General features: G+C 41.8%; 1 long non-coding RNA gene and 1 pseudogene across 1 annotated transcript in view, besides 1 other annotated feature; one reads left to right on the forward strand and one right to left on the reverse strand.

The window, feature by feature from the left end:
* The window catches only part of ASMER2 (adipocyte associated metabolic related lncRNA 2), a 13070-nt gene extending 6808 nt beyond the window's left edge, over window positions 1-6262 (forward strand). Inside the window, exon 3 of the long non-coding RNA XR_001755849.2 lies at window positions 6173-6262. This is a non-coding gene — a long non-coding RNA (adipocyte associated metabolic related lncRNA 2). The remainder of the gene's footprint in view (window positions 1-6172) is intronic.
* Window positions 38498-38607: a silencer, noted in NCBI's record as "silent region_20850". NCBI's record gives its function as "represses an Ori minimal core promoter by ATAC-STARR-seq in GM12878 lymphoblastoid cells {active_cell/tissue: GM12878}" and the evidence as "EXISTENCE:reporter gene assay evidence [ECO:0000049][PMID:35858748]".
* Window positions 44671-45418, reverse strand: LOC100420318 (melanoma antigen family A, 12 pseudogene; annotated as a pseudogene).

Consider the following 67885-nt stretch of genomic DNA (forward strand, 5'->3'; position numbering starts at 1 on the left):
CTTTCCTTGAGGAGCTTCGGACTACTTAGAAGGGAATCAGGCTTGGGGTCAGTTTTTGAGACTAAAAGTCCTGAAATCTGTCTCTCCTGGAAACGCTAAGGGACATTTTTTAGTAATTTTTCTTCCAGTAAAATCCCAAAGTCTAATTTGAGTCCAAATCTTTGGGGTTCATCCAGAAGCAAATGGCTGCTAGGAACATAGACTGTTTGACTCCAGAGTGAGTAAATGTTAGATAGATTAAATCTTTACTTTATCTGGCTTTAGATTTGGTCTTGTATGAAACTGACAATAAAATAAGAAACATGGTTTAAACCATACAAATATCTGTCAAGAAGCTAGTGTGTCTCAAATCACTTTCACAAGGGTTAAAGATAAACCTGTAGCCATCTGATTTCTTTGCCAGTAGGAATGGGGTACTTGGTCATAGAATGAATATTATTTATATTTGCTTTCAAAACCCTTGATGGTTTAAAACATATACACTTTGTTTTGTAGGATAGATTACTTCCCACAAATGCTCATATGGAAGACTCTAAAACTAAATAGCATTTAAAGTGAATTCCATGAACCCTATTGATTTCCATTATGAAATCATAGATGGATTTCCATGGGAAGAATTCTCCTAAGTGACTGTTGAAAACTTTTGCAAAGGAAGATGCTATCATGGTGGTCATCTCTATGACCTACTGACCAGTGTAAAGAACACTGCTGGAACTTTGGTGCTACCAACTGTCAGCTATTAGTTATCTGCCCTTACTTAGAATTCAGTTAGGACCAAGCCAATCCAATTCATGTCTCCTCAAGGATTCTTACACATGCAGATAGTAAAATAATTTACTGTTTAATTAGGAAGGCCCTAGTTAGTATTCCTGGGGTTAAGCATTAACACAAAGGCTGCAAGATAATTTTTATTAAAAGGATACTATATTAGGCTACTGAAATGGCAAAGCAATGATTCTCAACTTTCAGAGGGCAAATTGAAAATACAGATTCTTGGGCCACACACTCAGAGCCACAGAGACAGTCAGATAATCCTAAAGCAAAGGACATCCAAGATTCTGCAGGCTCCTTGGATACATAATCCAGTACCTATATTCTCTTTGGAATGTGATAATATGGGATTCTATATATAACTAACAGCCTATAAATACTATACGCTGGGTACTGTCTACACACATTACATATATTAACTTAATCCTCACAGCAAAACTTTCAAGGAGATACTATTATTTTCATCCCCATTTTATAGATGAGAAAACTAAGGCAGAGGTTAAGTAACTTTCCCAGGGTCACTCTGCTGATAAAGTAGCAGTACTTAGATTTTAACAAATCATCATTTATTGCAGAAACTATGCTTAATCTGCTATGGGCTATAACACTTTGCTTTTCCTACACCATTCTTTTTTCTAGCTGTATCAGATTTTTTTAAATTGGCAGTTTTAAGAGTGTGCTAACAAGGTCAATCTCTGTGAAAGTCAGAGGAATGCTCTCTGCACTAATTAAGAGATAATCACAACTAATTTCTCCTGGCCTCAATAATACAGACATGGTCTGTCTGAATATTTGCATTCTTCCAGCCAATGTCCATGAATATAGTTTGGGCATCTATTCTCAGTTTGACAGTCTTGTGAAGGCAATATAGTCTATGCACCCAAAGACTGGCACAGAGTGGGTCATGGTTCTCTGGGGCTTCCTTTCATTTTCTGTGGAGATAGAGAGGAATGTATCCTCTGAAGACAGCTATGGGATTTCAACAAGAAAACACCTGACCAGAGACATTGAGAAGTATAACCTAGATTCATATTTATTTAATACCTCTTGAGTGCCTGCTGTATGGAGGTGCTAGGGTTATGGTAGGGAAGAAAACAGGCAACCCCCTGCCCTTGGGGATATCCTTATTTAATATTCAACATGTCTTTAAGTATTATTCTTATTAGAATTATAATCTTCCTTGAAATATGACCCTCCAAATTGCCTCAGTTTCCCCACAAGTAAAACAAAGGTGGGATTAAACTCCCTAGGTAAGCGGCCTCTGAGCCAGAGCTTAGTGTGTAGGAAGTTTATTGGGAGTGCTATCAGAACTGACACCTGTTGAGGAAGTAAAGAAGCAAGACTGGCTGGAGGGAGAGGCTGAACTGTGATACAGCCTCAACAAAGGCTGCAGATCACCTCATAGGGCCCTCTGGAATTGAGATGGTCATGCTAAATTGGAGTCAGGGGATCAGGGATAAGGTTTTTACACCATCCCCCCATAAGGCAGGTCATTGGTTAGTGCTGTCCTGTGCAAGACAGCTGTCTTCAAAGAATGGAAATTCCCAAAGAGCTATTTTCAGGCAGCACTTCCAGCAGCTAGGGGAAGAAGTTATTTAGTCCTCAAGGGGGATTTGGACGATACATCACAGCATCCATTACGGAAAGACTGGACTCTTATCTATGACACCCTGTCCAGATATCACATCCTACAATCTTATGACTGTAGGGGACTGGTAATGTCACTGCTGTCCACTCCGTCAAGTAGATATCCTAAGTGTAGTGAGTGCCCCTGTGGCAGTGTTGCCCTGGGATGCTGTTTCTTACATGGCTACCTGCTGCTCTGAATACCCAATAGACCTTGATTGGCAGGCCCAATCTCTCATCCTGCTTGAAGCTTACACTTGCACCTCATGAGCTCTGTGGGATCTTCAGAGTAGATGTCAGCGCTTTGAGTTCCATCACAGGCCTCTACAGACATAATCTGGGTGCAGCGACACCCTGCATAATCTTGTAAAGCAGGATTTTGCTAATTTTCTAGAGAGCTGAACCTGGCTTCTGTATTATGTTAATTAAAAGCATCCTGATTTATGAGAGTTGTAGGCAAAGGCATGCAATGGCTCAGGGATACACAATTTCTAACTTTGTGCTGCCACCTAATGGCCATCCAGCTGATGAGCAAAACAGAAGGCTGGGATATAATTAATTGAATACCCAAGAAAAGGAATCTTTAATGTGGGCTTCCCCTTCATCCCCCACTTGGAGATGAAGAAACATTCAAAGTTTCAGCTTAGGTTGTCTTAAAACCTGTCTCCATGAATCATTCCTTCCCTGGAAAGCCTTCTACCAATCTTTCAAGCCCTAACTCAGATGTCCTCTCTTTAAGAAGCCTTCCCAACCAACCCAGCAGTCAGCCTTTCCTCCTCTGGGCTGCCCTGGAATGGGGTATGTCCCTTTAGCATAGCCTGAATTGCACTTAGGTGAATTGCTTTGTGGTATATCTGACCAGGCTGAGCTCCAGTGAGGCAAGTTGTTGTGTTTTTGTTTTGTTTTTCTTGCTTCGTACATAGTATTTTCCCAAAGAGTGTTGTAGGTCTACACTAACCATTCATTTCACTCTACTTCTTGCTCTTTAAACTGTTTCTGGGTTTGTCATACAAATGCATGCTGGAAGTGATGAAAAAGTTGTCAAAGTAGTTTGCACTTTGTGACATTCTGTCCCTATTTCTCTTTCTCACTTCTGTCTCACATTAAGTTTTTAGAGAACTGCCTCACAGAGGCAGGCTTTCACTGTCCATGGGAACTTTTGTTTCATGACCCAATTGGGACACCCCTCTTTTACTTCATTGTGACTGCTGCCATTTGAAGAACAGACTGGAGTTCCCTCCACACTCCTTGCTTCTTAATATATATGCAATCATCTTTAGGAATATCAAGACCCTATTTTATAAAAACCCACCAAAACCCTATTTTGTAAAGCACTCTCACCATTCTGGTACCCAGCAGCCCACTGCCTGGGAACATCCAAATCTCTGGAATGCATTGAGTAACATGTTCAGTGTAGCCAGTGCTTCTGGTCCACCTAGCCTGACCCGTGGAATTCACTTACTAACTCACAGACATGCTCTACTCAGAACTCCCTATTTTCCTTCAATTAAGGCTACTGAGCCTACAACTTCCCCTCCTACCCAGCAGCGATGCCACTCCAGCTGTTAATCAGTGTTTGAAGAAACCATGGGCCAACCAAGAGGCCCTTCAGCACATCTTGAAGTCCGAGGGAGAGCATTCAAATGGAATCTGTTAACTGGCTCTTTCCTCCAATGCACAAATACCTTCCACTGTCTTTTTCACTTATGGATTCTGACCATTTAACAGGCACTTATCAGGTGCTCAATAAATGTTTGCTGAATAAGTGAATGAATCCATTTAGGCAGAAGATTTGAGGGTAATACCTGGAATGTTCATCAGAGAGCACCGTGGTCTTCGGGCTTTACCTGTTCAGCTGCATACATGTTAACCCCATGTACCTGAGGTAATGGAGATACAAAGCACCCAGACTGGCTTGAGAGAGTAAAGGAAATCTTCCAGAGCAGGTGATGGTAGAGCCCACCTTGGCAGCAAAGTGAGAGTTTTGCCAGGTAGACAAGGAGGGGAAGGAAGGAATGACAGGAACAGGGAAGCGGATGGGCAGGTAAGTGTAAGGAACCATGATGGGCTTCTTCCACCTGGTACATTCAGGAGACTATGAGTAGTCCAGGTTTTCTGGAGTGAGGTATAAAGTGACAGGGCAGGGGGAATGCTGAGAGATTTGACCAAATAGAGTCATGGTATTTTAAAAGCAAAAAGCCAAAAACATCACCGCCTGCTGAAAAATACACAAATGTTTTCCTCCAAACTTAGGGAAGAAAATCCAAATCCAGCCCCTGCCTCCCTCTCTGCCCTCAGCTGCCTCTTCCTGCTTCCTCTCTCATTCTGCTCCAGTCACAAAGGCTTCCCTGCTTGCCAGCTGGATTTCTAAAACCAAGAGAACCTCCTCTGGTCTCTAGCAGGCTCCACCATGGACTCAGACTAGATCTTTCTATGACCTTCAGAGTCTTCTTCCCCAATACCCGCTATCCTTTCTTGAAGCTCTCCTATACCATGTTTGTCTCAGGCCATATGAGCTACTACTCTTTTTACTATTTTTCCAGATAAACCCAGATGACTGGCAGCACACTAGTAATTTCACCCTCATTGTAGGTGAAATTCACCAAGGACCTTTTTAAAGGAGGAGAATGATCCTAGAACAAAATGTTTTGTGAGGTAGTGAGCTTCCCATCACCAGCGATGTTCCAGCAGAAGTTAAATGCCCGTTCCCAGGGAAGTTGTAGGAAGGAATCACTCACTGGGTGGGATCACATAGAGGACCTCTTAAGATTTTATTCTAACTGTACACAAACACCTAGACAGACATTATAATTTTATTAAAAGAAGGTGATATAGGTATCCCGTAATTAAGCAAAATATATAAAATGTAAATTTTTCAAATAAACAAATTTGAAGGACTGTATTTCATAAAAGGGATCCATTTGGGTGACTTTAACTAGAATCCTAAAATATTACAGGTAAAAGGGACTTTATTCACTTTGTTTTCTAAAACAAGAATTCTTTCTAATAGAACATTTTAGCACAATTACATTTGTTTAGAATTTGACCTGGTACATAGTAGGAGATAAATACATATTTGTTTAATGAATGCATAACCAAAGAAAAAATGTGATGTATATAACTTTTCAAAAATACAGCTATCGTTCCAAGTAAGATTCAAGTGTACAGTTTTGGCTGAGAGGACCTAGTTTGAGAAGTTGCTGTTGAGTGCAATAACAATAGTGAAAGGTGCTTGTTTTGTTTAATTTTGGTCTTGTTGTTTGGTCATTGTTGGAGAACAAAAGGTCAACAGTATTTTCTGGTGACAATTATATTCCTTTTAAAAATGTGGATCACCAGTAAAACTTCCAAAAGAAAACATCTTCACGTGTCCTTAGGTTATGTAAATGTCTATTGAGGTGCTCGAGAGGAGGCATGTTGTCTCACAGTTCCCTTATTCAGAATGTACCTGCCCCCACCCCTTATACATATGACCCACCCCAAGCCTCAGCTGCACTTCACCACCTGGTGAGTGGAGAGGGTGCCAGGCATGGTAAGCACAATCCCCACATGGCAAGCCCAGACAGTAAAGGTCAGATCTGTTGGGAGTGGCTGGGGGTTGAGATTATGAGGCTCATACCTATTTCTCTAAACTCAACACCCCAGTGGCCAATCTTTTCAAGAAATAGGAGGGAGAGCTTTGAATGGACTCTGGATTCATGAGGCAACTTTTAGGGTCCCTTAGAGACCCTTCCCTGTGGCCTCATCTTTTGCTCCCCCTATCCCTTTATCACAGGAATTGCTGCCTCTAATACTGGGATGGGATCTACATTTTCAAGGGACGGTTCCTGTTGCACCTGCTTTTTAAATGAAGCTGACTCTAGCATAATATCAGCTGCTTGGAAAAGAACACCAGTCTTCCATCAAATAAGCTGTCTTCGTTGCCTGGCACATTGACTTGTCAAGTTCCAAATGTCATGACCTGTGAAAACTTGAGACAACTACAAAGCAAATTAATGCCGGAGAAGTGGGCCCTAGGACTTCAGCAATTTGAGATTCTGATTACAAAAGACTGGAAAAGGAAAGACCCTTGGTAGTGCTCAACATGAACCAAAACACAAATAGACTCAGCATTTTTAATGTTTTAATGACTAGAAATGGAATCTTCACATATTGTAAAAAGTGAACAGAAAAGAAACATTAAATAAGAATAATGCATAATCTGCGATTTTTTTTTTTGAGACAGAGTTTTGCTCTTGTTGCCCAGGCTGGAATGCAATGGCGCGATCTTGGCTCACCACAACCTCCACCTCCCAGGTTCAAGCAATTCTCCTGCCTCAGCCTTCCCAAGCAGCTGGAATTATAGGCATGCGCCACCAAGCCCGGCTAATTTTGTATTTTTAGTAGAGATGGGTTTTCTCCATGTGGGTCAGGCTGGTCTCAAACTCCCGACCTCAGGTGATCCACCCACCTCGGCCTCCCAAAGTGCTGGGATTACAGGCGTGAGCCACCGCACCTGGCCTAATCTGGAATTTTTATTGTTTTGTGTTAATCTGTATTTTCAATGTTTGTATAATGTCCATGTGTTTGTAGTAATAAAATAATAAGGCATTTAAAACTATTTACTTTCAACCTTCACATCATTTTGTACTTATGTTACTTTGTAAGCAACTATGTCATTAAATTCTGGATTCTGAATCCAGTAGGCCCTTTCAGGTGGACCAGAAACCACAGTGAGAGAAGGTGGGGAATCTGCAATGAGTGTCTAAATAAGTTACTTCAGATCCAGTACCTATCTGGTTGCTAGGTTTTTCTGGCTCCCACAGGTGGTTCCCTCATCCTGTCAGAGTGAGCTTCATGCTGATCCTTTGTGTATTGCTGGATATTCAGGACATCATGTTTGGAGGTCCACAGATCCTATTGATACAGAAGGATTGCCAGAGTGCAGGCCACCTTAGGGTGGCCACCATAGCTGCCATGGAATTTTGTTCTAGTGAGAGAGAGCAATGAACTATTTATGCCTGGAAAATTCTGTAGAAGTCACTTAAGTGAGACATCAGGCTTGATATAGGAAATGAGGCAGCCAGGCTGTGCTCCTGGGATCTGGATGCTATATCCTGACAGCCTGTCAGTCAAAGATTCATGTGCAGAGGTCAGCAGAATATGGGCACAGCCGACTGTTAGCTATCAGGACTGTGTGTGAACTATGCTGACCTGATATATGAACTTAAGGGCCCAGTCAGAGCCCAGGTTCTGGGGCAGCTGATGTGCCCAAGGTAGATTAGGAATCCAATACTGGAGCAAGTTCAAAACTCTCCTAATAGGCGATGGTGACATGTTTGCCATTTATCCTACAGGCAGCAAGTGAGAAGTCAGTGAGGGGTTTGCATGAGAGGAAAATAAATACTCTGCATTCTGGACAGGCCTGTCTGATGGTGCCTTGGAGAATGAAATGGAGGTGAGGAGGTGGGTAAGGGGAAGGAAGGCAGGGTGAGAAACAGCACCAAATAAAGAAATCAAGGTGAACTGATGTGGCCCTGGTCTCAAGCTGTAGTAGTGGAGTTGGATGGAGGAGTGGAAATAGAGTTCAGAGAGCATTACATTTAGGGATGGGCTGGGCTCCCACCTGTAATTTCAGCATTTTGGGAGGCTGAGGCAGAAGGATCACTTGAGGCCAGGAGTTCAAGACCAAACTGAGCAACACAGTGAGACTCCATCTCTAAAAAAAAAAAAGATAGGAATGACCAAAGTTGGTAAACAGATAGTAGGGAGAAGGTAAGATGTAAAATGAATTCCAGGTTCCAGCTCAGGAGACAGGTTGCATGATGGTATCATGAACTGAGATTTTAGGCACAAGAGGGGAAGGAGGAAATTTGGATAGGACGTAGAGCAGGAGTGGAGTTAGGGAAACAGTTCAGTGGTCTCCAGTGGGTGCTATCAGCCTTCCAAATGAGGATTTCTAGGGACAGTCAAATACCTAAACCTGGAGAGGGGCTGGGCAGGGATCAGGTAGAGGAGTGATCCACAGTCGTTGCCTGACATCATGGACATAGTTGAGCTGACACTGAACAAGTATGAGTCTAATGAAATGGGAAGATGAAGAAGAGATTAGTGAAGAATAGAAAAGGGAATGTAGCAGGAAAAAAAAAAAAGAGGCGTTGCCAAGAATGGCACCTTGGGTAGCATCATTATGGATATATCAGAGTCAGCCAGTTAAAACACATCCTTAAACAATGCCCATGTGCCAGATCCTGTAGTGGATTCTGACAATTGTGGTCCACAGAACAGCAACATAGAGTTTAGTGCTTCAGACAGACATTGAACACATTTTACAATGAAACAAATTGTTACAAAATGTTTACCTAGTAATTGTAAGTAGAAAAAGTATTGTCAAGGAAAATATAGGATGCTGTGGGAGTGTAGAACAGTATGGACTTAACCAAATCTCATTGGGGGGGATTCGAGGAGAGGTACAAATGCCTTCTCTGAGAAAGTAGCACCTAGGTTGAAAATTGAAGGAGAAGTAGCTGTTGACAAGCCAATGGGAAGAGAGAGAATCTCTTGCAGGAAGAAGAAAAGGAGCCAGTGAAGCCTCCTCAGAAGAAGCTACCAGAGAGATAGGAGGAGAGCACTGAAGGGACTATTAGGAATGCTAAATGAGGAGAGAGAATATGTCAGCTCCAAACCCAGAGGTCATCAGCCATGGTCACCCCCTTCTGCTGACAAGGTCGCCTATGACACCAAGTAAGCCACCTCCTTCCACTTGAATTTTGGTTTCAGCAGGACAACTTCTCGGCCACGGGCTTCTCTTGGGAGCAGCCAGTTTGCTAGGACCAGAGGATGAGGCAGGGTTTGTCTATAGAGGCATTTTTCCTACAGAGGAAGTTTTTGATGGTGAAGGAGCTGTTCTACTTTTTGACTGTGGTGGTGGGCCTACTGTGGTATGTATTTGTCAAGTCTCATAGAACTGTACACAAGAAGAGTGAACTTTAGTGATTTAAAATTATACTTCAATAATGTAAGCAAGAAAAATAATACACTCTCACATTAAAATGCACACTTACTTGAAAAGCTCATAAAATACATAAATCAATTTGAGTAGAAATAATAGAATATTAGTGAGAGTGAAAAAGAGGATAAATAAGTGGAGAGATCGTCCACGTAAATGGCCTGGAAAATTATAGTTTTTAGATGCGTAGTCTCCCAAAATTGATCTGTATATTCAATGCAATTAAAAAAAAACCTCTATATTTTAATGTGTGGAAATTGCCAAACTGATTCTAAAATTTATATAAAATCCAAATGTGCATGAAAAAGAAGATTCATTTGAAAAAGAACAAGGTGTGAATCAGCTTGGTGCTGATACAGACTCATTTGCATATGAAAAACTTAATTAATGGTAATTATGGCACTGCAGACCATGGGAAATTGACTATCTTTTCCATAATTAGTCTTGAGAAAACTGGGCCTCTCCCTCACATCAGAAACAAAAATTCATTTTGGATGGACTTAAATTTTAAAGGAAAAGCGTATATCTTTTGAAATATAAGACTGTATGTTCATATTTTATATGTATATTTATGTTTCATTCACATTTGTATATGCATAATATATCATAGGGATAAAGAAACATAATGAGAAAATATACACTGTCTTATGGCAATATTTTTGAAAATTTGAATGTATTAACAAATGTTTGAAAAATTTTACTTAAACTTGATTCAAGATGATACAGAAGTCATGAAGAGGTATGTAGATATTAAAATAAATGAATGAGTAATTAAAAATTGTCCCAAGAATTAAAAGCAAAAATGAAATACTCGAGGCTCATCAAACATTAAAGGAGAAAATGATCCCAATATTATACAAAGTGTTCTAAGGAACATATGATAAAAAGAACATTTTCCAATTTATATCATGTGGTAAAATTTTGATAGCGAATACGATGATGGACACAAAAATAAAGGGCAATAAGAGATCAATCACACCCATGAAAATAGATGGAAAATCCTCAAGAAAATATTAGCAAACTAAATTCAGCAATGTATGAACAAAATAACATATCAAGACCAAGATGAAATAACATATCAAGACCAAGATGGTCTATCATTTAGAAATAAATTATAAACTCAAGCTGCATTCATAATAAAACTTTTCTGATATCCATGAAGAGAAAGCAAGTTTCTTAACTGGATAAAGGATATCTTTAAAAAATAACTTTAATAAGTATCCTACTAAATTTTGAAATACTGAAAGCTTTCTTTTTGAGATTGAGGAATAGTTTCCCTTGATGATTCTATTGGAGATCTTAATTTACTTAGTAAGGCAAGAATAGTAAAAGTGTAAGGATTACAAATGAAGAAGCAAATCTGTCATTATTCATAGGTGATTTGATAATAGACTAGAAAACCAAAAATAACTCATACATAAATTGTTAGACAAAAGTATCACTACTAGATCGTATATGTATATGCATATACATACACACACACATAAGATTTACAAACCAATACATAGGCAAAAGAGTGATAGAGAATGAGTAAATTAAAATATACTAACAATAATATCATCAGAAATCAGCGTGGGTCTAATCAAAAGATAGAAACTACATAGGTTAAACATATTATTTTAATACAAATAATTATTCAACTGTGATCAAGATTAACTATGAGATTTATGGAACCTTGATATGACACCATACGGCTAGCGGAAAGTACGCAAGGAAAGAAACACTTGGAAGGATCCCTCATGGCATAAGTTGTAGTTTGGGCCAGTGGTTGTGGCATAGCTCCACCTGATGGCCTCACCCACACCACTCACCCTGCCTCTGCTGGAAATGGAAGGAATGCCTCTTCCCCCTTCAGTGTTCCTCCACCAGCCTCTACTGAGAAAGCTCACTTTTATTGTGTTCACTTGAAAAAAGAAATGCTTAATGGAATCACGTTGTTTATCAAACAGCATATATGTAAGGATGCAGTCCAAGCAGAGAGACAATAAAATGATAATGGATGAAAGTACATGGAATAAATCCAACACAGTAAAGACCTACATGGAAAAAAAAACTATAACCTTTTTTTAAGAGATACTCCTGTTACAGGTTGAATTGTGGCTCTCCCGACCACCATTCGTATGTTGAAGTTGTAACACCTAGTACCTCAGAATGTGGCCTTATTTGGAGATGGAGTCATTGCAGTTGTAATGAGCAAGATGAGGTCATTAAGACAGACCCTAATCCAGTATGACCAGAGTCCTCATTAAAAGGTGAAATTTGGACACAGAGACAGATAAACATAGAGGAAAGGCCCCATGAAGAGACATGCGAAGAAGACAGCCAACTACAAGCCAAGGAGAGAGGTCTCAAACAGATCCTTCCCTCATAGCCCTTAGAAGGAACCAAGTCTGCTGGCACCTTGATTTTGGACTTCTAGCCTCCAGAACTGTGAGACAATATATTTGTGTTGTTTAAGCCAACCAATTGTGGTACTTTGTTAAGGCAGCCATAGCAAATGAATGGATTCTGGTACTGAGAAGTAGTGTGCTGCTGTAACAAATACCTAGAAATATACACATGACGTTGGGTAATACTAGATCAGCATGGGCTCCTAAGTCCAAGGACTAGTGTTGTTATCCAAAGGGGACATTTGGACACAGGCAGGCATACACACAGGGAGAATGGCACGTGAAGAATGGAGTTAAGCTGCCACAAGGCAAGGAACCACCAGAAGCTAGGAGAGAGGCATGGGACAGATTCTCCCTCAGAGCCCTCAGAAGAAACCCACCCTGCCGACACCTTGATCTTGAACGTGTAGCTTCCAGAACTGCGAAAGGATACATTTCTGTGGTTTAAGCCACCCAGGGTGTAGTGCTTTGTTACAGCAGCCCATGCAAACTAATACAGATAGTAATAAATGATAACTTCAATTAATAGTGAGATGTACTATGTTCACTGACTGTGAAACTTCATGTTGTAATAGCATCAGTTCTCTCTGAATCATTTTAAAGATTCGATGTGACCACAAACAAAATCCCAAGCAGTCATTTTTGCGTGGCATTTGACAAGGTGATTCCAACTATGATACAGTGATGCAGTAGGCCAAGAATTCCAAAGATTAAGAAAAAGGTAGGAGGAGTTTTACTAGTACAGGCAGTCCTCGCTTTGCACCTACTGGAGGACCATGAAATGACCATGCAAATGACCATGCAAATTGCAACCATACCACGCGATATCAATAACCATAGGAAAAGTTATGCTCATTCTGTGACTTTTAAATATTTTTGTCAAAATGTTAAAACTCTCTTACTTTCGGTTATACATGTATAGGAAAATTTAAAAAGTAGTAAAGCTAAGTGTCATTCAAAACATTGGACACATTGAGAATTAAAGTTCCAAATATCTATGGAGATCATTTAATGTGAAGGTTTTTTTTTGCTATGTTCATAGCATCCCTTGATAATACTCTGAAGCTGGAAACAATACAAATATTCCTCTTTATTAGAAGTGGTTAGTAAATTCTGGAATGTTCATAGAATGAAATATATGCAGCAGTAAAAAATAAAGAAATTATGGCTACTAGCATCAAGATAAATGACCCTCATTAGAGTGAGCAAAAGTTGCAAATCGAAAGAAGTAAACAGTATAATTGCATGTTAAAAAGTTTAAGGCCAGGCCGGGCGCGGTGGCTCACGCCTGTAATCCCAGCACTTTGGGAGGCCGAGGCGGGTGGATCATGAGGTCAGGAGATCGAGACCATCCTGGCTAACAAGGTGAAACCCCGTCTCTACTAAAAATACAAAAAATTAGCCGGGCGCGGTGGCGGGCGCCTGTAGTCCCAGCTACTCGGGAGGCTGAGGCAGGAGAATGGCGTGAACCCGGGAAGCGGAGCTTGCAGTGAGCCGAGATTGCGCCACTGCAGTCCGCAGTCCGGCCTGGGCGACAGTGAGACTCCGTCTCAAAAAAAAAAAAAAAAAAAAAAAAAAAAAGTTTAAGGCCAGGCGTGGTGGCTCACGCCTGTAATCCCAGCACTTTGGGAGGCCGAGGCGGGCAGATCATGAGGTCAGGAGATCGAGACCATCCTGGCTAACATGGTGAAACCCTGTCTCTACTAAAAATACAAAAAAAAAAAAAAAAAAATTAGCCGGGCGCCATGGCGGGCACCTGTAGTCCCAGCTACTCTGGAGGCTGAGGCAGGAGAATGGCATGAACACGGGAGGTGGAGCTTGCAGTGAGCCGAGATCGCCCCACTGCACTCCAGCCTGGGCGACAGAGCGAGACTCCGTCTCAAAAAAAAAAAAAAAAAAAAACTTTAATAATAAGCAAAACTATAGTGTTTAGGGGTGCAAATGAAGATGGTAGAAAGTATCAATGAAAGCAAAGTAGAGACTTTTACGAAAGTCAGGCAAGGGGTACATTTAGATTTGATTGAATGGGATGTGTTCAGGAAGGGACATACTAGCGGTTTGTAAATTACAGGAAGTATTCTGTTCTTTAGGTAGTGGTGTGTGCCCTACAGTTACTGTTTTCAGTGTGAATATAATTTATATATTATGTTACTGTTACATATTTAATAATATGCTTAAAATAAAAATGAAGACAGACTTAGAAGGAGCAGCCAGTGTGAAGAGACCTCAGGAAGCACCTGGGAGGCTGTAATGTTCTATTTCTTGACACACACACACACACACACACTTGTGTATATATATTAACATATACGTGTGTAATACACTCCTTTATATGGCATGATAAAAATCTCCTGATATCCATATGCTTGTTTCTTGTATGTTTTCTTCTACAAATCATGAGAGAGGCTGTGAAATGTTTGAAAAACAATGTAGGCTTTAGCACAACAAAATGAATTGGAAGAATTTTCAATATCCTCTCTTCAGTTTGGGCTTTTGTTGTTGTTTCTGTTCTGCTCAGCAAACTAAAACATGCTGTTGAGTCTGAAACTTCCAGACAAGGCTGGGAGGACCAGCAAAAGGAAAAACTGGAGCTAGAAAGATGGGGAGAAAGTCAGAGAAATGAACACAGACATGGTACATGCTAGCAATGCATCACCTTTTGATCAAGGTCCCTTATGCAGACTAAGGGTGGCAAAGGCACCTTATAGAAAAGCCTGGACTGTTCACTACATTGCAGCCTGCACGGCAAGAAGCTCAACTGGTGATTGCCAGGGATTCCTTTCTGGAACTACTAGCTCATCACATCTTCCTGGAAGCATGACCTACATGACCTGGTGATGTCGCTGCTGCTTCCCATATAGTAAACCTGATTGCCCAGACACTCCCAAAGAAGGATCAGTGGGAGGAGTCTGTGTTCTCTTGTTTGTGGGATGAAGCAATCTCACCTAATCACTCGGTTCTCGGTTGGTGTGGTGGGCTCCATGGAAAATTTACTGTTTCAGGGAGTTTTGTTGAATGAGCCTTTGCCCATCTACCATCCTTGTGTGTCTTGAGTGACTACTGTTCTAGAGATTATTGTCATGTTTCGCCACTTTCATGAGGTGAGAGTATTACCCCAAGCCTCAGCTTCACTGTCAACCCACCTCTTCTTCTTGCTAAGGTGGGAGCACATCCAAGGTTCCTGAAATGGTTAATATTAGTGTCACCTTGACTGGGTTGAGGGATGCCTCCGTGCCTGGTGATGCATTGTCTCTGGGTGTGCCTGTGAGGGTGTAGCCAGAGGCGATTGATGTGAATCAGTGGACTGGGAGGGGAAGAGCCCCCTTAATGTGGGTGGTTATCATCCAATCAGCTGCTGGTGCAGTTAGAACTAATCAAGCAGAAGAAGGGGACTTTCTCTATCTCTCTCTCTCTCTCTCTCTCTCTCCCCACATTTGGGAATGTGATACCATTTTCTCCTCCTTTCCTCGGACAGCCATCTCCAGGATCCATGGCCTTTGGACTCTGGGACTTGCACTAGCAGCCTCCCGGGAGATCTCAAGATTTTAGCCTCAGACTGGGAACTGCAGTATTAGCTTTCCTGGGTTTGAAGTGTTTGGACTTAGACTGAGCTATCCTGCTGGCTTTTCTTATTCCCCAAATTGCAGAGGGCATATTATGGGGCTTCATCTTTATAATCGTGTGAGCCATTTCTCCCTATTAAACTTCCTGCTATATAAATATATACACAAATATATCTTATTGGTCCTGTCTTCGTCCCTCTGGAGAACCCTGACTGCTGCAGTTCTCTAGAGGGCAGCTCACCCTCTGCTTTGGGATATGGCCCTCTTGAAACCTTCAAATTCTGAGATTGGGGCAGTGGTAAAACAGAAAAATGTAGAGAGTAATAAAGCTATCTCTGCCTAGCCAGTCGACTTCCCTCCAGCTTCCCTTTTAAATACTGGAAGTAAATACTTAAATAATTCTTTTGGCTCCACATATTTTATTGCTTCTTTCCAGAAGGACATGTGCTTGCTTGAGATGCGGTAGATGTGGCCTGGGTGATCTGGAGGTGTAGAGGTTGTGGGTGGATGAGCGTAAGAACATACTTGTCCCTGTTACTCTGTGATCCTGTGCCCTAGGGCTGTACTTTTTCCTTCTGCTTAGCTTTTTGGGCAGTGCTGATTAGAATGCAGGATGAATTTACATAGTGGGCTGCTCTGACTGGAATGGTTTAATACAGAAATGAGTGGGGAGTGTGGATGTGGGGGTGGAAAGAGACGTGAATCTAATTTTCCTTATGAATCTGCATCCTTTATGCAATAGAGCTCCGCTTGCATCTGAATAGTTGTCTCGACAACGCCACAGTGAGTGTAAATCGACTTAAGAAAAAGACTGCTATGACAGTGGGGTCAACTTAGGAGCACAGAAGGAACACACACAGTGTTTTAGCAGCTGGACAGTGCAGAAACTAAGGGACTGTGGCTCCAGGAAACACACACTCAATTGTAACCACGTGCTTTCCACCCAGAGCCTCAATATCATATGTGTTATTCCACTGACCTTCCACTCACTTTCAATCTCATATTTCACAATGAAGATGCCTTTCCCCTCCTTGTCTGGTTCCACTCATTTTTCATCATTCCCAGATCCTCTGGGGAAAAGAAGCCAGGGATTTTGAAGAAGACTTCTTTGTGAATTCAAAAGCCCAGTTGCCTCACATGCCTGTGGAATCCAGCTGAGGGTCAATGCCAGGTGGAGAGGAGCCTCATGACCGCTTCGTGGCCCTTTGCCCTTTCCCCTGGGGTGCAGCAAACAATATATTTAGAACAGCAGAGGCTGCTGAGCCTAAGACTGAGAGGACGGCCAAAGGCTGGGAGACTGCTAAGCCTGTGGTCATGGCCAGAGACCAGGGAAGAGACAAAACTGAAAGATAGGCTGCTAGGCCCTGACTTTCGTGCCATGGTCATTCTCTGCCATAATATAAGCACTTGCTGAAAAACATTCAGATGGCAAAATAGGTGTAAAATGATGAATATCTCCTGACCCTACACACCCCTGCAAGAGCTGTGACTGCTATGCACACCCCAGCCTATGCTCCCTGTAGAGATAGATGTTTAGATGAGGAAGCATAGACACACGAGAACATGTTTTCCTTTTCATTTTCCTTGTACAAATTTATGTTCTACCCTACACATAAGGACGGTCCTGTAGCAGGCTCCTTCCACATCAGGAACATTGACAGTGTCTCTGCAAAGTCTCACCCAAACAGAGGCCTCTGCTCTGTGTAGCCCCTGCTCAAAGGTGGCCAGGCATAGCCCTGGCTGCTCTGCTCATCCCTGCACAGTACTGAACCTCAAGGGACACTCTCCCCTGTCAACCCTAGGGAGCTCCTGATAGGACATAGACTACCCCTACCTTCACATAGAATATTCAAGTCAGTCACTTCACTGGTCACTGAAAAGGATGTGGAGGACTCCTGCCATCCCCCATACACCTGATTTACAATGATCCCTTATGGGAAAGCAGGAATCCTTTTGACCTGGAAGACTGAATTCCAGGAAATACTAACCTGTAGCCCAGAAAAGACCAGCAGCCCAGTGGGCTTGTTCTTCTCTCCCTCTAGTTGGGCCTGAGAGTGGCCAGGGGAGGAAGCTTACCAGCCTGTTAACCAGGCACATGATACCTGGGAGCTAGTCCTCCTGATGTCTCCCAAAGGACTGTGAAAAACGAGCTTTTGGGGGGCTGCTTGTTTCCCTAGTACTCTGCTGGAAGTGGTCTTCTCCTGGAAATGCCTTGAAAATCCCAAGTCCTCCAACCTGCTTCAAAGGCCTAATATACCATCTTGGGCCCCTGGTATGGAGCGACACACAGATCTCCACCTAGACTTCAATTCACAAAAATGAATATTATCATTTCCCAGATTGTGAAAGTAAGGGAAGCTCTTGGATAGTCTTAAGCAAGAAAGTGATGGGATCCTTTCCTCTAGATGCAAGGCCACAGGGGACCTACAGAACACGCCCTCTCCCTGCCTACCAAACTCTAATCTATATGAAGAGCCAAGCTCTTGCTCCCGTGCCCTTTGTTTTCCTTTGGGATAAATTGCTACTTTTCCTGATTATAATGAATACATATGAATTATTTTCAAAATTGAAACAACTCAGGGATGCTTGTGGTTAAAAGTAGAGAGCATTTGAAATTGCTCTGCCTGGAGGTGACTGCAATTAATTTTCTGCTGACTGTGGCAGGCAGAATTTTGGCCCCTAGATCCTCACTCCTGGGGCTCACTCCCACAAATACGTTTCATTACATGGCAAAAAGGACTTTACACATGCAATTAAGGTTACTGACCAGTTGAGCTTAAGATAGGGCAATTACGCTGGATTATGCAGGTGGACCTGATGTAGCCACTTGAGCCCTTAAAAGTAGTGAGTAGAAACAGAAAAGGAAGTCGCAGAGATTTGAAGCATGAGGCCTCGACGGGTCATTGCTGGTTTGAAGGTGGGGGTGCCGTGTGAAAAGGAATGCAGGCAGTCCGAAGTTCCTCAGAAAAAGGACCCAGCTGACGGTGGGTGAACAATGGAAACCTGAGTCCTACAACCACAAGAAATTTTAAATTCTGCCAACAACCTGAGTGAGCCTGGAAGTAGATTCTTCCCCAGAGCCTGCAGAAAGGAATGTATCCGTGCCTACATTTTTGTCTCAACCTTGTGAGACCCTAAGCAGAGAGCCCAGCTAAGCCACGATATTCCTGGCCTTCTGAGCCATGAAAACTGTGAATTAATAAATGAGTTTTGCTTTAAGACACTAAGTTGATGGTAATATGGTATGGCAATGATAACAAATACAGTGACCATCCTTTAATGCATCTCTTCTTCCATATATGCACACACGAACACAAATGCACCCAATATATATGTGTGATTAACATGTACATTGGGTTTTTGTGAACAGTTAAAACAATTTGCCTTGCTTCTTCTTAACCTTCTTCCTCCAGTGTCCCTTTTTATCCCCTTTAACCAATATTAGTAATTTCAGATTTATAATTTTCTACCTTTCTCTTTGATGACATATATCCTTATACCTTTGTGATATTGTGATATAACAAGGAATACATGTTTTGTCTCCTGTCTCCAGTTCCTGTAATAGAGCTCCTAAAACCCTTGTAATTTCCTGAGCAATAGGAGTGTACAGAACATCTCTTGTTCTAATATTTGATCTCTGATCCCCATTTCTGACACAGAGCCTGAATTTTCTGGGTAATAAAAGTGTCTTTTGTTCCAATGAGGCAACTTTTGGTGGCCTCCTGCATGGAGCTGGTCACCAGAAAAGCCAAGCCATGGTTAGAGGGCTTGGAACTTTCAGCTCCACTTCCTATCCTCGGGGAAAGGGACACAAGCTAGAAATTGAGTTAATAATAGACCATACCTGTGTGGTGAAGCCTCCATAAAAGTCCCTAAACTATGGGGTTCAGAATGCTTCCAGGTCGTTGAACACTCCTATGAGCCAGGAGGGTGGCACACCTCAACTCCATGGGGACAGAAGCTCCTTCACTCAGGACCCTTCCAGGCCTCACCCTATGTATCCCTTCAAGGGCTGTTCATCTATATCCTTCATTATATTCTTCATTATATAATAAACTGGTAAATGTAACAAGTGTTTTCGTGAGTTCCGTGAGTTCTAACAAATTATCAAAGCCAAGAGTCATAGGAACCCTGAATGATAGCCAGTCAGTTAGAAGTACAGGTGAAAACCTGGGGCTTAAGATTGGCATCTGGGGTGGGAGGCAGTCTTGTGGGACTGCACTCTTAAAGTGCGGGATCTATGCTAACTCCAGTTAGTGATAGAATTGAACTGAATTGTAGGACATCCAGCCGGTGTCTGCAGATAATAGAAAAATGTGTTAATGTGTGAAAAATCCCCTCATTTGGTGGCCAGAACTGTCCTGTATTGAGTGTGTGTAGTATAAGGGAGAAAATGCACAAACTCCAACACTTAGCACATCAATTCACACACAACAGGTATTCAATCAATGTCTGATGAATAAATGATGAAATTGGCATTATGTCATCTATCAGACATTTATTCTCTCTACATCCTTGCAAAGTTAAGGAAATCCATGTGTATATCACTCAATTTTGTAGAAAACCAGACTGAAAGAGAAGGCAAAAGCCAGGATATAATCATCTTTATACTTTGCTATTTTAGTTTTCTGGAAACCAACTATTTATTGGTGATTATTTTTGCTGATTACCATGTAATCAGCCTTAGCCCTAGCCTTAGTCCTAACTATAACCACAACCCTAACTCTAAACACAACCCCATAACAAGCCCTACACTAAACCTAGCCCTAAACCCTAACCCTAACCCTAACCCTAAACCCTAAACCAGATTCTGACCCTGACACTGACTCCCAATGTGACCTGTGACCAGCCTTGACTGATATCAACTGGTCTTGACTGACTTTGACAGGCTGTGACAGGGCATGACAGGTTCTGACCAGTCTAGACCAGTCTTGACTGTCTGGGACTGATTATACCAGCCATGACTGCAATTAACTGGTCTTGACTAGCCATGACCAGCTTTCACTGGCTGGGACCAGAATTGACCATATTTGACTGGCTTTGACTGACTGTGCCCAGCTTTGATCAGTCTTATCTGGTTTTGACCAGGCTTGACAAGTCTGAACTGGTCATGACCAGCAGTGACCAGCCTTCACTGGCTGTTTCTGGCATGAGCCTGATGCCTTCTGCCTGACTGAGTGCCAAGGACTCAGGGGCTGTGCAGCACTGAGGGGTAGGTGAAGGGGAGCAGAGTGGGAGGGAGGAAAGCCCTGTGGGAATACTCGAGGAGTGGGTGTGCCCAGGAGAGCTCACTGGTTGGTTTATACCATAAGGTCCTTGCGAATCATTTTCTTGCAGATAGGGAAATAGGTCCTGGGGATGTGTACCAAACTGTCAGGGCAGAGGACAGGGGCAGGGATGCCTGCCTGTCAATCAAAAAGTCAGTCTCAAGGCACCATTTTGTACTTTGTTGTCCAGCCATGAAAGTCACTAGTTCATAATAAAGAGTTCTATCTCTTATGACTTTGGGTTTGGACTTGGGCTTCAAGTGTTATTGTGGTAGCCAGGGCTCAGGAAGGCTGCAACTTTGCACCATGTCCTTTAAGGAACAAATCCTATGCACAGTGAAATAAATATAAGAGATGAGTATTTTTGAGGTAAATTTACTTGATATGAATTTCACCATTTCCCCATTTTAACCTTTTTTTTTTTCACTTTAAGTTCCGGGATATATGTGCAGAATGTGCAGGTTTGTTACATAGGTATACATGTATCATGGTGATATGCTGCACCTATCAACCCGTCATCTAGGTTTTAAGCCCTGCATGCATTAGATATTTGTGCTAACGCTCTCCCTCCCCTTGCCCCTCACCCCCCAGCAGGCCCTGGTGTGTGTTGTTCCCCTCCCTGTGTCCATGTGTTCTCATTGTTCAACTCCCACTTATGAGTGAGAACATGCACTGTTTGATTTTCTGTTCCTGTGTTGGTTTGCTGAGAATGATGGCTTCTATTTTTAAGTACACAATTTGGTGAAATTTAACACCTTGACAGTGTTGTACAGCCACCTGTCTAGTTCCGGTGCATTTTTATCATCTCCAAAGGGAACTCAGTACCCATTATGAAGTCCTTTCCCATTTCCCCCTCCTTCAGTCCCTGGAAGCTACTAATCTACTTTCTGACTCTATGGATTTGCCGTTCTGGACATTCCATATAAATTGGCTCATACACTATGTGCCTTTTGGGTCTGGTTTCTTTCACTTAAGGTGTTTTCAAGGTTCATCCATGTTATAACATACATCAGTACTTCATTCCTGTGTTCTTTCTGATTGAATACACTTAACATTTACCATTTAAACTATCTTAATTATACAGTCCTATGGAATTAACCACATTTACAGTGGTCATGTACCATCACTCCCATCCATCTCCAGAACTTTTTTCATCATCCCCAACAGGAATTGTGTGTTCATTAAACACTAACTTCCTATTCCTCTCTCCTCCAGCCACTGGAAACTACCTCTCTACTTTATATCCCAGTGAACTGATTACTCTAGGTAGCTCAGATAAGCAGAATAATACAATATTTGTCCTTCTGTGTCTTGGTTATTTCTCTTTGCATAATGACTCATGTTTCATCCATGCTGCAGTATGTGTCAGAATTCCCTTTGTTTTTAAGGCAGAATAATATTATATACCACATTTTGTTTATCTACTCATCCATTGGTGGGCACTTGTGTTGCCTCCAACACAAGTGGAGGCATTTAGTTCTTTGGAGCATATGCCCATGTAACTGACAGGTTTGCATAATACATCTCACTGAATCCTGGACCACCTGGGAAAGTTCTCCTTTAAATGCCTGTGTTAGAGAAAAAGAATGTAATGCTATGACCCAAGTCTATGACCCAAGTCTATGACCCAAGATCACAGGGTGACAGCAGGGGTTAGCTGGGATCTGAACTGAAATATTGCTGAGCTGTTGTGTTTGTCCATTTTGTGTTGTGTTGACGTGGGTAATTTATCAAGGAAGAAGCTTTATTTGGCTTATGGTTTTGCAGATTATACAAAAAGCATGACGCCAGCATCTCTGTCTGGTGAGGCCTGTGGAAGCTTTTACTCATTGTGGAAGGCAAGGGGAACCAGCGTGTCTCATGAGGAGAGAGATAGCAAGAGAGTGGGGGAAGATCTGAGACTCTTTTTAACAACTAGATCTCTTGTGAACTCATTGCCATGCAGAGGGCACCAAGCCATTCAGGAGGGATCCACCCCCATGACCCAAACCCTCCTGCCAGGGGCCACCTCCAACATTGGGGATCACGTTTCAACATGAGATTTGGTGGGGGCAAATAGCCAAACCATATTAGTTCTCATCATTTTCATGGTGTATTATTAGTCCTTCTTGATTTAAAGTTCCATTGTGCGGCCAGCATTTCAATTAACATTTACATATATTTGCATATGAATGAGCATATTTAATACATAAGGTTTTATTTACCAAGTGTTCCATATTTTATCTTTTATGATATTCACAACGTTTCATGTTGTGCAGGTGTTCCTGTTTTTTTGTTGTTCCACTCCTACCTGAGGAACAGCTAGGTTAACTGCTACTTTGGAGTAGGTATTTTTTTTCTTTTTTTTATATGTATACTATAAGTTCTGGGATGCATGTGCAGAACTTGCAGGTTTGTGACATAGGTATACGTGTGCCATGGTGGTTTGCTGCACCCATCAACCAGTCATATACATTACATGTTTCTCCTAAGGCTATCCCTTCCCTTGCTCCCCACCCCTCGACAGGCCCTGGTGTGTGATGTTCCCCTTCCTGTGCCCATATGTTCTCATTGTTCAACTCCCACTTATGAATGACAACATGCAGTGTTTGGTTTTCTGTTCCTGTGTTAGTTTGCTGAGAATGATAGCTTCCAGCTTCATCCATGTCCCTGCAAAGGACATGAACTCATTCTTTTATGGCGGCATAGTATTCCATGGTGTATATGTGCCACATTTTCTTTATCCAGTCTAACATTAGTGGGCATTTGGGTTGGTTCCAAGTCTTTGCTATTGTGAATAGTGCTGCAATAAACATACATGTGCATGTGTCTTCATAGTAGAATGATTTATAATCCTTTGGGTATATACCCAGTAATGGGATTGCTGGGTCAAATGGTATTTCTAGTTCTAGATCCATGAGGAATTGCCACGCTGTCTTCCATAATGGTTGAACTAATTTACACTCAAACCAACAGTGTAAAAGCATTCCTATTTCTCCACATCCTCTCCAGCATCTGTTGTTTCCTGACTTTTTAATGATCGCCATTCTTACTGGTGTGAGATGGTATCTCATTGCAATTTTGATTTGCATTTCTCTAATGACGAGTGATGAGCTTTTTTCATATGTTTGTTGGCCGCATAAATGTCTTCTTTTGAGAAGTGTCTGTTCATATCCTTCACCCACTTTTTGATGGGGTTGCTTTTTTCTTGTAACTTTGTTTAAGTTCCTTGTAGATTCTGGATATTAGCCCCTTGTCAGATGGATAGATTGCAAAAATTTTCTCCCATTCTGTAGGTTGCCTGTTCACTCTGATGATAGTTTCTTTTGCTGTGCAGAAGCTCTTTAGTTTAATTAGATCCCGTTTGTCAATTTTGGCTTTTCTTGCAATTGCTTAAGTCTTACATTTAAATCTTTAGTCCATCTTGAGTTAATTTTTGTATAAGGTGTAAGGAAGGGGTCCAGTTTCAGTTTTCTGCATATATGGCTAGCCAGTTTTCCCAACAACATTTATTAAATAGGGAATCCTTTCCCCATTTCTTGTTTGTGTCAGTTTGTCTAAGATCAGATGGTTGTAGATGTGCGGTATTATTTCTGAGGCCTCTCTTCTGTTCCATTGGTCTATATATCTGTTTTGGTACCAGTACCATACTGTTTTGGTTACTGTAGTATAGTTGTAGTATAGTATACAAGTAGTGTAGTATGCCTTGTAGTATAGTTTGAAGTCAGGTAGCGTGATGCCTCCAGCTTTGCTCTTTTGGCTTAGGATTGTCTTGGCTATATGGGCTCTTTTTTGGTTCCATATGAACTTTAAAGTAGTTTTTTATAATTCTGTGAAGAAAGTCAGTGGTAGCTTGATGGGAATAGCACTGAATCTATAAATTACTTTGGGCAATATGGCCATTTTCACGATGTTGATTCTTCCTATTCATGAGCATGGACTGTTTTTCCATTTATTTGTGTCCTCTGTTATATCCTTGAGCAGTGGTTCGTAGTTCTTCTTGAAGAGGTCCTTCACATCCCTTGTAAGTTGTATTCCTAGGTATTTTATTCTATTTGTAGCAATTGTGAATGGGCATTTACTCATGATTTTGCTCTCTGTTTGTCTATTATTGGTATATAGGAATGCTCGTGATTTTTGCACATGGATTTTGTATCTTGAGATGTTGCTGAAGTTGTTTATCAGCTTAAGGAGTTTTTGGGCTGAGACAATGGGGTTTTCTAAATATACAATCATGTCATCTGCAAACAGAGATAATTTGACTTCCTCTCTTCCTATTTGAATACGCTTTATTTCTTTCTCTTGCCCGATTGTCCTGGCCAGAACTTCCAAAACTATGTTGAATAGGGGTGGCAAGAGAGGGCATCCTTGTCTTGTGCTGGTTTTCAAAAGGAATGCTTCCAGATTTTGCCCATTTAGTATGATACTGGCTGTGGGTTCGTCATAAATAGCTCTTATTATTTTGAGATATGTTTCACCAATACCTAGTTTACTGAGTGCTTTTAGCATGAAGGGTGTTGAATTTTATTGAAGGCCTTTTCTGCATCTATTGAGATAATCATGTGGTTTTTGTCATTGGTTCTGTTTATGTGATGGATTACGTTTATTGATTTGCATGTGTTGAACCAGCCTTGCATCCCAGGGATGAAGCTGACTTGATTGAGGTGGATAAGCTTTCTAATATGCTGCTGGAATCAGTTTGCCAGTATTTTATTGAGGATTTTTGCATCGATGTTCAACAGGGATATTGGCCTGAAATTTTCCTTTTTTGTTGTGTCTCTGCCAGGTTTTGTTATCAGGATGATGCTGGCCTCATAAAATGAGTTAGGGAGGACTCCCTTTTTTTCTGTTGTTTGGAATAGTTTCGGAAGGAATAGTACCAGCTCCTCTTCGTAATTCTGCTAGAATTTGGCTATGAATCATCTGGTCCTGGGCTTTTTTTGGTTGGTAGGCTATTAATTAGTGCCTCAATTTCAGAGCTTGTTATTGGTCTATTCAGGGATTTTACTTTTTCTTGGTTTAGTCTTGGGAGGTGTGTGTGTCCAGGAATTTATTCATTTCTTCTAGATTTTCTAGTTTATTAGTTTCTAGTTTATTAGTTATTAGATTTTCTAGTTTATTAGAAGTATTTATACTATTTTCTGATGGTAGTTTGTATTTCTGTGGAATCAATGGTGATCTCCCCTTTAACATTTTTTATTGTGTCTTCTTGATTCTTCTCTCTTTTCTTCTTTATTAGTCTGGCTAGCAGTCTATCTATTTTGTTAATCTTTTCAAAAAACTAGCTCCTGGATTCATTGATGTTTTGAAGGGTTTTTTGAGTCTCTGTCTCCTTCAGTTCTGCTCTGATCTTAGTTATTCTTGTCTTCTGCTAGCTTTTGAATTTGTTTGCTCTTGCTTCTCTAGTTCTTTTAATTGTGATGTTAGGGTGTCAATGTTAGATCTTTCCTACTTTCTCCTGTGGGCATTTAGAGCTATAAATTTCCCTCTAAACACTGCTTTAGCTGTGTCCCAGAGATTCTGGTACTTTGTGTCTTTGTTCTCATTGGTTTCAAAGAACTTATTTATTTCAGCATTAATTTCGTTATTTACCCAGTAGTCATTCAGGAGCAGGTTGTTCAGTTTCCATGAAGTTGTGTGGTTTTGAGTGAATTTCTTAATCCTGAATTCTAATTTGATTGCACTGTGGTCTGAAAGACTGTTTATTATGATTTCCGTTCTTTTGCATTTGCTGAGGAGTGTTTTACTTCCAATTATGTGGTCAATTTTAGAATAAGTGCGATGTGGTGCTGAAAAGAATGTATATTCTGGTGATTTGGGATGGAGAGTTCTGTAGATGTCTATTAGTTCTGCTTAGTCCAGGGATGAGTTCAAGTACTGAATATCCCTGTTAATTTTCTGTCTTGTTGATCTCTCCAATATTGACAGTGGGGTGTTAAAGTCTCCCACTATTATTGTCTGGGAGTCTAAGTCTCTTTGTAGGTCTCTAAGAACTTGCTTTATGAATCTGGGTGCTCCTGTATTGGGTGCATATATATTTAGGATAGTTAGCTCTTCTTGTTGAATTGATCCCTTTACCATTATGGAATGCCCTTCTTTTTTTTAATTTTTATTTTATTTATTTATTTATTTTTTATTATACTTTAAGTTTTAGGGTACATGTGCACAACATGCAGGTTTGTTACATATGTATACATGTGCCATGTTGGTGTGCTGCACCCATTAACTCGTCATTTAACATTAGGTATATCTCCTAATGCTATCCCTCCCCTCTCCCCCTACCCCACAACAGGCCCCGGTGTGTGATGTTCCCCTTCCTGTGTCCATGTGTTCTCATTGTTCAATTCCCGCCTACGAGTGAGAACATGCAGTGTTTGGTTTTTTGTCCTTGTGATAGTTTGCTGAGAATGATGGTTTCCAGCTTCATCTATGTCCCTACAAAGGACATGAACTCATCAGTTTTTATGGCTGCGTAGTATTCCATGGTGTATATGTGCCACATTTTCTTAATCCAGTCTATCATTGTCAGACATTTGGCTTGGTTCCAAGTCTTTGATATTGTGAATAGTGCTGCAATAAACATATGTGTGCATGTGTCTTTATAGCAGCATGATTTATAATCCTTTGGGTATATACCCAGTAATGGGATGGCTGGGTCAAATGGTATTTCTAGTTCTAGATCCCTGAGGAATCGCCACACTGACTTCCACAATGGTTGAACTAGTTTACAGTCCCATCAACAGTGTAAAAGTGTTCCTATTTCTTCACATCCTCTGCAGCACCTGTTGTTTCCTGACATTTTAATGATTGCCATTCTAACTGGTGTGAGATGGTATCTCATTGTGGTTTTGATTTGCATTTCTCTGATGGCCAGTGATGATGAGCATTTTTTCATGTGTCTTTTGGCTGCATACATGTCTTCTTTTGAGAAGTGTCTGTTCATATCCTTCACCCACTTTTTGATGGGGTTGTTTTTTTCTTGTAAATTTGTTTGAGTTCATTGTAGATTCTGGATATTAGCCCTTTGTCAGATGAGTAGATTACAAAAATTTTTTCCCATTCTGTAGGTTGCCTGTTCACTCTGATGATAGTTTCTTTTGCTGTGCAGAAGCTCTTTAGTTGAATTAGATCCCATTTGTCAATTTTGGCTTTTGTTGCCATTGCTTTTGGTGTTTTAGACATGAAGTCCTTGCCCATGCCTATGTCCTGAATGGTATTGCCCAGGTTTTCTTCTAGGGTTTTTATGGTTTTAGGTCTAACATTTAAGTCTTTAATCCATCTTGAATTAATTTTTGTATAAGGTGTAAGAAAGGGATCCAGTTTCACCTTTCTACATACGGCTAGCCAGTTTTCCCAGCACCATTTATTAAATAGGGAATCCTTTCCCCATTTCTTGTTTTTGTCAGGTTTGTCAAAGATCAGATGGTTGTAGATATGCGACATTACTTCTGAGGGCTCTGTTCTGTTCCATTGGTCTATATCTCTGTTTTGGTACCAGTACCATGCTGTTTTGGTTACTATAGCCTTGTAGTATAGTTTGAAGTCAGGTAGCGTGATGCCTCCAGCTTTGTTCTTTTGGCTTAGGATTGACTTGGCAATGCATGCTCTTTTTTGGTTCCATATGAACTTTAAAGTAGTTTTTTCCAATTCTGTGAAGAAAGTCATTGGTAGCTTGATGGGGATGGCATTGAATCTATAAATTACCTTGGGCAATATGGCCATTTTCACGATATAGATTCTTCCCACCCATGAGCATGGAATGTTCTTACATTTCTTTGTATCCTCTTTTATTTCATTGAGCAGTGGTTTGTAGTTCTCCTTGAAGAGGTCCTTCACATCCCTTGTAAGTTGGATTCCTAGGTATTTTACTCTCTTTGAAGCAATTGTGAATGGGAGTTCACTCATGATTTGACTCTCTGTTTGTCTGTTATTGGTGTATAAGAATGCTTGTGATTTTTGCACATTAATTTTGTATCCTGAGACTTTGCTGAAGTTGCCTATCAGCTTAAGGAGATTTTGGGCTGAGACAATGGGGTTTTCTAGATATACAATCATGTTATCTGGAAACAGGGACAATTTGACTTCCTCGTTTCCTAATTGGATACCCTTTATTTCCTTCTCCTGCCTGATTGCCCTGGTCAGAACTTCCAATACTATGTTGAATAGAATGGTGAGAGACGGCATCCCTGTCTTGTGCCAGTTTTCAAAGGGAATGCTTCCAGTTTTTGCCCATTCAGTATGATATTGGCTGTGGGTTTGTCATAAATAGCTCTTATTATTTTGAGATACATCCCATCAATACCTAATTTATTGAGAGTTTTTAGCATGAAGCGTTGTTGAATTTTGTCAAAGGCTTTTTCTGCATCTATTGAGCTAATCATGTGGTTTTGTATTTGGTTCTGTTTATATGCTGGATTACGCTTATTGATTTGCATATGTTGAACGAGGCTTACATCCCAGGGATGAAGCCCACTTGATCATGGTGGATAAGCTTTTTGATGTGCTGCTGGATTCGGTTTGCCAGTATTTTATCGAGGATTTTTGCATCGATATTCATCAGGGATATTGGTCTAAAATTCTCTTTTTTTGTTGTGTCTCTGCCAGGCTTTGGTATCAGGATGATGCTGGCTTCATAAAATGAGTTAGGGAGGATTCCCTCTTTTTCTATTGATTGGAATAGTTTCAGAAGGAATGGTACCAGTTCCTCCTTGTACCTCTGGTAGAATTCGGCTGTGAATCCATCTGGTCCTGGACTTTTTTTGGTTGGTAAGCTATTAATTATTGCCTCAATTTCAGAGCCTGTTATTGGTCTATTCAGACGTTCAGTTTCTTCCTGGTTTAGTCTTGGGAGGGTGTATGCATCAAGGAATTTATCAATTTCTTCTAGATTTTCTAGTTTATTTGCGTAGAGGTGTTTATAGTATTCTCTGATAGTAGTTTGTATTTCTGTGGGATTGGTGGTGATATCGCCTTTATAATTTTTTATTGCATCTATTTGATTCTTCTCTCTTTTCTTCTTTATTAGTCTTGCTAGCAGTCTATCAATTTTGTTGATCTTTTCAAAAACCAGCTCCTGGATTCATTAATTTTTTGAAGGGTTTTTTGTGTCTCTATTTCCTTCCGTTCTGTTCTGATCTTAGTTATTTCTTGCCTTCTGCTAGCTTTTGAATGTGTTTGCTCTTGCTTCTCTAGTTCTTTTAATTGTGATGTTAGGGTGTCAATTTTATATCTTTCCTGCTTTCTCTTGTGGGCATTTAGTGCTATAAATTTCCCTCTACACACTGCTTTGAATGTGTCCTAGAGATTCTGGTATGTTGTGTCCTTGTTCTCGTTGGTTTCAAAGAACATCTTTATTTCTGCTTTCATTTCATTATGTACCTAGTAGTCATTCAGGAGCAGGTTGTTCAGTTTCCATGTACTTGAGGAGTTTTGAGTGAGTTCCTTAATCCTGAGTTGTAGTTTGATTGCACTGTGGTCTGAGAGACAGTTTGTTATAGTTTCTGTTCTTTTACATTTGCTGAGGAGTGCTTTACTTCCAACTATGTGGTCAATTTTGGAATAAGTGCGGTGTGGTGCTGAGAAGAATGTATATTCTGTTGATTTGGGGTGGAGAGTTCTGTAGATGTCTATTAGGTCCGCTTGGTGCAGAGCTGAGTTCAATTCCTGGATATCCTTGTTAACTTTCTGTCTCGTTGATCTGTCTAATGTTGACAGTGGGGTGTTAAAGTCTCCCATTATTATTGTGTGGGAGTGTAAATCTCTTTGTAGGTCACTAAGGACTTGCTTTATGAATTTGGGTGCTCATGTATTGGGTGCATATATATTTACGATAGTTAGTTGTTCTTGTTGAATTGATCCCTTTACCATTATGTAATGGTCTTCTTTGTCTCTTTTGATCTTTGTTGGTTTAAAGTCTGTTTTATCAGAGACTAGGATTGCAACTCCTGTCTTTTTTTGTTTTCTATTTGCTCGGTAGATCTTCCTCCATCCCTTTATTTTGAGCCTATGTGTGTCTCTGCACATGAGACGGGTTTCCTGAATACAGCACACTAATGGGTCTTGACTCTTTATCCAATTTGCCAGTCTGTGTCTTTTAATTGGAGCATTTAGCCCATTTACATTTAAGTTTAATATTGTTATGTGTGAATTTGATCCTGTCATTTTGATGTTAGCTGGTTATTTTGCTCGTTAGTTGATGCAGTTTCTTCCTAGCCTTGATGGTCTTTACAATTTGGCATGTTTTTGCAGTGGCTGGTACCAGTTGTTCCTTTCCATGTTTAGTGCTTCCTTCAGGAGCTCTTTTAGGGCAGGCCTGGTGGTGACAAAATCTCTCAGCATTTGCTTGTCTGTAAAGGATTTTATTTCTCCTTCACTTATGAAGCTTACTTTGGCTGGATATGAAATTATGGATTGAAAATTCTTTTCTTTAAGAATGTTGAATATTGGCCCCCACTCTCTTCTGGCTTGTAGAGTTTCTGCTGAGAGATCAGCTGTTAGTCTGATGGGCTTCCCTTTGTGGGTAACCCGACCTTTCTCTCTGGCTGCCCTTAACATTTTTTCCTTCATTTCAACTTTGGTGAATGTGACAATTATGTGTCTTGGAGTTGCTCTTCTCGAGGAGTATCTCTGTGGTGTTCTCTGTATTTCCTGAATTTGAATGTTGGCCTGCCTTGCTAGTTTGGGAAAGTTCTCCTGGATAATATCCTGCAGAGTGTTTTCCAACTTGGTTCCATTCTCCCGGTCACATTCAGGTACACCAATCAGACGTAGATTTGGTCTTTTCATATAGTCCCATATTTCTTGGAGGCTTTGTTCATTTCTTTTTATTCTTTTTTCTCTAAACTTCTCTTCTCACTTCATTACATTCATTTGCTCTTCCATCACTGATACCCTTCCTTCCAGTTGATTGAATTGGCTACTGAGGCTTGTGCATTCGTCACGTAATTCTCGTGCCTTGGTTTTCAGCTCCATGAGGTCCTTTAAGGAGTTCTCTGCATTGGTTATTCTAGTTAGCCATTCATCTAATTTTTTTTCAAGGTTTTCAACTTCTTTGCTATGGGTTCGAACTTCCTCCTTTAGCTAAGAGTAGTTTGATTTTCTCAAGCCTTCTTCTCTGAACTCATCAAAGTCAGTCTTCGTCCAGTTTTGTTCCGTTGCTGGTGAGGAGCTGTGTTCCTTTGAAGGAGGAGAGGTGCTCTGATTTTTAGAGTTTCCAGTTTTTCTGCTCTGTTTTTTCCCCATCTTTGTGGTTTTATCTACCTTTTGTCTTTGATGATGGTGACGTACAGATGGGGTTTTGGTGTGGATGTCCTTTCTGTTTGTTAATTTTCCTTCTAACAGTCAGGACCCTCAGCTGCAGGTCTGTTGGAGTTTGCTGGAGGTCCACTCCAGACCCTATTTGCCTGGGTATCAGCAGTGGAGGCTGCAGAACCGCGGATATTGGTGAGCAGCAAATGTTGCTGCCTGATTGTTCCTCTGGAAGTTTTGTCTCAGAGGAGTACCCGGCCGTGTGAGTTGTCAGACTGCCCCTACTGGGGGGTGCCTCCCAGTTAGGCTACTCGGGTGTCAGGGACCCACTTGTGGAGGCAGTCTGTCTGTTCTCAGATCTCTAGCTGCGTGCTGGGAGAACCACTACTCTCTTCAAAGCTGTCAGACAGGAACATTTAAGTCTGCAGAGGATTCTGCTGCCTTTTGTATGGCTATGCCCTGCCCCCAGAGGTGGAGTCTACAGAGGCAGGCAGGCCTCCTTGAGCTGTGGTGGGTTACACCCAGTTAAAGCTTCCCGGCTGCTTTGTTTACCTACTCAAGCCTCGGCAATGGCGGGCGCCCCTACCCCAGCCTTGCTGCCACCTTGCAGATTGATCTCAGACTGCTGTGCTAGCAATGAGCGAGGCTCCGTGGGCGTAGGACCCTCCAAGCCAGGTGAGGGATATAATCTCCTGGTGTGCCATTTGCTAAGACCATTGGAAAAGCGCAGTATTAGGGTGGGAGTGACCTGATTTTCCAGGTGCCGTCTGTCACCCCTTTCTTTGACTAAGAAAGGGAATTTCCTGACCGCTTGGGCTTCCTGGGTGAGGCAATGCCTCGCCCTGCTTCGGCTGATGCTTGGTGTGCTGTACCCACTGTCCTGCACCCACTTTCTGACACTCCCCAGTGAGATGAACCCAGTACCTCAGTTGGAAATTCAGAAATCACCTGTCTTCTGTGTCGCTCATGCTGGGAGCTATAGACTGAAGCTGTTCCTATTTGGCCATCTTGGCTCTCCTCTACGGAATGCCCTTCTGTGTCTCTTTTGATCTTTGTTGGTTTAAAGTCTGTTTTATCAGAGACTAGGATTGCAACCCCTGCTTTTTTTTCCTTTCCATTTGCTTGGAAAATCTTCCTCCATCCCTTTATTTTGAACCTATGTGTTTCTTTGCACATGAGATTGGTCTCCTGAATACAGCACACCAATGGCTTTTGATACCTATCCAATTTGCCAGTCTGTGCCTTTTAATTGGGGCATTTAGCCCGTTTAGATTTCAGGTTAATATTGTTATGTGTGAATTTGATCCTGTCATTATGATGCTAGCTGGTTATTTTGCCCATTAGTTGATGCAGTTTCTTCATAGTGTCAATGGTCTTTACATTTTGGGATGTTTTTGCAGTGGCTGGTACTGATTTTTCCTTTCCATATTTAGTGCTTCCTTCAGGAGCTCCTTCAGGAGCTCTTGTAAGGTTGGCCTGGTGGTGACAAAATCCTTCAGCATTTGGTTGTCTGTAAAGGATTTTATTTCTCCTTCACTTATGAAGCTTAGTTTGGCTGGATATGAATTTCTGGGTTGAAAATTCTTTTCTTTAAGAATGTTGAATATTGGCCCAAACTCTCTTCAGGCTTGTAGAGTTTCTGCAGGGAGATCTGCTGTTAGTCTGATGGGCTTCCCTTTGTGGGTAACCCGACCTTTCTCTCTGGCTGCCCTTAACATTTTTTCCTTCATTTCAATCTTGGTGAATGTGACAATTATGTGTCTTGGGGTTGCTCTTCTTGAGGGGTATCTTTGTGGTGTTCTCTGCATTTTCCGAATTTGAATGTTGGCCTGTCTTGCTAGGTTGGGGAGGTTCTCTTGGATAATATCCTAAGCATCTTTTCCAACTTGGTTCCATTCTCCCCATCACTTTCAGGTACACCAATCAAACATAAGTTTTGTCTGTTCACATAGTCCCATATTTCTTGGAGGCTTTGTTTGTTCCTCTTCATTCTTTTTTCTCTAATCTTGTCTTCACACTTTATTTCGTTAAGTTGATCTTCAATTTCTGATATCCTTTCTTCCACTTGATCAATTTGGTTATTGATACTTGTGTGACCTTCACGAAGTTCTCGTGCTGTGTTTTTCAGCTCCATCAGGTCATTTATGTTCTTCTCTAAACTGGTTATTCTAGTTAGCAATTCCTCTACCCTTTTATCAAGGTTCTTAGCTTCCTTGCATTGGGTTAGAACATGCTCCTTTAGCTTGGAAGAGTTTGTTATTACCCAACTTCTGAAGCCCACTTCTGTTAATTTGTCAAACTCATTCTCTGTCCAGTTTTTTTCCCTTGCTGGCAAGGAGTTATCCTCTGGAGGAGAAGAAGCTTTCTGGTTTTTGGCATTTTCAGCCTTTTTGCACTGGTTTTTCCTCATCTTCGTGGATTTACCTTTGGTCTTTGCTGTTGGTGACCTTTGGACCAAGGTTTTGCTTGGTTGTCCTTTTTTTTTTCATGTTGATGCTATTGCTTTCTGTTTGTTAGTTTTTCTTCTAAGAGTCAGGCCCCTCTTCTGCAGGCTGCAGGTCTGCTGGAGTTTGCTGGGGGTCCACTCCAGACGCTGTTTGCCTGAGTATCACCAGCGGAGGCTGCAGAACAGTAAAGATTGCTGCCTGCTCCTTCCTCTGGAAGCTTTGTCCCAGACGGGCACCCGCCATATGCCAGGAGGAGCTTTCCTGTATGAGGTGTCTTTTGACCCCTGCTCGGAGGTGTCTCCCAGTCAGGAGGCTCGAGGGTCAGGGATGTACTTGAGGAGGCAGTCTGACCCTTAGCAGAGCTCAGGTGCTGTGCTGGGAGATCTGCTGCTCTCTTCAGAGCTGGCAGGCAGGAACATTTAAGTCTCTAAAGCTGCGCCCATAGCCACCCCTTCCCCAGGTGCTCTGTCCCAGGGAGATGGGAATTTTATCTACAAGTCCCTGACTGGGGCTGCTGCCTTTCTTTCAGAGATTTCAGGAGGAATCTAGACAGGCAGTCGGACTACAGTGGCTTTGTGGTGCTGTGGCAGGCTCCACCCAGTCTGAACTTCCTGGTGGCTTTGTTTACACCATGAGGGGAAAACCACCTACTCAAGCCTCAGTAATGGCGGATGCCCCTTCCACCACCAAGCTGGAGCCTCCCAGGTCGACTTCAGACTGCTGTGCTGGCAGGGAGAATTTCAAGCCAGTGGATCTTAGCTTGCTGGGCTCCGTGGGCAGAGCGGAATCTGCTGAGTAAGGCCACTTGGATCCCTGGCTTCAGCCCCCTTTCCAGGGAAGTGAATGGTTCTTTCTCGCTGGCATTCCAGGCGCCACTGGGGTACGAAGAAAACTCCTGCAGCTAGCTTGGTGTCTGCCCAAATAGCTGCCCAGTTTTGTGCTTGAAACCCAGGGCCCTTGTGGTGTAGGCAACCAAGAGAATCTCATGGTCTGTGGGTTGTGAAGACCGTGGGAAAAGCATAGTATATGGGCAGGATAGCACTGTTGCTCACTGCACAGTCCCTCCCGGCTTGCCTTGGCTAGGGGAGGGAGTTCCCCGACCCCTTGCACTTCCCAGGTGAGGCAACACTTCACCGTGCTTCTGCTTGCCCTCTGTGGGCTGCACCCACTGTCTAACCAGTCCCAATGAGATGAACAGGGTAGCTCAGTTGGAAATGGAGAAATCACCTGCCTTCTGCATTGGTCTTGCTGGGAGCTGCAGACTGGAGCTAGTCCTATTTGGCCATCTTGCTCGAGAATCCCTGGAGCAGGTTTTCTTGGATGAGAAAAGAAAATGCTTGGCGTGATATTGCAGGGGTGAAGAGAAGAATCAGACTCTCAGTTAATCTTGCCTAGATCTGGCCAATGTTTGTGGTAATACATTTTTATTTCCTTCAATATGATATTATGGACTATGGGAGCTTTCTTGCTGGACTAGTCTCCAGTGAAAGTGGGACAGTTTGTTCCAAAGTCTCCATGGCATCTGGGCCCTAACCCATCATTTAATTTAGTTTAGCAAAACTCTAAGGGTGTGGTTACTAAAAAGCATTGAAAAAAACCTAAGTAAACATATCATAAACTTTTCTTGTGGAGAGTTCATTTATAAACTTTTATCTCATTTACATCTATTTTATTCATTTAACAATTATGTTTAGGCAGTTTTAGGAGACATTAGAAAAACCTAGTCATCATCACAAGTGAAATTTTCTATTAGCCGTTTCTATATTAGTGTATGTTAGGCAAGTATCATGAAAGCAAGAACCTTAAAGTTAAGTACATGTATATTTTCTTGTTAGCTCAGAAGACATAGTTATTTTTGTTGAACCAACAATAACAATATAGTTTTATTTACCAAAAGATTTATTCAAGTCACATAAAGTTGAAAAAACATTTGGTCTTATTCATTTAACTTATGAGTACTCATTCAAGTTATTGTGGTACCATGTGTAGATAATATGTAAAGATATGTATGACCATATACATATATGTAGACACAACATATAACATTCACATGTGCACATGTATGTACCTAATAGCCAAAGAGATCAAGGAGTTTAGTGCAAAAGAGAGTAGAGCTTCAGACTTGAATCTGTCCACTTACAATTCTTGGGGTTCCATGAGGATAAACAAAGTTTCCTCCCCAAAAGAGAAGCCCATGTTGCCTTTTCTGTTTCCCTTAAGAGATCCCAGGCAGTTAGAATTGTTTTTAGGTTCCCTCCTATGGCATTGAAAGTGGCAAGGGGAAGGAGGGACACACAGAATAGATGGAGAGGCAGACAGAGGGAGCAAATATGGTTAGCAGAGGTTTAAGAAGACAGGAATTCAGTTGATTGATAAGTTTTACAGAGAGAAAATAGAGGCCTTAAACAATATGTATGTATAAATACATAGCCTAAATATCAGTTTTAATTAAGTTAACTTTTGACTATGGAGCTCTTAAAAAATCTTTTAAAATCTCTTGTTAACAGATCTTAGCTGGAATTTCTGAGTTCTGATTTTTTTTTTTTTTTGCAACAGGTGTACCCTCCCAAATGAAAGCAATAAGCCTTGACCAAGGTTGTGACTTAACCAAGGATTCACAAGACATCTCCAAACATGTAAGTGGGTACCTCCGAAATTAAGTCACACAAATAAATGAATAGGGACTGGTTCCCTGAGCAGAAATCACACCCAGGCCATGGCTATGAAAGTGTGAAATTGGAACTACCGGACAACAGGTGGAGCAACATTCATTTTAATCCTGCGGGGAATCTAAAGCAGGCAATTTGAGCTGACAAAGATTTTAAATTAGGTTAGATTTTTGCTCTTAATTATGTCAAGAGGATTTCTAGGGCTGGCCATGACACTATTGCATGTCTTTCTTTGAATTTGATCTTCCCATTAATTGTTTAGAATGAGAGATCTCAAAGGTCTTTTTTAAAAAAATGTAGGAATCTAATTTAAAAGATTCACCTTCTGGCCATTGAATTTCCAATGGCATACTTATTTCAATAGTGACTTAATCCAAAAGCCTCTTCATGGAAAGCCCAGGTTTAAAAAAAGATGTTTCCTGGAGACGGCACAAGAGAAGCAAACCCAAAGACTCCCACCCTGAAAAACTCTCCCAGTAATAGGTTCAGATAGCAAAGGACTCTTGTTACTACAGATTGTTGAGAATGGTGTATGCCTTTGGCAACCCAGAATTTGTGAGGGAGGATGCCACTCACAGACCTTTTAATCTGTGAAACCTCATAGGCCTGCCTAGACTTGCACTTTCTCAGCACTAACCAGGCAACAAGCATTGAGATGGCAAAAGTGGTGTAGAAATGGAACTTCTTAAGACAAACTCTCCTGAGAGCTTGACATATTTGGAACAAAACGTCTCAATTTTGCAGCCTTTTTGAGACTGGCTACCCAACGTGACTTGAAAATCACACTGCCCAGATGGCAGATACCAAAAGAGAGTCCTTCCACTTGGTCACAAGTTAAGCTTTCAAGGACATCAAACAAGATGAGAGAGAACCTAAAATGATACCCCTCTTTATGACAGAAGGACACACAAAGACAAAGACAAAGGAAAATACTCTTTCTGGGAGAAAAGGGATCAAACATTATGAATATTCAAACCACAAAGTACCAAAAAGTATATCAAAGTCATTGGACCAAGACTAGTCAAACAAATCCTTTCCTCCCATTAATCAAGATTTTGGAAAAGAAAAAGAAATAAACAACAATATTGACTGTCTGCTTAACCAGATTCCACAGAGAGACAGAGGCCTGGAGCCTGACTGGTAAGAAATCCTTACCCTTTTGATAGCTCATCGGGACCTGGATTCACTTGGCTGTGGGTTTCAGGAGAGCAGAGCCTGCTCACAGCGTCAAGCTGTAGGAGCCAAGGGAAAGTGTCCCCTTTGCCCTCGGAAGGTTCGCTAAAAAATCAGCTCACAATGGCAGATTGATTGCAGCAAAGGCATAGAAACTTTATTGATGTGTACACGGGGGCATCACAGAGGTTACAGAAAAAACGTGGGTTTAGGGAATGGCCACAAACAGGTTATAGTGGTAAAACAGGTTATAGTGGCAAGACAGGTTATGGGAGAGAGAGAAAAGGAGGCCTGGATAGCAGGGGTGGTCTGGTTATGTAGAAGAACCCTCACAGTTAGCAGCCCTCAGAGAAAATAGATGGTAAGTGTTGCTTTCCAATCTTTAAGGTGTCAGAATCTTAGTTCCTCTTTCTTAGGACCCAAGGAGGGAAGGCTTGGCTTAGTTTATGCAAATTGCTTACACATGCAAATTTTCCCCACAAAAGTCAGGTTTGCAGGGCTACCTCTTCTTGCTGGCTCTGTTTATATAATCTCCAATTATGTCAAGGAAATATATTTTGGGCTTTTTTTTTCCTTCCTTATGATATTCTAAATTATGGGAACTTTCCTGCTGAACTAGAGTTTCTGGGGAAGGTCCATGGGGCCAAGAATTTGCCATCCCACAGGGGGTGACAGAGCCGGCCATTTGGTTCATTGAGATGAGGCGCAATTTTAGTGTTGGATGTGTACTTGCCCTAAGTCCTGTAACAAAGCTTTGACATAATAATCACACCTCCTCACTGCATTTCAATATCCATAAATATTAATAAGTCTTCTGAACGATTATCTGTTTCCTGTACTAATTGTTCACTGTATAAAAAAGCTGTTTTGAATATTTATATAGATTGTCAGGATGTGGACTGGGACTTTTTGTCAATTAACTATACTGACTGATTATGTAAACATCAGTGTGTGAACCTGAAATATCTTGCAACTTGTCTGTGTACATGCACATATACATATATATATACACACACATATATACATACATACAGATAAGAATATAGCAAGGCAATAAGCTATCCATTTAATTATTATGAAATTTTAATGATAAATTTTGTTTCAATTAGGCTTTCACTTAGCATTGAGATTTCATTTTTCTCCACTAATTATCCTAAATATGGACTCTGTATTTAGCTACTATTTTCTTGATTTAGAAATTGAGGGTTATTCTCACAGATGATTTGCCAAATAACATTTTTTTTGTCTTTTGAAGAATGATGTTATGAAATTTGCATAATATGAAATTACATGACCTTTAAGGATTTAGCTGTACAAAATCTTAGAAAATGTGATAAGTGTGGGCTTTGGGTGAATGGGTTGAGAGAATGTGTATGCAATCCCCCAGACACCCTAGAGTCTGCTGTGTCCCCAAGAGAGCAGACTAGATGGCAGGCAACTGGGGTGGACCGGAAGGGAGAGGGCAGCAGGCAGGAGCACTCATTGTCTGGAGGCCATGGTCAGCACTGTGGTCCTTGTTCTAAGGCCAGTGGGAAACCATTGGCAAAGTTAAGTCAGGAGAGTGACATGACAAAATTTGTGTTTGTAAAGGAGTATTTAACCACTATCAGGTTGAAATCACCAGAGGTGGGTGGGTGGGTCTGTGCTGCTCCTGGTGGGCTACACTGAGGAGAAGCACAGCATCAGCCCGGGGTGTTCCTGTGGTGAATGATGGGTCTGCATCTGCCCAGGAGAAGACAGTGGGAAGCTCCAGCTTGGAGTCACCTCTGCTCTTTAGATCTGCCAAAGTTGTGAAATGACTGGACAGTCCCAAGAACAGCTCGAGAAAAAGCTGGATCTGAATAAAAAGGGACATTTGTCTCTCGGTCCAGGCAGTGACTGAAGTGGATCTGAAGATTGGATTATGTAACTGAGATAGGCCCCAAGAAGATTTTCATCTTACTGGGGAAAGGGCCTACAAGACAGCGAGAAAAATCTCTGCTAAATTGATTAAATCCATTCCAATGCTCCTTCCAGAAAAAAATTGACTGGAAGGCTATACAGTGATGCATTCAGAAAGAAAGTGAGTCTGTGTTGTGACTACTTTGACTGATTTTTAAAAACTTTCCAACAAGACTATGGTATCAAAGATCTAACTGATGATACCATAAATCATTTTAATTCACTTATCCTTTCAGGTCTCAATGAAGCCCTTAGTGCTTTAGCTAAACAACATAATCCCTGCTAAGCTTCAAAGAGACCCATGAAAAGCTTCCCTGGCTGAATGCCTCTCAAAAACCATGCAAAAAGAAAAAGAGGCTAAAGCAGAAATGAGGAAAAAGACTGCTAAACTTGTGGCCTTATATATTCAACAACTCAAAGCCTCAAATCAGCAAGCCCCACAAAATAGACAGAAAGCAGTAGCCTTGTCTACTTTAAAGGGCATGATTTGCTTTGCCTGTAAGGGTCCTGGCTATATAAAATTATATTGGGAAAAGTACAAACAATGGCTTCAGAAGTACTCAAGTAAGGCAAGGAATCCCTCTTACTCGCGAGAACTTGTAAGAGAAGTTTTTGTTGGGTAAAACTGAGGACTTTCTGGGGGAAATTAGGGGGATTTTTTTCCTTTCCTTTCAGTTAATTAAGTAGGAGAAGCTGGTCTTAAAATCAACAGCAAATTAATCTGAGCTCTAGTGGACACTGGAGCTCTGCTCTTGGTGCTTACCCTCAACTCCTTTTCAGACCCCCCCTCCTTAGAGTAATCAAACAATTGAAATAGTGAGGGTTGCTAACCAAACTATGACCGTCTTTAAGTCTGAGCCAGTTTCTTATCAATTAGGGCCCCTTGCCGGCCAACACAGTTTGTTGTTGTCCTCTCTGCCCCAATCCACTTGATAGTGAAAGATAATCTGAAAAACACCAAGCCCACATTTCTTTCACCCACAAGGGAGATATCATCTTAGAAGTCTCCCCAACCAAGGTTTCAGCCTCTAGTGTCACTCGCATCTTCTCCCTGCTAGTTTCTAGCTATGTAGTTGTCACTGAACACCCAGTTCTATAGCAACTGCCTGAAACCCTTTGGGTGAAAGCGGATACAGATGTTGGCCTGACCCATTCAGCATCACTTATTTCTATACAGATAGACACTAACAGCCCTCTTCCAATTTTAAAACAATGTCCCCTCAATTCTGAAGCTTGAGCTGATATAGAATCTATAGTCGGTTGTTTCATTTCCCAGGGACTCATAGTCCTCTACACCAGTCCCTGTAATACATCCGTTCTGCCAGTCTGTAAGCCTAATGTGAATGAATGAAGATGCATCCAGGATCTTAGAGCTATCCACAACATTGTCTGTCCCTGACACCCTGTTGTACTTGATCCACAACCACTCTTACCCAAGATTCCTCCTGACACTCACTGTTTCTCCACTGTTGATCTCTGCAGCGCCTTCTTCAGTCCTCCTGTCAGCCCCAAAAGTCAGTTTCTTTTTGCCTTTGCTTGGAAAGGCTAACAATTTACATAGATGATGCTTTCCCAAGGATACACCAAAAGCCCTTCCCACCTTTCCAAGATTCTGCAGGCTGACCTAAAAGAAATAACCTTCCCAGATAATTTGACTCCATTACAATATATTGATGTCTTGCTTTTATGCTCCCTCTCTCAAAAGGCTTGCCACACTGACACTCGCCTCTTACTTCACCAGCTAGCCCTTAAGGCACACAAGGCTCTAAGACAAATTATATTTTTGCTGGGACTCCATCAAGTTCCTTGGGCATCAGGAGTAAACATTGACTTCACCTGCTTTCAAGGCATATATTCTTTTCCCTTGCCCAATGCTAAAAGATAACTGAGGGGTTTCTGGGGACTTGTGGTCTGCCATAGAGCTTGGATCCCTAATTTCTCTTTGATGACACAACCTTGATATACTTCGCCTGAGGCTTCTCCCCAGACTCCTTCACTTGTACTACCAATGGCCAAAAGCCTTTAAGAATCTCAAGCATCAGCTGTCCTTGCCTCTCATGTTGGGACACCTTAATTATGACCTTCCTGTTTCCCTTCTCATTCTTGAATGAGGGGGGCCTGTGACTAATACCTGGTCCAGCTGACAGGCAGAATAACATGCACTTACCCCAGCTTGCCTGTTAGCCAGAGATAAAACTGCAGACATTTGCACAGACAGCAGATACGCTGTTGGGGTTATCCATGACTTTGGAAACAGAAAATTTCTGACCTCTTCTAGACAGCCTACCAAAAATAAGGATCATGTTTTGGCACTTCTTGATGCCATTCTGGCTCTTAGAGCCCTGTCTACTATTGAAATCCAAGGTCACTCCTCTGAGAATATAGTAGAAAGATAGTAGGGGCAACCACCTGCTGATGCTACAGGCAAGACTGCAGCCCTAAATGGTACCACTTCTGTTATCCCTGTTTCCATTCAAACCCTACCCTTACCCATTGCTCCTTCCAAAAAACTTTTCTCCAGACTCTCTTGGTCTCAAAAGATGTCCGCAGATGGCAAAAAAGGAAAAATGGGCAAAACAGGGTTATACTTACAAATCATAATCCCAGTTATGGAAAGGACTTAACTTTCATCCTGTCCTTCCAGAAAATTTACAAAATTTACAAAAAGCCACCCTTGCCTTTAAACATAACCTCACCCATTGGAGCCCTTACAAAATAATCCAGTGGGGAAAACAGTACAATTGGGGTCCTTTCCTGATGGTTGCTTCTCAAGTCTATAAATGATGCAGAATCTGTTATTTGTATAATGCTGGGAAGCCCCCAAAGGCTGCCTCCAGAGAATTCCCATTACCAAATGGCCCTTTTGCAAACTAGTACCCCTCCTCACTTGGATGCAAGTATGTACTTGAGATGATAGATATGTACTCCCATTCGGTAGAGGCCTTTCCTTGCAGACAAGCTATGGCCATGATATTAGCCAAAATTCTTTTTGAGAGAATTATCCCCACTTGGGGAGTTCCCACTGAACTCCACAGTGATTGTGGACCCCAGTTTACTAGCCAAGTATTAGAAAGAGTTTATGATGTCTGACCTTTTCTGCAACACTTCCATTGTGTCCACCACCTACAGTCTTCTGGGCTTGTAGAATGAATCATTGGGATAATAAAGAGCCCATTGCCTGAGATTACAAACACTCTTAATCTGCCCTGGCCTAGGGCTCTCCCTCTAGCTCTGTTGATCCTGCTACCTACCCTCTCTGGAAAACACCACCTCTCCCTTTTGAGATTGTCAGCAGGCCAGTCCATGCATTTACCTGAGGGAATGTTTTACCCTACTGTTACAAGGAGACCTCCTGACTTACTGCCAAGGACTTGTTAAGGCTTCAACGACTAACCATAAACTGGTTGTGGAATCCTTCTACAGTAGCCCATCAAAAGATGAAATCTGATACCATGACCTCTAGCTAGGAGACTTCATTTACTAGAAAAGATGCCAGCTAAAAGATTTCTTCGAGCCTTGCAGAAAAGGCCCATTCCTGGTACTCCTGACTAAACCATGTGTTGGTAAGCTACGGGTCATTGACTGCTGGATCCACATATCCCACCTACAAAAGGCACTTGCAGATGTCTGCAATTCAGCCCCAATACCTGATACCAAATGTAAGGTGGCTGGAGCCCCAACACCAGGATGAGAAGAAGCCCATCATTGAGGGAAACTGCTTCCCCCAAGACTCTGGACCAGACCTGAATCCAGATGAAAGCTTACACTCCCTTCACAGTGGTTATCACACTCATTGCTTTAGGAGTTTTCAGAGTTGTTACTAGCTTATGTAAAACAAGACACATAGCTTTGCTTTGCTTATTTAAACCTAATATGCCCAGTCATTTTGCATACTTCATAATTCTGTTAATGATAGAAATGTAGGAATCTTATGTATAGCAGACATTTTATGTCATATGAAAGGAATTCCATGTATTCGTATATTTAGATACCTGTAAACCTTCCTTGCCCAACCCCATTCACGGTCCCTAAATCTCTTTCCTCTAGAACACATGATCCCCACTCCAGAAGGCATTGCCCCTCGGCCTCTTGTCAGCCGGACACTTTACTACCCTTTTAGAAGGGCAATAATCCTACCAAATTAAGGCTCCACCCTTACAACCTCATTTAACCTTAATTACCTTCTTCTGGGCCCTACCTCCAAGTCACTTTGGGGGTTAGGGCTTCAACTTATAAATGCTGGGGAGACACAATTCAGTCCATAGCAAACAGTGATGGAACACCATGTGTGTTCCCCTCACACATGCAGCTCTTCACTACTTCTCACTACAGCATATTTGAGTGCCTACTTTAAACACAGAGTGAATTACCTGCCTCAGCCTGACTTATGTTTGCTGCTGGCCATAGCACGGGCACCAGTTGTACCACTGGCAATGGCCCTGGCCCCTGCACACTCCATGGCATTAGTTCCCCTATTCCCTGAAATCCTGGCTTGGACTTTGTCCTGATCTTCTCTCAGGACCTCTTTGCACACTGACCTGTAGGACCAGAAGTCAACGTGAATAATCTTGTCTGCAAACCCCAAAATGTACACGGTTTTGGGTTCAGTGTGGTCATGAGGGCCCCACAGGAATTTGTAGCATATAGGATCCCTGTTGGGCATCTGCCTCAAATTCAGATATTGTTGCGCAAAACATCTTCAATGAAAAGCTTTCTGGGCCTTTCAAAAATGATGTGCTTCCTCTCAGCATCTTCACCTCTCTCAGCATATTCCAGATGTCCTCTTCAGGAGCAAAGTTGCCCTCCATGAAAACTAGGTCTAGAATAACAGTTTGGAGCAAGCCCCAGTCTTTACTCACTCAGTCTCTCAGCAGAGGAAAGTTCCACTTTGTTGATGAGGATGTCACATTGCTTCCTGGCATCCATGTTCACTTCCTCAACTCAAGGCCAAAGAGTACTCCAGGCTCTCAGAGGCTTTGCTGAGGGCCTCACGGAAATGATCCATGTGCTGTTGGATGATGTGCTTCAGCATTTCTGCCTTTTGGGTGGGCTCCTTCTTCTGGTTCTCGAGCAGGAGGAACACCTCCAACTCAGCCACATTACTGCTCAAGAGGTCCCTGGGCCTGAAGTCAGCAAGTGGTGGGGCCTATGGGGCATGTGGCCCTTGCTTTTCCTTGTGGCTGCTTGCTCCCTCACCTGAGCTGTTCCCTGAGGGAAGTAAGGTGGCAGTGGAGGTGAAACGGGGATTCCAAGGACATGGAGGAGCAATGAGTGTCCCACCAGCAGGTTTCCCCTTAGCGGCCTGTGATCTGATAACAGGAGAATGGGGAGAAGGCCTCCTCCTCAGCCTCAAGAGCCTGGTTCTCACCTTAGGCCTGGCAGTGTGAGGGGCCTCAGCAAGAAATCTCTCCCATGGATTGGAGGAAGGCTGTCTCTGCCATTTGTACTTTAGAATACTGACCCAGACTTTGATCCTTCTCATCACTCTATTCCCTGAGACCCTAGGAGATACAGTGAACTAGCTCCTCAGTAGCAAGCAGTCATTCTCTGGGCTTCCCAGCTTTGACAGAGGAGCATCAGATGGTGGCACATTCAGCCTGTATTCAGGGGTCATCGCCTTGGCGGTTGGAAGGGCATGTCCTGCTCAATCTGAGGCTGCCCCCGTCAAACCACCACAGTCTCCACCCTCAATAGAGAAAACTCAATTTTACCCTTCAACCGAAAACCCCCAAATACCGGCAGTAGAATTAGGAGAGAACTTGAAACCATCTCTCTCTACTTCCTGTGGAGGTGTGGGAATATCTAGGAGGACTGAGGTGGATTTATCCTTCTGGGGTGCACCTCAATCTCATGGATCGAGGCTACCTAAAGCTCTCATACTCCTGGACACTGAGACTGTACTTGGTAGGATCTGTGGAACACCTGAGCTCTATTCCTGGGCTCTGAAGGTGCTCACAGTGAGAAATGCCCTGCATACATTGTTGGCCTATACCCTGAGACCTGAGACCCCAGGAGGAGTTGGGGGGATGCCTCAGGTTCAACGAAGCCATTCCCAGGAGCTGATGGGGATCAGCAGGGATGGGACTCCATGGGGTCCACTGTGTGATGGGGTGAACAATCCCCTTGGTTCTCACTCAGGGTCTTCACTTTGACTCCAGGCAGGGCCTGCACTCCCTGCCATCTGCTGACCTGAGGACTGTCCCCTCAGACTAAGGCTCTCACTTCCTGTATATCTCTGAGGAGACAGTGAAGGTAGAGGACTCCCAGAGTGAACAGCAGGGGCCAGATCATGCTGGTTCTCTTCTACTCTGGGGTGGTGGTCCCCTCAATCCTCAATAAGGGTTCTTACCTCAACTCAAGGCAGGGCCTAAGCTCCATCCAATCTGCTGACCTAAGAACAACTCCTTCAAACCAAGCCTTCAACTCCATGAGAGTCCAGAAAAGGAAGCGACAGGGGTCTCAGCTAAACAGCTCTGATCAGGGCCTCCTAGGGCTGAGGCCAGGGCTGGAGTTGTGCAGAGAACCCTCTGGTCAGGCATGTGTGGCCCCCTTAGTTCTTCTATTGTACCTTGTGGTAAAAGATTACATTGTCCACGGAAATGCCTAGAGAAAAATCCTTGCCCAGAGAGAGGTCTGGCTGTGGTTCCTGGGACGCAGTCTCTAAGCCCTTGGGATGTCTTGCCTGATCATGGTGTCCATGTTTATCTGGAAACCTTAGGCCGTGCTGGATAGGCTGTGCTGAAAATGACTTATGATGGCAGCCTTGGGTCACATGGTAGTAGCTCGACCTCCAGAGGGGCTAACGACTGAGGTTAGTCAAATGGGTTTTCAACCATATCGACCTAACTGAGCCTCAATAAAAACAATGGGCACAAAGGCTCAGGTGAGCTTCTGGAGTTAGCAATACTCCATGTGTACTGTCATACCTAGAAGTTAGTGCTGTCTGGGACTCAACACAGAGAGGAACGCTGGAAGCTCTGTGCCTGGAACTCCCTGGGCTCTGCCCTGTGTGCCTCTTCTCCTGGCTGATTTTAATCTGTATCCTTTCACTGTAATAATCCATAACCATGAGTATGCCAGCTTTCTGTGAGTTCTGTGAGTCCTTCTAGCACATTATCAAACCTGAGGTGGGGCTTGGGGACACCCGAATTTGCAGTTGGTGTCAGATGTGAGGGTGGTCTTGGGGGCTGCTGAACTTTGCAGGTCTCCACCTTGACTCCTGGTAGGATCTGAGATTCCTTCCTCTGTTGACCTGATGCCTTTGCTGTCAGGCCCCACCGCAGAGAAAACACCGAGGAGGAAGTGATCATGCCTGTCTTCCAGTAACCTCTACCCTGGGCCTCTGAGAGCAGATAGCACAGGTGAGGGTCTCTGCACCTTCTGGTTTGCTTGGTCTCCTCCATCCTCCCTCAGACTCCTCAGCTAGACTTCTAGGAGGACCTGGGTCTCCTCTTTCTGCTCACTTGAGGCCAACCCCTTAGATCCAGTCTGAGCCACACAGAGAGCCTCTTTAGGAGAAAGCCAGTGGAGGCCTCAGTGAGATAGCCCTACTGGGGGCCTTGCATGGCTGACCACAGAAGTCAGATTTTGTGGGACCCCCTCTGTTCTGGGGTGGGTTGTGTCTTTCATCTTCATCCAGGGTCTGTGCCTTGATACCTGGCAGGGAATGGGTGGCCTCCCTTCTGCTGAACTGAGTCCTCCACCACCACTTACCCAAGGCCTCACCATCCTGAGACACCTGCAGGGAAGCAAGGAAACATTTCATCTTGTTAGCCCTGCCCGGGCTTTCCAGAGCCAACAGCAGGGGTGGGACTCTAGCATCCTCTCTGCTCCAGAGCGACTGATCCCCTGAATACTCACTCGGGGTCCTCACCGTGATTCCTGGAATGGAATAGACTTTCTCTTTTCTACTAATCTGAGTCCTGACCCCTCAGACCATGGCTCTCACCTCCAGGAGACCTCTGTTGGGGAAGTTGAGGAATCTCATCCTGCTTGGGGTCTCCAGGGGATGACAGCAGGGGCCAGCCAGACTCCAGGGCCCACTCTATCTGGCTTTAGTACAACATGGGTCCTCATGCTGTGGTCAACCCCTTGGCTGCAATCAGGGCCTGGGATCCATTGCTGATCTGAGGCTTCTGCTCCGAAAACCAACACCCTTACCTCCCAGTCTCCTGAGGAGGAGTGAGGATGCACTGCCAGAGTCAGTTGGCCTCCCCTTCCTGGGATCTTCCAGGGCTGACAGCAGGGCTGGTGGTGACGGAGCTCTATAGAGCCTCATTTGTTCTGAAGGTAAGAAAGTTTTCTGCAGGAATGAGTTCTGCTGCTTCTCCAGAATGCAGTCAGACTTGTTCTATCTCTTTTCCTTTCCCTTCCTCTATAGCATGTGTGTGTGTGTGACATTTTCATGTATACGGGGATTGATTTCTGGACCTGCTATACTTTTCCATTAATCAGTTTATCAGTTCCTAATCCAGAACCACACTGCTTAACTGTTAACTGTTGCATTAACTTTGCTATCACTTAAGCCAATTCCCTGTTCATTATCTGCTTTTCTTCAGTCCGGTCTTGGCTTTTTTTTTTTTTTTTGAGGCAGAGTCTCACTCTGTCGCCCAGGCTGGAGTTCAGTGGCATGATCTCGGCTCAGTGCAACCTCCACCTCCTGGGTTCAAGCGATTCTTCTGCCTCAGCCTCCCGAGTAGCTGGGCCTACAGGTGTGCACCACCACACCCAGCTAATTTTTGTATTTTTAGTAGAGATGGGGTTTTACCATGTTTGTCAGGCTGGTCTCGAACTCCCGACCTCAGGTGATCTGCCCGCCTTGGCCTCCCAAAGTGCTGGGATTACAGGCATGAGCCACTGCGCCTGGCCGGTCTTGGTTTTATAGCTGTACATAGCTGTGTATTTATTTGTCCAGGTCACTTTTAAGTTCAATTATAATCCTAAACATGTTCTCATATCTCATGCAGGTTTTATTAGAATATGACATATTTATAAGTTCAGAATTTTCTTGGCCTTCGTTAAAGTTTTTCATTTTCATTTGTTTAACAATGGAACCATTTTACCTATGTTTATTTGTAGATATATTATTATTTAAAATTACTGTTTGGAATGCACTCATTTTTTTACTCTATTCTAATTTGTGATAGGTGGCATATAGAAAACCATAAACTTTTGTATAGTTATTTGATATAATTCCCACTCAATAAACTCTTGATATTTTTCCATTGATTCTCCTACATTTTATTTCTCTTGGTGGATGATGAAATTTTCTGAAAATGGTGATAAAATTTTGCTCTCCTATTCATTATTCGTATCTATTCTTTTTGTTCCTTTCTTAGTGAATTGTGTAGGATCTGCAGTAAAGTCTTGACCAAAGTGGTGATATCAGGCATCTAGGTTGCTTGCCTTTGTTGGAATTATCCTGGTGTTTCACTATCTAATACATTGTTGCCTTTTAATTCTTATGCCTATCAAGTTAAACATGCTTTGTTTTGTTCCTAATTTACATAAGATAGTCGTTTAAAAAGTCATTTTAAAAATTCAACATTCGATCTTAATGACATTTCTCATTCTTATTAATGAGAAATGTCATTAAGATCGAATGTTGAATTTTTAAAATGACTTTTTTTTTGTCATTGATCCAAGTGGCATTCCCCCCCGCCCCATCTTCACCCAAAGGCATGGGTCTGGTGTTTCTGCACATCTTCTGAACAAATGGCATTTACAGCTTTGTTTGAGGATATTTGCAAAGCTGTTCCAGGTCAGGAATTGTATTTGCTTACATTCCAGTGTAATAATGCTTGAGTCTCCTCCCCAACCCAGAGACATTTCAAGGAGATAATGTCACTCTCTCAGTCAAAGGGCAGATTTGTTTCCAAACCAGAATAATAATGATAATGGCTTCCTCCAGGGCAACATTGGGTCAGGTTTGCTAGCAGTGCCCTTATAAGATTGGGCGATTTCTAAGTTCAGAATTCCTCAGCAGTGACACAGACCACCAGGTAGGACTTGGGGAACCACAGCAATTGATGTAAACATGAAGCTCATGTGGCCTGCCATGTAATGCATAAAAAAGTGTCCAAATCCATTTGAACTCATTGTCTCCTTACTCTCCGTACTTACGGAAATGTGCTAAGCCAGCCTAATGGCTCCTTGAGTACTTGACTCAAATATTTATAGATGTTAGAATTTTGGGGTGAAGAACAATTTTGTGGAATCTGTCAGCGATAAACCACTTAAGAAAGATGAAGAAAGAGAGTTATATGAAAATCAGAGCTCGGTACTTTTCACTTTTTGGAAAATGAAATGAAATATTGAGGCAGGATGAACATATTTAGCAATAAAATAATTTTTTGTTGTTTTTCTTCCAACTTTTATTTTATATTTGGGGGTACTCATGCAGGTTTGTTACACAGGTATACTGTGGGCTGCTGAGGTTTTAGATGTGATTAAACTTGTCACTCAGATAGTGAGCATAGTTCCCAATGGGTAGTTTTCCACCCTTTCCCCTCTCCCACCCTCCCCATTCTTCCAGTCTTTAGTGTCTATCGTTTCCATTTATGTTCATGTGCACCCAATGTTAAGCTCCAACTTGTAAATGAAAACAAGTGATAATTGGTTTCTTGTTCCTGCGTTAGTTTGCTAAGGGGAATGGCCTCCAGCTGCATCCATGTTGCTGCAAAGGACATGATTTCATTCTTTTTTATGGCTGTGTTGTATTCCATGGTGTTTATGTACTACATTTTCTTTATCCAGTCCACCATTGATGAGCATTTAGGTTGATTTCATGTCTTTGCTGTTGTGAATAGTGCTGCGACATTTTCTTTATCCAGTCCACCACTGATGAGCATTTAGGTTGATTTCATGTCTTTGCTGTTGTGAATAGCGCTGTGATGAACAACATATGGGTGCATGTGTCTTTTTGGTAGAATGATTCGTTTTCCTTTGGGTATATCCTCAGTAATGGAACTGTTGGGTCAAAAGATAGTTCTATTTGTAGTTCTTTGAGAATGAAAGCAATTTTAGAAACTGCTGCAGGCAACTGGAAGGAATAAAACCAGTTCAACAGCCACTTGATATGCTGTGCAAAAGTGGTGGACATGTTGGGGATGTGAGGCAAAGAATGGAGGACTGCCTTCAGTGCAAGGAGCAGTTCAGGTTATGATATGACTCCTGGTTCACATATTTTCCATGTTTCAGGGCAAGAAACTTCCAATGTATATCTCCACCTCTGAGGCCACACTGTAAATCCTGTTCATAGCCTGGGAAACATAGCAAAACCTCTTCTCTACAAAAAGTACAAAAATCAGCCAGACGTGGTGCTGCACACCTGTAGTCCCAGGTACTCGTGACTACTGTGACTACAGGCATGCAGCACCACACCTGGCTGATTTTTGTACCTTTTGCAGAGAAGAGGTTTTGCTTCTCTAAAAACCTCTGAGAGATGGGAGGATTGCTTGAGCCTGGGAGGTTGAGGCTGCAGTAAGCCATGATCACGCCACTGCACCCCAGCCTGGGGAACAGAGAGAGACCCTGTCTCAAAAAAAAAAAAAGATAGCCCTGTTCAGTTCCCAGGTGGAGGAAGATTTCCAAATACTGGAGGATAACAACCTTCCAGGGGACAGTTGTCCTCACTCTCTCCTCCCTGGAATTTGTTCATATTCACACCCTTCATCCATTTTCAGAGAACAGCTGACATCAGCAAGGAAAGTTTGTTTCTGCCTTCTCTCAGTTCATAGTCCTCATAGAGTGGGTCTTGACCCATGCCACACATTGCCCACTCCCAAAAGCAGGATTTGCAAAACAACTTGGGTAGCGGGATATGGGTAGAAGGGTAGGAAAAGGATGAGGAGGAGGGATAAAGTCAGCAAGTGCCTTGAGGACTGCACTCCTGTCATGTTGTTATCACCTGGCACTTTTACAAGCTCAGGATCAGCTAGTTTCCTGAACCCACTCAGGGATGCTGAGGTAGCTCTCCTACCACTCCCTCAGAAGGACAGCGCTTCCTCACTTCCACAGATGGCCTAAGACATCACAGACAGTGAATGGCATTAAGCAGTGTGTGTGTCATGAGGGATTAACATCTCAGGGTTCAGCTGCAAACCTGACCTAGTGGAGTGCCCCAGGGAACACAGGAGTGCCCCAGGCAGCTCAAGGTTAACCTCAAGGTAATCTCAGACTCCCAGAATCCTTACAGCAAGTCATTCTGAACACTCAGGGCCCAACCTGCTTGAGCCATTCGCTCATGTGAAGGACAACAGGACAGATGGAGGTTCCTATGTGGATGAAGAACAGGAGCAGTTCTCTAGGCAGGCTGGTGGGAGACGAGGATGTGTTCAGAAAGAGGAATGTCTAATTAGAGACTTCTAGCCCACATCTTTTCAAGTGAGTGAACTTGAAACATCTGTAGATGATGGGAGAGGCACAAGGGATTACCTGAGTCCTGTGAGGAGAGCTCTGAAGGTCGGGTGCTTTGACACAAGACCATTGGATTGACTGAGCAGTGTGGCTTGGAAAGATCAAATGTTCAAATGGCCTTGCCTGGAGCCACAGACACTTCACTTCAGTAGAAATAATAAATATGGGGTTTATATGGCTTTTTCTCATTTAGTTTTTCTTTCAGCATTGTTTTAAAGCAATTCACATTTAATCTTGGAAAGTTGACAAAATATAGAAGAGTCTTAAGCAGGCAACTTGTTGAAAAGGAGAGCAGCACAAGCTGCTCAATGTAACTGTGAGGTGGTTTATTTATCCACTCCACTTTTGATGGACAATTGAGTTATTGCCAGCTTATGACCATTATGAATAATGCTGCTATGAATACCCCTTTACATGTCCTTTCCTGAACATACACCCTCATTGCTGTTGGGTATATACCCAGGAGTTGAATTGCTGAGTCATAGGATATGCATTTGCTCAGCTTTAAGAGTTACAGGGGAAAGGTTTTCTCACGTGGTTGTACCAGCTTCTACTTCACTAGCCATATGAGAAAGTCCTGAGTGCTCTACATTTTCTCCAAAATGAGCTGTTTTTCTTCAATGTTATTTTAGCCATTCTGGTGTTTGTGTAATGGTTTCACACTGTGAAAATTGTGTAATGTGGTTTGACATTGTGAATGTTTGTGTAATTGTTTCATATTGTGGTTTTATTTCACAGTTCCCTAATGATTAATGAATCAATGATTAGTACCTTTTCATATGATGAATTGATGACAGTGTCTTTTCATATCGCTAATGATTAATGATTAATGATTAGTGTTTTTATATGTTTACTGTCTATTTCATAATGTCAGAATTTAGTGTTAAATTCAGAATGCCACTGGATTCACCATCTTCACTATAAACCCTGGAACTGACACAAGACCAACATAGCCCCAGTAACAGCCACCCTGATATGCTCAGAGACAAACTATTGTCTAATGCCCTTCCCACATTAGTATTCAAGTTGCTACAAGTAAGGTAGTTAGGTTGCCCAAATACCAAATCAGCTCATTAGAGAGCCATACCTCTACTCATTTATTACTCACCCTTCTATAACTGTGGGGCACCCAATGTCCCAATTCTGGACCCTACTTTTACCCAAACAGCACTTTTTATCCCCTGTTTTGCCTCAACCCTATCCCACCATGCACACTGAAGTTTCGTGGCCTACATATCCTATTGTGTCTGCTGTATCCATTGATTGTCTGAAGACAAGTCCCCCTTCCTAGACCTCCACCTGGCCCCTTTTGTCCAAGGCTGAGAGTACCCATTTCCATTCCCTAAACTACTCCGTGGCTCTCTGCCATCACTCTTTAAGTATCTTAAAAGCTCTCACGCCACCTGCACTAGACAGCCCATGACTGAACTTGGTCCATGGTTCTTTGAGTCCAGTATCCACATAAAAACAGTAAGCTGTTGTTTCTAGATATTTTATTGGCATAATTCTTTTATCCACCTGAATAATTTCTTTAAAAAATGGTAGCAATCATTTTACTCTGCATAATCCCTAGTCTATGAAGACTAGGATGGCAGAGGAGCTGTAATTGAGCAGGGGGCTGTGAGCCTAGGCTCTGGCCCACTCAGCACCTCTTCTTCCTTCTCAGCATAGGGAGCTTGGACACTCACCCCCACAATCCTAGGGCTTCCTTATAAACTCCTTGCAAAGCCCTCTGTCAGGAGAGCCTTCCTCAGATGCAGGCCTCCCCATCGTGTTTCTACACAGGCATCTGTCTGCACAGACTGCAATTTTGTGCTTGGCTTTCAAGCACTGTCAAACACTTATGCCTTCCCCACCTCAACCCAACTATATCTCACAATCATTTTTCTTGTTTTGTCAACTTATCTATCCTTAACCATTGCTTCCTATATACACACAGGTACACACTCTGCACTAGACCACTCATCTCTCCTGCTCTCAACAGGCAGGTTGCGGACCCCCTGCCATTCCATGCATTTCCCCATTCTGCTCGGGATTGTTCACAGGCCCTGGCTTTCAACTCTTCCCAAAGCCATGTCTCCACCCTCCTTCCTGGCCCAGCTCCAGACTGTCCTCTAGGAAAGGGATCTTTGTTACTGCCCTTACCTGGAAGCTTCTCAGCATCTTACAACACAAGGAGTTCTCTGTCTCAACACATTTGCTTTCCTAGCTTCAAAACCTTTCTCAGGTTAGGGTCTTCCTGGTAGGTGGATTTTATTCCTTTATCAATCAGACTATCCACATGAGTAGGGGGCTTGGTGCCTCTTACTTCCATGTTTTTGCCTTCCTGATATCATATACAATCTCCAGTTGTTTTCAATGTTGTGTACTTTGGATTGAACCCAGAGGGAGAAAGGGCAGAGGGGCCTTAACAGTTTTTTCACAAATCAGCCTGAAGCCTGGTGATAGGACCCTCTAAAGATATACAGCTCAGTTATCACTCAGCATGCAAGCTGAAGTGGAAGCAATTAGTGTTCCTGCTTAAATGGCCAGAGAATAACGATGCATAACTGCTGTTCACAGCACTCTCTCTATTCCCACTGTGATGACCCTGTAAATGATGGGTGCATGCTGCATCCTCCAGTTACTCCCCAATCACTTATACTGTGCGCCAGGCACTGTGCAAGGACCTCAGGTACAAAGACGACTCAGGCCCCTTCCTAAGCAGCTGAAACACATGCACAACAGTTCTTTCCATCTAGGCTGGATAAGGGCCAGTGGGCAGTAGCAGCTGAAGTAGGTCACAAGGTGGCATCAACGAGAAAGAAACATGTGCATGAGATAAGGCATCCATTTTCTGCAGTTCTCATAAATGAGGATATGCAGGCTGTTATATCATGCAGAGGAAAGGCCCAGTGCTCAGGAACATCCGCAAGCTCCCCGCTGTCTAAATCACCTGGTCTGGAGTCTCTGGAGTCTATGATGACAACTAAGGCTGTGATATCCACTTCTCAAGGATGCTGAGGTTGGAGTGGTACTTCATGGAGGAGATTTTGTGTGATATCTTCCACTTGACTCTGAGTTGGCACTCAGAGGAGAGTGAGCACATGTTTCTGGGCAGGGAGGGCTGCAACATGTGAGTGGCTGAGATGAGGACTTTGTTCTGGGGAGTGTTTTAGTCCGTTTTCACACTGCTAATAAAGGCATACCTGAGACTTGGCAATTTACAAAAGAAAGAGGTTTCATAGACTCACAGTTCCCTGTGTCTGGGGAGGCCTCACAAGCATGGCGGAAGGTGAAAGACACCTCTCACATGGCAGCAGACAAGAGAAGAGTGCTTGTGCAGGGAAACCCCCTTCTATAAAACTGTAAGATCTCAGCAGGGTGCAGTGGCTCACGCCTGTAATCCTAGTACTTTGGGAGGCCGAGGCAGGTGGATCACGAGGTCAGGAGATTGAGACCATCCTGGCTAACACAGTGAAACCCCATCTCTACTAAAAATGCAAAAAAATTAGCCGGGCATGGTGGTGGGCACCTGTAGTCCCAGCTACTTGGGAAGCTGAGGCAGGAGAATGGTGTGAACCAAGGAGGCAGAGCTTGTAGTGAGCCGAGATTGCCCCACTGCACTCTAGCCTGGGCAACAAAGCGAGACTCCATCTAAATAAATAAATAAATAAATAAAACTGTAAGATCTCATGAGACTTATTCACTATGGCAAGGACAGCACAGGAAAGAACTAGCCCATGATTCAGTTACCTCCTACCAGGTCCCTCCCACAACATGTGGGAATTCAAGATGAGATTTGGGTGGGGACACAGCCAAACCATATCAGAGGGGCTTTCTAATGCTGTGTCAGATTGAAGGGTGGTCTGTGTTGGAGCAAGAAGTGATCCATAGGAGAGGATAACTACAATTTTTTTTTTTTTTTGCACAACCCCATGAGGCCCTTTCTCTTGGCATGGGTTTTTCCCTTCTTGAGCTGATTGCCAGACTATAGCCTTTCAGAGCAGGTTCCCACAGTAAGATTGTGTACTGAGCCTTCCAAAAACCCGGATGGCAAGGATGTGTTTTAAGTGTTTGAGGGTAATCCTCTCTCACCGGGACAATTTGAAATCCCCATCTTCTACTGTGCAATTTGTTATTCTGGGCTGGAATCAGACAGACTCTTCTCCACTACCCCATCTCCTCCTTCTAGATTGGAAAAGCTCAGTCACAGTTCACATATATACTCAGTTTTAGTAGATCCTGCACAACAGTTTTCATAAGTACTTTTACAAACTTTCCCTCCCACCAGCAATGTATGATTCTTCAGGTTGCTTCTCATTCTCCCCAACACGTGTTATGTGCCAGCATTCTGGTGGTGTCAGTGGCTACTTCAATTTCTATTGCCCTGGGGATTAATGAGGTTGTGTGCCTCTTTATACCAATACCATGCACTCTCAATCATGATATCCCTGGAAAGTTTATGACATCTGGTAGTGTGTGTTCTCTAGCTTTGTTCATCTTCTTAAATATTGCTTTGCCTACACTTTGTGCTTTGAATTTCTTTATCACTTTTAGAAGCTGTTGTCAAATTCCACAAAAATGTGTCAGTTTTGGATGAGATTATGTTACAATTGTAGATTAATATCAGGATAATTTGTATTTTAGCAATAATGACACTTGCAATCCATGAGTATACTATATGCTCCATTTGTTCAGAGTATTTGATAACCCCTTATGATTATGCTTACCTTAATTGATACAGAATATTCCTGCAATGCACAAGCTATAGCAATATCACTAACATGTAGGTAAATCAGAGTCTTTATTATATGTATTTTTCATTATCTTGGGATTTGGTGTTCATTCCTGAAAACGCTGGTTCTCACACTTGAGTGTGCATCAGAATACACTTTCTATGTAGAGGGCTTATTAAAAAACAGATGTCTGCTCTGCAAACCCCAGAATTTCTGATGCAGAAGGTCAGGGTGAGGCCCGATAATCTGCATCTCTAACAGGTCCTAGGTGATGTTAGTGCTGCTGGCCAGGGGACCACACTTGAGGAGCCCCTGCCTTAAAGACAGGCAGAGGAAATAGATACATTGGTCCAGAAACTGTCCTTGATGCTAAGAATACAGGAGGGTGTAATCATGGTCTATTACTCCAGAGTCTCTCTGGCTGATGTGGGAAGCAGGACCACAGCAGATGACTATAATGCATCTTGGGAATTGCTTTGCAATTTTTACTTTTCAACCTGGGAGCTCAGTGAAGGTTGTTTTTTTTTTCTTAGGGAAATAAAAATAAAAACAAAAACAAAAATGTAGTGCTGACTGGATGGGTGAGCCCCTGTTGAGTAAATTCCAAGAGATTTTGAATGTGTGGCTGTGTCCATACTGGCAAGAGATGAATACTTGGGTGTGAACATATGGTGAGAAATTGCTGTGAAATGTGGCTTTCTCATCCCTTTTTTTGTCTGCTCCTTCATGGAAATTTAAACAATTCAAAACCATAGAAAGGTGTCCATGGTTTTCCATGACTGTAATATTTCTATCAGCATGATAAGGCAATATCATGACTGTTTTAATACAAAATGCTCTTAGGAATTGGGTCTTTATTAAGATATAGGTAAGTGTCTAAATGTTGGGCGTATTATTTTAAGTGTGTGTTTCTAAGTGTGTATTTTGGAGAAATGGCCATTTTCACTTTGATGGGATAGTTGGGATATGATGGAACACCTGGTATAATGTTTCAGGTTCCATCTTTTATTAGGTAATCCTTCATATTATTACCCACAAACAGAAAACGTTTTCCTGACCCCTGTAACATTTCAGGATGAGAAATGGAATGATTTCTCACTCACTACTTATTGTGCCATCTTAGGTGCAGGAGTGGGAGGGTGGAAGATGAAGCTTTGCTGGATTCAGGATTGGCTGCAGACCAGCAGGGATGCTTTATCTTCCTGGTATTTACAAGCATGTGGAATCTCATTTCTCCTGGGAATTTCTTAGTTTTTTTCAAGAGAGGATCCTCCAGAAGAGAGAAAAACTGAGCGGCTGTGCAAAGCTGACAAAATGCCTAAGGAAGCTGTTCAATTCAAGTGAGAATGAAACTGCAATTAGGTCTGACTTTTTACAGAACAACTGAGTGTTTTTATTTTGGGGTTAACATGTTTAAAACCAATGGAAAGTTTAAATAAGAAAAAATGGTGAAAATATAGTATTATATGGAAATAATTTTAACAAGATTTATTCCCTTGTAAGAGATTTACTTAGTTGCTCTTGTTAATGTGTTATTTTTGTTGTTTGATATTATTATCATAGTAAAATTTCATGCACTTTGTGGGTATGGGCATCACAGAATGTAAAATTAGGCAGTTGGGCAAATGATGTTTTCTTCATTTGGTTGTGTGCATATAAGTTACAACAGTACTTTTTGAGGAATATCAACAGAATGGCTCTGGGTAATTTCTGGTGTTTCCTGTTTTTGCTTAAATTGGAAAAGAGGCTGACATACAGAAGATTTGATTGAGTATTCACTGGAATAGAGTCAGAGCAAGGTGATAGTGGACCACTGTGAGTTTTGCAACTATCTTGTTGGTCATTGTTCTGTGGAGGGAATGGAACTTTGAGTTCAGATGTTACATCACTGTTGTTGATCATTTTTATTGTGATGTTAATAGTAATTGTTTTCTTTAGGCAACTATAGGACAGAACGGAAGAAAGCCCAGAGCGAATCACATGAGAGTAAGAACCAGGATTAGAAGTCTGAAAAACCTGCAAAGAGACTTTTATGTCAAAGAATGCAGGCATATTTTAGGAAGAGAAAGCTTGATGACACAGAAGTAAACAAGCAGACAGAATCTCTCTACCCTCATGGAGCTTTCAGTTTAGCAGGCATTAAACTAGTCATAGTAAGTAAAATTGGGATTCACATACACAATGAAAGTCCAGGAGGCTATGGGAGAATATCACAAGGTCTTGACCTACTGTAGGGGAGATCAGATCAGGGGGATGCTTGTTTCAGTCAGTGGTGATTAAGTTGAAATTGGAAGGGTGAACATGAATTAGCCAGGCAAAGAACAGTAGGAGAAGTTGGGAGGTGTTCCTCAGACTGAGAGAATAACTCTTTGGAAGCCTTGAGTGAGGAAGGAGCTGGGCCTATTGGAATCAAAATAAAAAGCAATGCTTCTAGTGTGATTACAGCATAGTGAGCAGGAGGGAAACCAGTAAAAGGTGAAATGAGAGATAGATCAGTCATGACCATTCAAAACCATGTTTGATATGAGAAATGTTTTGGACTTTATCCTGAGATCAATGGGGAGGCAGGGAAGGGATTCAGCACTGGGATGCCACAATTAGATTTTTATTATTTGAAGGTCATTCTGGCTTCCTTAAAACCTAGGCTGTATGTACTGAAAGGAGCTGAGGGGTATATTGTAAGAATGCTTGATCAGGGAGTCATAACTTAAAACTCTATAAGCAAGAGTTTGTTGACTCGGGAGCACTCTCCTAAGATGTAGGATTTAATACACTGCTAATGACACCAGTAGATGGTATAAACTCATTAGTAAAATGGCTCATAGGAGCATTGAAAATGTTATGGCCCATGCTAAGTGAGATTGAAATGCAAGAATTGTTGTGGCATATTGTGGTGGAAGGGATTAAAGGACTCAGGGATATGTACGTGCTGCAGTTGATAAACTATGTGTGAACAGAAGCCCCTCCAGATGAGTACATTCCATTCAAAAGACCAGAGGACACACCATTTACTGAAGCCATAAAGAATGCACTGCTGAGGGAGATATTAAACTCTCTAAGACATTCAATAGTGACTCTCCTCTTCTGTACTAAATGTAGGAGCTGTGTATAGGAGATGCTGCTGAAGATCTTGGCTTGTTGCAGGATTTGGGAATATAAGACCCTGAAACAATAGTGAAGTGGCAGCTCTTAACTACCAGAAACCAAAGGTTCATACTGTCATAATGATATGCAAATTAACAGCCAAGGAGGTTGGAGGTGTAGAGAGTCATGGAGATGATTAATAGAACATGGTGCCCCTATGCAAAAAGTAGAGAGACAGATTACAAGGATACCACTTTGCTTGTACCAGAAAAAAAAAATTAAGTGTAAATAACCAGGGGTCTGAGGGAAGTTGCTCAAATAAGAAAAGCACAAACCCTTTCACAATTTCTAGACCTAAGGCAGTTTTTACACTCTTAAACCTTCTCCAACTTCCATGACACTACAGATCTCCAGGTGTCCATGTCAGCTGAGACCCTATGCCTAATAGGAGGTGAGAAGATACAAATAGTGGACATAATATTCTTAATAGTTGTATAGTAAGTATTGAAACACTGAACCTTTATTACTGGTAAAAAAATAATAAAATAGGAGTGTGTCCTTAACTATATAAAAACTATATGTATCAAAAAGCTGTAGGAATCACTATACTTAACATTTAAAGCAATTATAATAACAATCGCCACTAACATTCATTAGTACAATAAAGATCTTGTTGGTTAATGAGACTAGAAATAAAAGTTTGGATTACTTTCCTATGTAGGTAATCTGAAGAAATCAACCAGTAAGATTTCAGAACTAATAAGTTGTATTTAACTTATTAAACAATCTAGGCAGACTTCTGTATCATTCTACAAATAGCAATTGTTGTCCCATACACTGACAATAGCCCCAAATTCATCAATTTTCTTCCTAAGCATATACATGCAAGAACTATAGAAAAAAAGCATAAAACATCACTTAAAGCTGTAAAGAGACATGCCATTGTAAGTCAGTGGGGAAAATGTGGCATATTTTATTTTAATGGTGTTGGGAAAATAGGCTATCCATTTTGGAAAATATTTATTGACAAGCCCAGATAAATACCTAGATGTGAAATCAAAGCTATAAACATTTTATAAAATAAATAAGAGTGTAGTTTTATTACCTAAAGATAGAAAAGGATTGCTTAAAGAAGATAAAAGTATTTATAAAGAAAACTAATAAATTTGACAGCATAAGACTTGAAATATCTTACAAGTAAAGATAATAGTTGAGAAAAATTGGAAGAAAATATTTAAACTGTCAATAAAAGCCAAAGATAAATATATGGAATAGGTAAGGATTTTATGCAAACTCTTCAGTGAATTCAATGAAAGCAATACTAAAATGTCCAGGGATAAACACAGAATATGCTCAAAGGCATTAATTATAATGATAAATGTGTAAGATGAACACTAGGAATATCTTAAAACTAAAAACCAAGGCCGTGATGATTCCTAGGGCCACAGGTAAGTGAAAAATCATGAGCAGAAGTTAAAAGAAATGAGCTCTGTAACTGCAATGGTCTTCCCTCAAGCACTGTGCAGAAAAGTCTCTTGGACTCTTGGTTTCTATACTGGAAAAAGTGAGATTGAGGTAGATAGCCAGCTTCTCCACAAACTTGGGTTCCTACACAAGAAAACGATTCCTGCATCACAAGTGCCTGCCGGGTGGAAAATCCTGAGGACAATTAGAGAAAGGGTGGAGGTGTGGCTAGCACCACCCTGCACATGACAATTACGGCTGCTCTTCATCCCAGCAAAAAAGACATCAAATCAGAGAGGCTGTTTAACAGCACCACACAGTGGGTGGCACAATACAGAGATCCTTTGGGCACAGACTATAGGCAGCCTTCCCACAAACCCATGGTATATTCTTTGTGAACCCCTGTCCAGGACAGTCAGTGCTCCAAATTTTGCAACAACCCAAGCAATCCTGGACTTAGGGTGTCATCTAGTGTCGAAAAGGAGGCAGCAATCTCAAGCTAAGGGAACTCAGTGGTCAATTGACACAAAACCTCTAGACAGACATACCCTAGAAAAAGCAAACCAAGCCAGACACTGAAGGCTGGAATAAACAACTATTCCCTTGACACAAAGACATAGGCATACATCCATCAGAAACATGAGCAAACAGGGAGCCATGACCTTCCCAAATCGTCAAGAAAAGGAGACAGCTAATGACCCTAATGAGATGATGTTGTGTGAGCTCTAAGATCACAAATTTGATGCAGCAGTTTTAGGGAAACTCAGTGAACGCCAAGATAACACAGAAAAGCAACTAATGAATCTATCAGAGAAATTTAACAAAGATATTAAAATAATTTTAAAAACACACAGAAATTCTGGAACTGAGAAATACAATAACCAAATTGAAAAATACATGGAGAGTCTCCATAGCAGAACTGGTCAAGCAGAAGAACAAATTAGTGAGCTTGAAGACAGGCTAAGAGAATAGCCTCAAAAGAAACAATCAGAGAGTCATAGGCCTCTAAGGGGAAGTTGAGAAAGAGCAAGGGGTAGAAAGCTTATTCGAAGAGGTATAACAGAAAACTTCAAACAGAGAGAAATGTCAACGAAAAGAGTCAAACTCTGTAAAATATTTGAAGAGATTTATTCTGAGCCAAATATGAGTTACTATGGCTGGTGACACAGCCCTCAGGAGGTCCTGAGAACATGTGCCCAAGGTGGTTGGGGTGCAGCTTGGTTTTATACATTTTAGGAATGCATGAGACAGCAATCAAATACATTTAATAAATACACTGATTTTGTCTGGGGAATGTCTGGGTTGTGGTAAGAGGTTGCAGAGACCAAAGTTTTCCATGAAGATGAAGCTTTTAGCTAGCAGGCTTCAGAGGGAATAGGTTGTAAAATGTTTCTTACCTGACTTAAAGTCTGTGTTGACGTTAATGAGGGAGAGGTATAATGAGGCATGTTCGACTCCCACGTCCCATCATGAACTGAAACAGTCTCTCAGGTTAAATTTTAAGAGCTGTGGCTGAGGAGGAAGTCCAATCAGATGGTTGGGGGGGCTTAGAATTTCATTTTTGGTTTACAGAAATATGTAAATATCCAGGTACAGGAAGGTTAAGTGTCACCAAACAGATTCAGCCAAAGGAAGCCTACCCCAAGGCATATAATAAGCAAAATCTCAAAGGTCAAGGACAAAGAGAGGATCCTAAAGGCAGCAAGAGAAAACAAGCAAATAACATAAGAAGGAGCTCTGATTTATCTGACAGTGGACTTCTCAGCAGAAACCCTGCAGGCTAAGAGTGAGTGGAATTACATACTCAAAATGCTGAAGGAAAAACAACAACAACAACTAAAAATACTACACCCAACAAAGCTACCCTTCAAACATGAAAGAGATAAAGACCTTCCAGGACAAACAAGAGCTGAGGGAACTCGTCACCACCAGACCTGTCTTAAAAGAAATGCTAAAGGGAATCTTCAATTAGCAAGAGAAAGTTGCTAATGTGCAACAAGAAATCATCTGAAACTATAAAACTCAATGATAAAAGTAAGTACACAGGCAAATTTAGAATACTCTAATACTGTAATTGTGATGTGTAAACCACACTTATTTTAGTGTGAAGAGTAAAACACGAATCTTTCAAAACTGAAAGATTACTAAATCTACTACTAAATTTATTGCTTAATAGATAATATAAAAAGAATTGAGGCAACTGCAAATATGTGGGCTGATAAAGTGTAGAATTGTTTAGTTGTTGCTTTGTTTTTTTCCTTTTGATCAAAGTTATCACCAGTTGAAATAACTTGTAATAAATCTATAGAGATATTTTTGTAAGCCTCATGGTAACCACAAGCAAGAATCTATAACAGAGATGCTTAAAAGTAAAAAAAAAAAAAAAAAGGAATTAAAACATGCCACCAGTGAAAAATACCTAACCATACAGGAAGACAGTTAAAAAAAAGACAGAAAGGAAGAGAAGAGTTATAAAACAACCAGAAAATAAGTAATAAAATGGAGGTAGAAGGTCCTTACCTATCAATAATTATATTGAATGTAAATGGACTGAATTCTCCAATTAAAAGACAGAGCGAAAGAATAGGTAAAACCAGCACCTAATTATATACTCAATGTTACTTCACCTATAAAGACACACATAGAATTGAAGTGAAGAAACAGAAAAAAAAATACTCCATTAAAATAGAAACACAAAACAAGCAGTAGTAACTATGCTGCTATCAGATAAAATACACATGAAGTCAAAAGCAGTAAAATGTGACAAAGAAGGTTCATTATGTAATGGTGAAGTGGTCAGTTCAGCAATTAGATATAATGATTATAAATATATATGCACCCAATACCAGAGCCCCCAAATATATAAAGTAAATATTGATAGATTGAAATACAATAATAGTAGTGGAATTCAACACCCCATTTTCAGCATTGGACAGATCATCCAGACAGAAAATTGACAAAAAATCAGAGTTAAACTACATTCTAAACCAAATGGATCGAACTGACTTTTACAGAATGTTTCATCTAACTGCTACAGAATTCACATTCTTCTCATGAGCACATGAAACATTCTGCAAGATAGACCATATGTTATTCCAAAAAACAAGTCTTAACAAGTACAGAAACATTAAAATAACATCAAGTATTTTTTCTGACCACAACACTATGAAACTAGAAATCAAAAACAGAAGGAATTTGGAAAATTCACAAATACTTGAAAATTAAACAAGATGCTCCTAAACAACCAAAGGGTCAATGATGCAACTAAAAATAACATTTTTAAAATTTCTTGAAACAAATAAAATTGGAAACACAACATACCAAAACATATGGTAAGCAGCAGAGGCAGCACTAATAGGGATGTTTATAGCAATAAATGTTTTCATCAAAAAAGTAGAAAGACCTCAAATTAACAACCTAGTTATGAACCTCAAGGAATTAGAAAGCAAGGACCTGCCAAACCCAAAATTAGTAGAAGGAAAGGAATAATAAAGATTAGAGCAAAACATAAATAAAATTTAGACTAAAAAATACAAAATATCAATAAAGCAAAAAATTGCTTTTTTGAAAAGATAAACAAAATTGACAAACTTTTAGATAAAGAAAAAAATTGAGAGTGGTGAGAGCAACATCGCCGAATAGAACCCTCCAGTGATTGTCCCCATGCAGGAGCACCAATTACACAACCCTCTGTTTAATGTAGCACCTTATAAGAACCAAAAAAATCAAGTTAGTAATCACAGCACCTGCTTTTAACATAATATCAAGGAATGAGATTTTAAGAATTTAGGAAACATAGTTTTGCATTGAATACACCACCAGTCCTTAATGCCCCTGCAGTGTCGTGCAGAGATAATCTGTGCTTTGGAGAAAGAGAGTAAAGTGATTATGGGACTTCGCTTTGGAATTCAGTGCTGTTCTGTCACAGTGGAACACAAAACAGGACATAATTCTGCTGCTGCCCACAGTAAAAGCAATTAGATCAGCCCTAGCCAGAGGCAAATTCTTAGACTCAGTGGGCAGAACTCAAGTTCTGGCTGGCTCCATCACTGGCTAACTAAAGTTGCCAGTTATGGAATGAATACCTAGATCTTCAATGCCCAGACATCAACGAATATCCTCAAGCATCAAGAATATCTAGGAAAATACGACCTCACAGGACTAATTACATAAGGCTCCAGTGACCCATCCCAGAATGATGGACATATGTAAACTTTCAGACAGACAATTCAAAATTGATGTCTTGAGGAAGTTCAATGAATGTTAAAGACCACACAAAGAATGACTTCAGAATTCTAGCAAATAAAATTAACAAAGAGATTGAAATAATTTTAAAAAATCAAACAGAAATAATGCAGCTGAAAATTGACAAACTGAAAAATGAATTAGACTCTCAACAACAGAATTGATCAAGCGGAGGAAAGAATTAGTGAGCTTGAAGAAAGGTCATATAAAAAACACACTCAGAGGAGAAAATAATACAAAATAATAAAGCATGTCTCCAATATCTAAAGTAGTCACAAAACAGCCAATTTAAGAGTCATTGGCCTTAAAGAGGAGTTACAGAGGGAGATTGGGTTAAAAAAGTTTATTCAAAGAAATAATAACAGAGAAATTTTCTAACTCAGAGCCAGATATCTATATCCAGGTATGAGAAAATCATAGAACGTCAAGCAGATCCAACCCAAATAAGACTAGCTCAAGGTATTTAATAATCACACTCTCAAAAGTCAAAGATCAAGAAAGATTTTAAAAGCAGCAAGACAAAAGAAACAAACTATAAAGGAGCTCTGATGTCTGGCAGTAGACTTCTGAGCTGAAACATTACAGGCTAGCAGAGCAGGATGACATATGCAAAGTGACGAAGGAAAAAAAAACCTTCCACCCTAGAGTATTATATCCAGCAAAATATCCTTCAAACATAAAGGAGAAATAAAGACTTTTTCGGACAAACAAAAGCTGAGGGATTTTATCAACACCAGGCCTATCCTACCAGAAATGCTGAAGGGAGTTCTTTAGTGTGAAAGAAAAGGACATTAATGAACAACAAATCATCTGAAAGTATAAAACATACTGCTAATAGTAAGTACACAGACAAATCCAGAACACTCTAACACTATAATTGCAATGTGTATACCACTTTTATTTTGAATAGGAAGACTAAAAGACAAACCTAACAAAAATAATAGCTATGGCAACTTTTTGAAACTAGAGTCGAAAACTTTACAATTTTACCTGGTATTCTATTGTATTGCAGCTGAGCTGGCACTCAAACTGCAAGACAAAGGTTTTGCCACTCTTCACTCCCCTTTTCAAAGGCAGAGGAGCCTCACCCCGTAGCCACTGCCACCCATGGCCATGAGGAGTACTACTAGACTACCACTGATGTTCTCTTAAGGCCCAAGATCTCTTAAATCAGCTTGTGCTGAATGCGGCCTGGCCTGGGACTCACCCTTCAGGACAGTGGGCTCCTCTCTGGCCCAGGACATGTCCAGAAATGCCATACCAGGGTCAAGTCCTGGAATCGGGGACCCCAAGAACCCACTTGGTGCTCTATCCCCCTATGGCTGAGCTGGTACCTAAGGTGCAAGGCAAAGTCCCCTTTACTTTTCCCTCTGCTTGTCTCAAGAAGGAGGTTTGCTCCATAGCCGCCATAGCTGGTAATGTGCTGAGTCTCACCTGAAGCCAGCAAGTCTCAGAGGCTCACCTGCGGCCCTTGACGTAGTACTTGGGTGTCACTGCTGGTTATTAAGGGCCCAAGGACTCTTCCGTTAGCAGCTAATGAATGCTGACAGGACTGGAAGGCAGCAATTCCCTTCTGGCCCAGGGTGTGTCTAGAAATGTCATCTGGGAGCTAGGGCCTGGAAAGGGGGCCTCTTGACTGACCAGTGCACTATACTGCTGCAGCTGAGCTGGTATCCAAGATGCATGACGAAGTCCTCCCCACCTTCCCTCTCCTCTCCTCAAGCAGAAGGAAAGGGTCTCTTTTGGAGCCCCGAGCTGTGCAGGCTGGGTTTAGGGAAGAGGTGATTCCAGCACTTTCTTGGCTGCCACAGCTGTGGCATGCACCCCGCCCCGAGTCCACTGTCTCTGGGCCTAGTTCAGCCCTAGGACCCACCTATGAGTCTCAGTCCTTATGGC

This window comes from Homo sapiens, chromosome X (assembly GCF_000001405.40).
Source record: "Homo sapiens chromosome X, GRCh38.p14 Primary Assembly".
Lineage (NCBI taxonomy): Eukaryota > Metazoa > Chordata > Mammalia > Primates > Hominidae > Homo > Homo sapiens.